This window comes from Maniola jurtina, chromosome 10 (assembly GCF_905333055.1).
Source record: "Maniola jurtina chromosome 10, ilManJurt1.1, whole genome shotgun sequence".
Taxonomy (NCBI): Eukaryota; Metazoa; Arthropoda; class Insecta; order Lepidoptera; family Nymphalidae; genus Maniola; species Maniola jurtina.
This window is the reverse complement of record NC_060038.1, coordinates 10,498,268-10,559,934: the sequence shown is the minus strand read 5'-3', so window position 1 is coordinate 10,559,934 and position 61,667 is coordinate 10,498,268. Positions and strand designations below refer to the sequence as shown.

Here is a 61,667-nt window from a genome sequence, read left to right as displayed (position 1 = left end):
GCGGTGTCGATGGTAGCAGCAGCGTGTCTAATCGAAGATAGAAGTGTTTCAGCGGATTAAAGCGAATCAAGCTTTTGGTTCCTTGTAAATCATGGACTTTCGCAAAATATCGCCTGCTTCTATACAAGATAATCATATTTATACCCTGAATCAAGTTGAGATATCGAGATAAACATTATCATTGATACTCGATACGTACAATGAGCGTACCCCCGTGGTATTAGCTCGGCTCAACCGTAAGGGATGTCGGTCGGATCGTGGCGCGGTGTCGATGGTAGCGTCACGCGGCAGATGCGGCACCGGTTGTGATTGTCTTCCCGCATGATTGATGATCTCCGGCGCGGCTGGCGGCTAGGGCTGTGCATCGCGGATTTATTTAAATATGCTTTTTGAAGTAAAAACCACAAACACTTCTAAGCGGTGATAGCTTACCTAAATATACCTACAGGGAGATTATCTAAATATACCGGGTGTAACCAAAACGCTAGTAAAAACGAAGACTGGGGGTATTGACTGATTACTGATAAGATACCATACAAAAAACTACGGAAAAAAAATTAAAAATGCTTTATTTTTTTTTAAATGTATCATGTTTGAAAAATATGAAATTAAATATTAAATATTAAAGATGAGGCAAATGGTTATTGGCATTAGATTGTGTTACCTACTAGGTATAATATTAACGCTCAGTTTTTGCTAGTGTTCTGGTTACACCCTGTATAATAGGAAAAGCTGACTGACGGACTGACTAACTGATCTATTAACGCACAGCTCAGACCACTTGACGGATTGGGCATTGGATCCGCACTTGACTAGCAAAGTAGACTAATTAGTACGGCTACACCCTTCTCATACTGAGAGAAGAATCGTACTCGGTAGTGAGCCGAATTCATAAAACTTTCATTTTATGAATTGGAATTTGTTGTAGACTCGCTAACATTTTTACTTATCTAAAAAAAGCAAAACAGCTTAACTGTCTTATGGTTACTATCTCAGTAAATATTGTGATGTAAACAAAGTGATTAAACATGTAAATAAAAACAAGTATCAGGTAAAGATCTGTACAGAATACAAAGAAGGGATTATCCCTTTAGGTACGATCATGGGTTACGATCTACGAATGATTGACAGCAACTGAAGAGTGCGCGAGTGGACCCTTTCTATGAACAAAGCTCCGCCTCCTTTGATATAAAACATATTTTTTTAAAGCCTTATATTATTGTAGCCTCTAGGCCTATTAATAGGCTTATCTTAACTCTTCTATCAACAATTAGTATATTAGACTAATTGTTGATCAAAGAGTAAACTAAAATCTGCTTTATTAAAAATACCTACTTGCTTGGAACTTTTGAGTACCTACCTACCTACTGCTATCATTCTAATCCAAGAAAATAAGATTGAGATTCGAATGTATGCTGCATAGTATTTAGAGTAGATATTATGTAACTTTAATATATTCCAAATTCAAGCGGCATTTCTTTCAAATTTTAGATAATATCTTATAGAGATAAGAGCTAAGACTGATGTAAATCAACACGATAATTCAGATTTACAATATTATGGTTAACAAATACATGGCATTGTTATCAAAATCTCTTTCAGATAATCGTAGACAAACATACATATTAGGTATGTACAGTAAGTACATGCCGGTCGAATATATTATAACCTCGTTTTTTAACTCGGTTTTTCGGATTGCAGATCTGCGCAAACAAAACTCCGCAATACCTACTGAGCTTTTGCTATATACCAGACTTCAATCGTCGATTTTGAATTGCAAATTGAATGCTTTAGTACTCAACTTACAATTTTATAAAAGTGAAAATGATAAAAATGTATAAGCTTGGGGTGTGGCAGCCCTATTCCACTATTCAACTCACGTTTATTCAATATAAGCAAACTCAAGCATAGGCCACAGTAAAAGTACTTTGCCGAAATATTTCACATTCGTCAACTGTTGCCTTAGCAATGATTCTGATGTAGGCATTTCTACTACATTTTTGTATTTTATACATATTTCACAGTTGTGTTAGTTACATACCTACTTATCTACCTACTTACCTAAGCCCAGTTTTCGGTAAATATTTACCCACTTGTACACCTACTTACTATATCAAATTATTAAGGTACCTATGTGCTATTTCTAGTAGGTACATAATACTTATAACAATTATACAGGTTTAAAATCTTTGATATATCACACTAATCACACTAATATTATAAAGGCGGAAGTTTGTGTGTATGTGTGTATGTGCGTGTGTGTGTGTATGTGTGTGTTTGTTACTCCTTCACGCAAAAACTACTAGGCCGATTTGGCTGAAATTTGGAATGGAGATAGATAATATCCTGGATTAGCACATAGGCTACTTTTTATCCCGGAAAATCAAAAACTTTCCACGGGATTTTGAAAAACCTAAATCCAAGCGGACGAAGTCGCGGGCATCAGCTAGTTGTTAATAAGTTTTTTATGCACTACGGTTATTGTGTAGGTATATCTAGAAATGAGGTGGCCTGGTGGAATGAGGTGGACCTCTTAACGCCATCTGTTATAAAATTCTTTAAGCATTCGTTCGTTACGTAAACGTAAACGGTTGAGAGTATAAATGTTCCTTGGGTTGGTGCGACCGTAGCAACAACACCCAGATGCTATAAAATTACCTATGTTACATTTATTTACAAATTGTAATATGGTAAACCTTTTTAATTATACTAGAGTAATAATATCACCTTATCCAAAGTTACTAAACAAAGGTTCAGTACTAAGAAGAGACGAACGGAACGAATATACTGCTGCGGAAAATCGTCTTTGTCAGAAACACGTAGCACGACGTAGCCACGTTTGGTTCCAACATTCGAAGGCTCTCCGTAAAATAGTATGAATACGAAGAACTAGATGGCGTTATAATTTGAATTACGTGTTAAAATTACGTTATTGTTTTTTTTTTAATTTATGCGATATTTTCTTTTTCTAACAATCTAATTGCGATACTAGAGTAGATGCAATGCAATTCTTAAAGTTTCTGTAAAAAATATAGCGTCGTTTAAGTTCTAAAACCACGTACCTACCTAGTCAAAATTAGCTACTATACAGGACTGCGAAAAAACTTACCACCAGCCCGGCTAACATAAGCAGTAGATACAAATTATATCCCCGATTATATCCACAGATTTCTATGACATCAGAGGATATAATCGGGGGATATAATTTTCATCTACTGCCGATGCTAGCCGGGCAGAGACTCCAGAGGTTTGTGGATTTCTTATGGATACTTACCGTGCAAGTGACGTTTTAGTTTTTGTCGGATGTTTTCTTGTTTCTGACTGGTCAAAACACCGCGTCTCTTGTATTCATAGCGGATGGCTTCAAAACTTTAAAACCGCCAAAATAAAGTAAAAAAGTAAAGAATGTAACATCATCATCATCATCATCATCATTATCCATCCATCGCTCGCTCGCCAGCCCACTACTGAGCACGGGTTTCCTCTCTGAAGTATAAGGGCTTAAGCCGTAGTCTGCAACGCTGGTCCATGAATGAGATATGCTTTAGAAATATTAAGTAGGCAAGTAAAACTAAACTTTTTAGGCACCTAGGTATAGTGCCCTGTTAAGGCCTTGTTATTCATACTTTGTTTACTTTGTCAAAATATTATCGAAAGATAAGCTTATTTATTTCTTTCGAAAAGCACACTAATTAATGTTGTTTACTAATACATGTCTACAATGTAGAAATTTTGCAAAATAGGCAGGTATTATCTGCCTATTTTTCAAAATACTAGGATAAATACTTTCTTTAAAATATTATGAAAGTAAAAACCAAGAATTTGATACGAATTCCTTCTTTAGTTAATCATATTAAGTATCTCTTATATTTTTATTATTTCACGTGAAAATCATAATAATTTATAAAGTTCATTTTTTAAGATAATATAACAGTAAAATATCTACGTCTATTGGTATTTAGTACAAAGGTACCTACTAATAGCAGGAACAATTAGAATGCTAACAAATTATTTATGATATTTAATTGATCGTTATATAATTTCTAATTAATATAATAGTATAAAGTTTACGAAGATCTACTAAGAGCTACAGTTACTGATGTAAGCTCTGACAGAAAACTGTAATTTATACCAATTGAAGCTTAGAAAATCGGGCTCAAGTTCAAACCTCAAAAGTTTTTAATCAGGTATGTGCTATACTTATGTTTTCATATGTATATATATTTCATATATTTTTTAGGGTTCCGTAGGTACGTCAAAAGGAAAATCCCTTTTAGGATCACTTGTTGTCTGTCTGTCCGTCTGTCTGTCCGACGTGCGTTTCAAGAAAACCTATAGGGTACTGCCCGCGCGTTACCTAGAATCATGAAAGGCAGGTAGGTAGGTCTTATACTCGTAGCACTAGTAAAGGAAAAATCCGAAAATTGTGAATTTGTGGTAACATCACAAAAAAAATTATATTGTGTTCATAAACAAACAATAACTAGTATTTTCAATTTTTAGTAAGGTAACCATACCAAGTGTCGTATCATATTATGGTACGGTACGGTACGGAAATATGGTACGGAACCCTCCATGCGCGAGTCTAACTCGCACTTGGCCGTTTTTTTGTAAGTAGATATATCTATGTATGTACTTACCAATCCGATAACAAGTCAGTTGGTGAGGTAAATGGGGATGCAGGCTAAGATAAGCTAGGTAGGTAGGCATATCGGCGGAGTTTGAACTCTTTGATTTTCCGGCATAAATTCTATAGGTTCCTGGGATGCGACCTATCTCTATACCAAAGAGGTGATAACGTGACTTCTTCGGTGTAGATTTAGGTTTTTTTTAAATCCCGTGGGAACTCTTACATTTTCCGGGACATAGTAGCCTATGTCCTACCCTGGGACGTAGCTACCTCTGACCTATTGTCAAAATCGGATAGGCATAACCACGAACTTTAGAAATTACTAAAAATATTCATAATTCTACCCATAAATTAATTTGCTTTCTAGAATAAAACTTACTTAGTACATTAAAGTTGTGAAATATAATATTGTCTCAATTAATAATTGTTCATTGTGAATCACTGATCAAAATACTTTTTCTATTAAAACAACGGCTAATTAGCCCATTAAGTCACCGTGCTTTACTTGATTTTGGATTAGGGATAATTGTTAATGATGGCGTATGGTGGGGATGTATAAAATGTGCTATTTTCATCCAAAGCAATTAAAAGCTGCCGAACTTTTGTAACTTACGCAGTATAGTAGTAAATATAAATTGCTAAGTTTCCATATCCGTAATCGAAATGTCTGTGTCGACGTCAACAACTAGTTACTCTAGTGAGAGCCAATGGGACCCTGTTGCCAGTAACGTGAACCCACAAAACGAACCGGTAATCAAATAATCCATACTTATACCTAATAGGTACCTATTTTATTAATGAGAAAGTGTGTCTATCTGTCTGTCTGTGTGTCTGTATGCTAGCTTTTAACGGCCCATCCGTTTTATCGATTGTGACAAAAGTACAGAGATAGCTCGCATCCCAGGGGATAGACATACTATGCTATTTTTTGTCCCGGAAAATCAAAAAGTTCCCACGGAAAAAAAATTAAAAAAAAATTAAAAAAAAATCGCGGGCATCATCTAGCAGGTAATAAATAAATAAATTATTTATTGTTCAAAAACATAGGCATTGGATAGGTATATTCTGCAATAATGTACTTGCATGTACCTAAGTATACTGAAACCAGACTGAAACTGACTGTCCAGCGTCCATATAATTTGTGTGTATATATTTGTTGGGTTTATGTATATAATTTTTTTTTGTATAAAGCTACCTGTTGAACGTAAATCTTCGGAAACCTTCCCGTAAGTCCCAACAAGAATGGTATAGTTTCATCGCTCGGATGAATGGTATAAGGATGCATAAGAGACAACAAACAAACTTACATTAATTTTCATGTATATAATAGCTAGGTATACTAAGATGAAACTCGAAATAATTTCATAATGTATCTAATTATTGTGTCAATTTTTTTCCAGAGATTTCTGGTAGGACAAGCACAATCGTATAGACTCAACCCCGTGAACTGCAATGGCGCTAGTGGAATCTTTACGGCACCAAAACGACCTAATGTCACCAATGTTAACTGCATCAACAGCCAAAATCTATACTGCAACCCTCCCAACTACATGAATCCAGGGGCACCCAATGGATTACTCAGCCAAGAAATCAGATTCCAGAGAACATACAACAGTCTTCATAATCCGGTCATGGCTCCTAATCCACGTATTGGACCCATCGTCACAAGTGTAAATACGTGGGGGATTACCCCCACAGTGAGTGGAGATAGAATGATCTCTCGACCAACTTGGAATGTAAGCAAACCTGCAAGTGGTGGCGTAAAGAAGCCGAAACGAATTCGCACAGCTTTTACTAGTCAACAGATGATGGAACTTGAAAATGAATACGCAAGAACACGGTATCTTGACCGCAGTCGCCGAATTGAACTCTCAGAAACACTCCACTTAAACGAGCGTACAATCAAGATTTGGTTTCAGAACCGACGAATGAAAGAGAAAAAGGATAGAGCGGAGAGTTTGGAAGACACTGAAGCTACAAGCACTACTGAGTCATCCGTAGATACCAATGTCAATGGGCCCGTTCAAATGGTTATGTATGAACCTTTTCCTCATAACAGTATGCCCAATATGGATCGTGGGGACTATGTCGAACATTTTCAGTCAGTAGTTGCTGCCCCCATGCCGATGCAAAATGTAGGAGCCTCTATAATTCCAGGCTGTCATGACGTTTACCCTGCATTTGTGCTGGAGAATACTTCGCAATTACCTCAACAATTACAGCAGAATAGCGGTCCATTACCAGTACATTGCCAGCAATTAAAAAACCAGTATCCAATTGATAGTAAAAATATACTTCATGATTTCAAGGAGGAAATCATTGAAAATACCTCAAACGTTTCAGAAAGCAGCACAAACGATACATCCAAACACGAAGAAGAACAAAATTGGGACTTGTCTTGGATTCGCAGTATACACATTGAAGAAGAACTTCAAGAACAAAATTAATTTTTATAAAAGTGTACATACTTTTAGATACTTATTTAAATATCTGATGTATTTTTTACAATATTTTACTAATATTATGGATAAACTATTTAATAAATAAAATTAATATTTAAAATATATTTTTATAGAAATGATAATATTTATATTATAATCATGATATAGAAATAATAAGAATTGAATTGGGAATAGAAATTCATCTTATAAAGTTAGGTAAAAGCCTTTTTTTTCTCTTTCTACACAACATTACCCAATAAAATAGGTATTTTTAGGTACATTGTTTTAATAATTGAGATTTTAAATGTTCAAATAAATTAATACATATTTTTATAGAATAAAAAATAAAATTACATTATTTTGATTTTATTGAATTAAAAACGGTAAGGAGAGGAAATCCGTATAAGCTAGCTAAGGAATTCATTTATTTTATCAGGGGGCACGGCAGTGCCCCCGCCAAGACGAGCCAAACGGCGGCCGGGACGCTACGTAGTACCTTTTTCTCGAAGTGTTTCGCCGTATTTTCGACCCGTCATAACTTCGGTCTGGATGGCGCTAGAAAGCTGAAATTTTCAGTATAAGGTGTCCTCAGCAAATGTACCAAATATACTAAGTATCAAATATCTAGCTTTTATGGTTACAGATTTATTGATACCTAAAATACGCCGTTTTCGTCCCTCACTGATGATCATCACTATTCATAGTCTGTAATTCTAGGGTACTTCCAGAAGTCCTAAAAGGCTGAAATTTGGTATGTAGACTAGAAATTGCATACAAACTACAGAAAAATTAAGAAATTGGCAATGCCCCCCTTCTACGCCTCTTATGAGAAAAGCAAATCTGTAAATTCTGTCGGTAGAATGCTGATATTTTCAGGATAAGATGTCCTTGGCAAATTGATTAAACGCATTGAGTATCAATTGTCTAGCTTTTATAGTTTCAGATTTATTGACAGTCAAAACTTCTAGTCTGTAATTCTAGGGTACTTCCCGAAGTCCTAGAAGGCTGAAATTTGGTATGTAGACTAGAAATTGCATACAAACTACAGGAAAATTAAGAAATTGGCAATGCCCCCCTTCTACGCCTCTTATGAGAAAAGCAAATCTGTAAATTCTATCGCTAGAATGCTGATATTTTCAGGATAAGATGTCCTTGGCAGATTTATTAAATGCATTGAGTATCAATTGTCTAGCTTTTATAGTTTCAGATTTATTGACAGTCAAAACTTCTAGTCTGTAATTCTAGGGTACTTCCCGAAGTCCTAGAAGGCTGAAATTTGGTATGTAGACTAGAGATTGCATACAAACTACAGGAAAATTAAGAAATTGGCAATGCCCCCCTTCTACGCCTCTTATGAGAAAAGCAAATCTGTAAATTCTATCGCTAGAATGCTGATATTTTCTGGATAAGATGTCCTTGGCAGATTTATTAAACGCATTGAGTATCAATTGTCTAGCTTTTATAGTTTCAGATTTATTGACAGTCAAAACTTCTAGTCTGTAATTCTAGGGTACTTCCCGAAGTCCTAGAAGGCTGAAATTTGGTATGTAGACTAGAGATTGCATACAAACTACAGGAAAATTAAGAAATTGGCAATGCCCCCCTTCTACGCCTCTTATGAGAAAAGCAAATCTGTAAATTCTATCGCTAGAATGCTGATATTTTCAGGATAAGATGTCCTTGGCAGACTTATTAAACGCATTAAGTATCAATTGTCTAGCTTTATAGTTTCAGATTTATTGACAGTCAAAACTTCTAGTCTGTAATTCTAGGGTACTTCCCGAAGTCCTAGAAGGCTGAAATTTGGTATATCTGCTTCAAAATTGAGTTGCAAGATTCCACCCGAACAAATATACTTACATACGAGTACATTGCAAGTTGAATAAAAGCTTTTAAAAAAAGAGGTAACGATAGAGAGTGGGCCATGAAAATGATGTACCTACAAGAAATAGATCCAAAAAAAATTTAGGGCACCTGCCAAAAAGAAATGAAATCCCACCAAAAACATTTCATGTAAAAAGTTAGCCAAGACTCACAAGTTCATAATGTTTCACTGTTAAAAAGTTATGAGATCTCTAGTAGAGCCAAGCCCCTAGCTGAGCTTAGATTTGTGCTGGCCATGGGACCTATCCCAAGTCCAAAGTAATATAGCTCTTAAATGTTCTTGACTATATCACATTTATAACAATAAATAACAAATCACTCTACTTACAAGCTCTGATTCTACAAACCCTATATCTTGGTAAAAAAAGTACGGCTTGGCCGTTTAATGTTCGTAAAACTATTACATGACATAACATATTAAACGTTAAAAGTTATTAAACGGCCAAGCCGTCTTTTTTTTACCAAGATGTAGGGTTTGTAGAATCAGAGCTTGTAAGTAGAGTGATTTGTTATTTATTGTTATAAATGTGATATAGTCAAGAACATTTAAGAGCTATATTACTTTGGACTTGGGATAGGTCCCATGGCCAGCACAAATCTAAGCTCAGCTAGGGGCTTGGCTCTACTAGAGATCTCATAACTTTTTAACAGTGAAACATTATGAACTTGTGAGTCTTGGCTAACTTTTTACATGAAATGTTTTTGGTGGGATTTTTCCTTCCTATAAAAGTTGGCTCTTGACTGCGATCTCACCTGATGAGCTAACCATTCAAAGAAATAGAAAGATTTTTATTCAAATAAACTACTAAGTATTACTAAACTATAAGCGCTTCCTAAATATCACTGAATTTACCACTGGTACCGAAAAGGCCCAGCAAGAAACTTAGCTGTTGCTCTTTTCAAATACATATTAATGAAGTCCTGAAGGAAAACGCAGCGTATTTAGCTCTATATTTAGACACACCTTTATGTCAATTCCCTACATAATTATTGACCCCATTTTACAAGATAAATAATAATTCATAACAATACACACTTACCTACCTATTTATCTATGTAGTCAACAGGACTGATAAGTTACCAATTAATTAAAAATATATATTATTAACCATACTTCAATACTATTATAATAAATGCGAAAGTGTCTCCGTCTGTCCGTCCGTCTGTCTGTTTGTTTGTCTGTCTGCTAGCTTTGCACGTCCCGATGAAGTCGCGGGCATCATCTAGTTAATTATAAATGTGAAAGTGTGTCTGTAAAACGCTAGCAGAAAGACAAACTTTCTGCTAGCTTTTCACAGACCGTTCATTTGATTGATTTTGACGAAACTTGGTACAGAGATAACTTGCATCCCGGCGAAGGCCGTAGGCTACTTTTTATCCCAGAAAATCAAAGAGTTCCCATGGGGCTTTATAAAAACTTAAATACACCTGGACATCTGGAAATAGGGGCATCATCTTGTTTATTATAAGAAATCATTATAACATTGAAGAAGATAAGAGTAATTATGATAGGCCCCCACAAGGAAATAGGTAAGTTAAATTTATCTTGTCTATGTTGTCTCGTCTGACAGACTTCTAAGAAAAGACGAAGATTTCAATTCTGTGCGTAATTTTCGAAATTGAAAGTAAGAGATTTAATTCAGCACATGCAAACTGATGGAGTTTTAGGCAATACTAAGTATTACTTGCTTTATTCTTCTTGATAGAGTAACAGATGGACTTAGTATTATAATCAACATTCCATTTAAATCACAGTTTTATGTTCTTCAATAAGTGAAAATCAAACAATTAGATCGGGACGTAATTAGGTAGATATGAATAACTAATATTCGTTCTGGTTTTAGCTGAAATCGATTTTATTAATAAATAATTAAGTATACCTTGTCCTACTTACATAGTTATACTATGACAGGGAATAGGCAAGATCTTAGGTAGTAAGCCCACTGTGCACGGTTTAGAGCTTTGACAGAGGCCAGAGCGATTGGTGAAGATGGTGCGGTGGTGTAATCTAAACGTGCCATCGCGCTGCCACGATCGAAGGATGCTCTGTTTGCCTCGGTCGAGACACTGCTATATTGTCTCATATATTAATGCCATAACCCACTAGCGCGATATGTCGCGAGTTACAGGTCGCGTGCGTTTTTTACGATCACGTCAACAGGTGCGACAGGAATTGGCGTGCACATTCAATGAAGGTCAAGAGATGCGCTACTGATAGATTAGGTTCGGCGTCACAAAAAACCAAAACTTAGATAGACACTGGGTACATCTATATTATTAGAACGTTCTACAAAATGAGATTTGAACACGATGAAAAACCGCCCCGATTCACGAAGAAAATTATCCCATTCAAATACAGCCGCGCGCGACGGCACGAGTGTGCCGCAGTAGGTGCAGCGCCCCGCACGATATTCTCTCCAGCCGCGACGCGCGGCAGTGACGCGCTACGCGGTACGCGCGTCGCGGCTGGAGAGAATATCGTGCGGGGCGCTGCCGCGACGCGCAGTTGCAGTTCAGTTCAAGTGCGTGGGCACCTTAATGGGGGTTGTACCAAGAAGTTACATCCACACTATCCATCCTAATATTATAAATGTGAAAGTGTGTCTGTCTGTCTGCTAGCTTTTCACGGCCCATTAGTTTACCTGATTTTGATAAAATTTGGTGCAAAGATAACTTGCATCCCTGGTGACATAGGCTACTTTTTATCACGGAAAATCACAGAATTTCCACGAGATTTTCAAACCTAACTCCAGTAGACCAGCCACGGGCATCATCTAGTAGAAAATAAAAACGCGCGCGCCGACCTGTACCTAGTAGACCGCATGCGGCGTGCCGCGCTAGTGGGTTATGGCACTAGTTTAGCAATGGCTCGTGAGGCTACCGTCCTTAGCCGAGGTCGAAGGCATCTCCTAATTATATATTTGACCATCTTGTCTCATGTCCACAAACTCATTAAATGATATTACCAATGTACCTAGCTAATGAGTTGAGAAATAAGATGTACTTAGGTATTTCTTCTGCTCCAAATGGAATAATTAGTACCCGAAGACCCCAAATGACATTCATGTCTCAGTATTTAATATGCAGTTGATAGTCAAATTAATAATTTCTTTAATAAATAATTAGTTAATGATAGGCAATATATTCGGGTAATTTGCCGACACTTAATTTATATGTTGAAATGATTTGTATAAATACCTTATAATTATATTTAAATGTTTAGTTTCTTTGTAATCTCTACTGGTTGTGTAGGGTGTTTTTAATCATAATTTTTGAACCGTAGTCGAGTGAATAATTTATTATACAATGATGAGGTATTTGTTACTCAAGCAATTGAAAAGCGGGAAGGATTCGGAGATTAGTCCTCAAGCTAGTCAAATTAAGGATACGCAAGATGTTATTGTAAGTAGAAGTATTATAATTAATACTAGTTGACTCCCCCGGCCTCGCACGGGGAGCCTATCTATTTCATAGACTTGAATGTGTTAAATTAGTAGGTACATTTATAAACCTTCCTAGTAAAATTTTCTGAATGATAATGAAATCGTATTGAATTACACTGAGAAGTTTAGATACCGATTTTTTGAAAACCAAAATCGAACCTATTACCAATAGATATAAAATTAAAATGTACATAGGTACCTATATGATAATATTATGTTGTGCATTATGGTAAGGTAAATTTTTTACCAAACTACTTCTATTACACTGATCGCGATTGATTTATTTAGGTATCATTTACTAGGTATGATTTATTTCATTATATAACTATTCATTTGATCATACGACTTTATAGGTCCGAAACTAATTTGATAGTGCAACCTTGGTTAAAAAGAAAAAATTAAGTATGAAAATCGGTTCAAAGATGAAGTTTGAGTTACATCGACAAACATTTTAATGCCGTATCTCAATCAATTGTTTTGTTGGGATACAAACTGTCCTATATGTTAACCTAGAGTATTAGCTATAAGTACCTAAGTAGGTATATCAAGTTGCATATGTCGAACGAACCCTACTTATCGTTTCTTTTGGGATAAAAACTATCCTGTATTTTAACCTAAAATACACCTATAAGTATAATATCAAGTTGCGTTCAATACAGTAGTTTCAACGTATAGTGTGCATAGGCATACAGACAGACAAAAAAACTATTTTGGACTCTAATGATTAAAAATAATACCTATTTAGGGTACAGAAATTATCCAGCTAACTGGATGATTTCTCCAAGTTACTTACCAAAATTAAACAGGCAAGCATACCTAGTTTTCAAAAACATCAAATATTGTTTATTCTCGTAAGTTTTTTGTAATTTCAAATAGAAAACTTGAACAGGTTAAAATAATTAGAAATTTCTTTTTATGTTCCAGGTAAAATCAAAATATTTCCATAACTGTGCAACAAAAAAATCTAGAAGATTTCGAAGTGCTTTCACTACTGAACAAGTAGATTATCTAGAGAGAGAATTCAGGAAATTTCCTTATATCGGAAGTGGAACCCGTAGAGAAGTTGCAATCAAACTAAACATTCCGGAGAGAGCCGTAAAGATTTGGTTTCAAAATCGTCGTATGAAAGAAAAGAAGGAAAGTCTCAACAAAGAATTTGATATAGAACACCTAAGTAAAGATGCAATTAAGTTTACTAACGAGCCATTAAATAACTGGCAATCAAGTCATGACCATCGCCCTTTCATCCATTCCTTTGAACAAGCTAAAAGAAGGGATATTGTCAACTTTTCGGATAAGCCGATTGCTCAGGCAAACACAGCTAATAAAGGAAAAGTATGTTCGTCTAATAAACCTCCATCCATTGATAATAAAGTCGTAAGAACGATCGATATTAGCAAATCAACATTTGCCGCTACCAAAAATTCTAGTAGTGTAGATGCAGTACCTATAACTAAAAAAGTTAAAGGTAAATCAATCGGAGCTCCAGAAGCAGTATCTAAACAGAAAAAAGCAAACATTGCTCCTTCTAGGAATCAGAATCAAGGTCCTGCAAGCAGTTTACCGTCAACTAAAAATCAAGTCAAGGTTAACATCGATCAAGACTCTCCCCAGGATTTATCATCAAAAACTTCAATAAACAAGTTGTATCCACAGCAACCACCTCATTATCCAGTGGATTCTATGTCTGGTTCAGGGTTTGTGCCACTTCATATGCAGAGCTCTTATCCATCTGCTGCTTTGCCACCTGGTAACGTATTTTGGAAGCCAGTTAATATGCTATCAGCAATACCTGTGCCACATTCATCAGCTGTATCAATCGGTATTCCTCAAAATGGCGCAGGAGTGCATTTAGTCAATAACCATCACATGAATAGTTGCAATTGTAACTGTCATGGGTCACTCGTACAATGTTTTAACCAAATCAATGCAAGACCACACCCACAATATATTGTAGCAATACCTTTTATCAATCCTCCTAAATAATTCTTGTTATTTATGGTTCAATAAGTAACTTACTCAATGATAAAATCAATAAGAACGTAAAAAGTAACTAATAAAGAAATACAAAATGTATTTATACATACCTGACAAATTTTGTCAAATGTATACTTAACAAAAATATCTGTAACCTAACTATATAATGTATTATTATGTAACCAATGTGAAAATTCATATTTGTAAAGACTTGTATTTTATAAATTATTTGTGTATATTTAATGTAAAAAACTACAACTCAAGTATTAAAAATGCTTGATTTAGTATTAATAAAGTCTTTATTAAAATACATGAATAGTTTATGTTAGTTTTTACAGAATTTTATTTTTAAAGTTATATTAGGCTTACTTACTTTGTAACTTATGAAATAAGACGATGTATCTATTAAACATAATTTATATTAATGATAATTTGGTTTATTTGTCCTCTTTATTCTTACTAAACCTTTAAATATTCAGTTCACATTTTCTTAGTCTTAATATGTAGTATTTATTATATTAGCATGTAAATAGGAAACATAGTGTTCAGGCATAATTTATTAACAGGAAATAAATCACTTTTATAGGAATAAATAGAATAGTAACATGACATATAGCTAGACAGATTTTTTTATAACTAAGTCAGGTGAAGATAGAATTTTATAAAATTAACATTATAGTAATAACATAAGTCTAAATATTACAGTTCATTGAGCATTTATTCCGAAGTACAATATCATTGACTTCACAAATAATAATCATTTATCGTGTCTATTAATATGTTTGTAAATAAGCTATTACTTATTATAAAATTAAATTAACTTAATATAAATATTTCATATAGTATAAATTTATTTAAAAATAACATAAATCTGACCAATTAGGGATCTCAGAGTTAATAGTGCTTTGTTGGTCCTGAACGCACTGGTTATTATCCATATTTGCGTACATATTGTATTCAGGAACAGCTGAACAGGGGTAATATTGAGAGGTATTAACAGTTGCATCGTTGTTAAAATAGCCATTAGTATATTGTGATGGCATATTATAACTCGCATAATCGAAATGAAAATGATTATTCTGGTAGCCAACTCCGTAGGCTTGATGATAAGCTTTGCAATTTTCCTGATAAGGATAGTAGTAAGACTGTGGTTCTGTATTGTTATGGGCGTTATGGCTATGAATTGTCTGCTCGATATAACTGCAGTTTGATTGGACGTACTGGTCTTCACTCCTATACTGTGCCGAGTTCACTGATGGAGATGTAACTGGTTCAGAGGCGACGTATTCACTCGACGAATCGTTACTTGATTCTGAGCATTCTTTCTTCTCTTTCATTCTCCTATTTTGGAACCAAACCTTGACGCATTTTTCACCGATCTTCAAAGTATCCGCGAGCTCCTTGCGACGTTCAGCATCCACGTATTTTGTGCGGGCAAATGTTTTTTCTAACATCCTCAGCTGATCTGTTGTAAAAGCAGTTCTATTACGCTTGGTTTTCTTCTTTATAGTTTTCTTTACTGTGTCTGAAATGCATAAAGAGATAATTAAATTAAATATATAATAAAATATAAAAATATGATGTGCGTATGCATGGTTAATGCTACAGATAAAGGAATAAGGGTTAATGCATAATGCATACATCGGCGAAGAGAATCGACGGTCAAATCAATCCGAATCAAATTCGAATCAAATGGAATATACCTAGGAGTTCGGACCCACAAGGGTATGTGTTGGTTTTTGATATATATTAATAAGTAAGGTATCTTTTAATAACTTTTCAAGAATTGAACCGCACCTTCTCCTATTTTGAGGCTTGTCAAGCTTGCAGTACATTTGTTATCTAAGTATTCTGTGCTAATAAGAAGAATATTCAACTGTGAATTACCTTTATTAAACGTCTTATGTTGATTCGATTCCGGCCAACTGTGTATGAACGGTCGGTTTTTCCAGCAATTAATCTGTGATAAAACGAAATAAAATAAGCACAATGAATTTTAAGGTTTGATGTAGAGTAGGTAAATCCCTACTCCATACTAATATTATAAATGCGAAAGTGTGTCTGCCTGTCTGTCTGTTTGTCTATCTGTCTGCTAGCTTTTCAGGGCCCAACCATTTAACCGATTTTGATGAAATTTGGTACCGAATTAGCTTACATCCCGGGGACGTATAGGCTATCTACATAGGCTATCCCGGAAAATCATAGAGTTCCCACGGGCTTCTTAAAGGCCCATCAATTTAGCAGATTTTTATGAAATTCGGTACAGAGCTAACTTTCATACCGGTAATTGACATAGGTTACTTTTTATCTCGGAAAATCAAAGAGTTTCCACAGGATTTAAAAAAAACCTTAATCCACGCAGACGAAGTCGCGGGTTTCATCTAGTAGTAAATACAATGTGCACGCGCCATGGCGTGCTGCAGTCGTTCTATTGTCAATGCATTTGTCCTCGAACGTGACCTCGTACCTACATAACATGAATTATTTGAACGATATCCTAGTAATAGGTACCATTTTTGTTCTTTTAACTATGGCCCATGAGAGCACAGGTACGCCATACATCATCATCATCATAATCAACCCATCGCCGGCACACCAAAGAGTACGAGTCTGCTCTCAGTCTCACCAAAGAGTACGAGTCTGTTCTCAGAGTGAGAAGGGTTTTGAGTATTTAGTCTAACACGCTGGCCAAGTGCGACTTGGCAGACTTCACACACCTTTGAGATCATTATGGAGAAATATCAAGCATGCACGTTTCCTCACAATGTTTTCCTTCACCATTAAAGCAAATAAATTACTTAAAACGAACATAACTCCGAAAAATTTAAGGTCCGAGCCCGAACCCTTGAGCCCCGACTAGGAGGCGGACGTCCTAACCACTAAGAGCTTATGCTATCATAGCTTCATACGGCCGTATATCATACCTAAAACTTTTTAAATGTCCCACATTCGTAGATCACCAAGTTCCTACTATGGTTATGATATTATGAAAGTAACTTTAACAACATTGTAATAAGACTGTAACATTATTCTACGAAGTTTATGGAATAGAAAGCTTGAAATCTGAAGCAATGAAGATAGGTAGTACTAAGTACGACGTAAGTGTAGGTAGCAATTTGATTAGTTTTAACCTGCAAGTACAAATACTACTATTAAATTGTGTAGAAAAGTATAATATTCCATACCTCATCCTTTAGGTCACTCAAAGGCGTAACCGCCATTAACACGTTTTGGAACATTTCAAAGATAGATTAATTAAACGATAAAACATAAAATCACGAGGCAAAGTTGCTTCCAACGGATTTCAAGGTTTGACATATAATTATTGACGACTGCAAAATATTTGTTTGAGACACCAGACATATTTTATGAATCTACCCGCTCCGTAGCGCATGGAACTAGGAATCATTTTATTACCGGTAGCGTATGTTTTGTTACAATACTGTCATTGTAAAATATACCCTATTGCTCAAATGTTAGAAGCGTCTAACTAGTAAATCAATCAAACTAAATATGGTTCTCGCAATTTTTTGTGTACCTAATGAATTCAACCGATTCGGAAAGCGATAAACTGTAAGGAAGAAAAAGGGAAGTAAAACGGGTAAGCTCTTTTTAAAATAATTAAGGCGGGCTGTGCTACATATAAAAATATAATTATTATTATGATAACTATCTTAATTTCTTATTTTCCTTATTAAGAAGGTTATATTTACCTATTATCAATTCAGACCTCTAATTACAATGTAAACAAATTAATTATAAATATGCGAACCCTTCCAAATTACTAATTAAGGATTAAAAACAGCCAATGGAAATTAGTTTTGCACCTGGAGAGGGAATGGTCTTAATTACCTAAATACTTTCATATATAAGGGTTAATTTATCCATAATTATAATCACTTGCCTTTAACATCTATTAGAACTTAGTTCAAAATACAACGCAATTTTTGTAGTAAAATGTTACATTTTAATAGATTGCCAGTGAAATTGGATAACAGCCCTAACGCAAGTTCGGTTGAGTACGAGAAACATCGAGAGTTCATTGTAAGTATATGAATCAAATTCATCAATCATAAATGCACAACTGTGTTTGTCTGTGTGTTAGCAACCTTTTCGATTTTGACAAAACACACAAAGGTCTGAATATAGGCTACTTTTTATCCCGAATAATTAAAGAGTTGTCACTTTATCTATATGCCTGAAATCGTTTTTGGAACGCTGTTTTTCTTAAAATTACATTGCTGTAAGATATGCAAATGCTATAATATTTTTTATTTTGTTTATTTCAGATCCGAGAGAGTTTTTCTCCAAACAAGACCATAATATTTGCTGACACAAACTACCAATATATTAATCAGGTGCGTATTGAACAATGTACCTTACCTACTTACCTACCTAATCTTTCACCTGTAGCGTGATTGTTTTAACAGCTTCTTACTCGAATTCTTTAATTCTCTAAACAACCTTCCAAGCTAAGAATCAGAATTGGCTATATAATCACACGGGATTTTATTTTCATCGTTAATCCATACTAATATTATAAATGCGAAAGTGTGTCTGTCTGTCTGTCTGTCTGCTACGTTTTAACGGCCCAACTGCTATACCGATTTTAATGTTTGGTACAGACTTGGGATACATCCCGGGGAAGGACATAGGCTACTTTTTATCCCAGAAAATCAAAGGATGGAAGGAGGACAAAAAACCGAAATCCACGCGGGCGAAGCCGCGGGCATCCTCTAGTTTAATATAGAACAAGCTGTCAATTGGTCGATTTCAATGATCTTGCACTACAATTGGAAACATTTCAAGATGGTTAATACTGTGTAGGTAAAACAAATATTGCTAAGCCTACGCGTGTGGGTTAGCCAGTTTTAATTTTTTTTTATAAAAATATTAAGTAATTGGTTTTTTAGCGAATCTGGTATATATCTGTAAAACATCGTTTTCATTTTCAGAATGACAATATACAAGACTGGATTAAAGGTTGTCAAGTATTGGGATTTATACCAGATCAGCAGACATCGGTGAGTGAAATGTTTTATTTCTTTGTTTGTATTCATGTCTCTTCACTAAATTTGAGCTAAATATTTTTCAAACGAAGTTCTGCCTATTTTAAAGTCTATTTTTAGTGATGGTGCTAATTTTTAACCCCCGACCCAAATAGAGGGGTGTTATAAGTGTGACGTGTGTTTCTGTGTATCTGTCTGTGACATCGTAGCTCCTATAACATACAATTCATGACTAATTCTATGGTCCTTCTGTGAATTCGGGAGGCCGGAGGTTCGATTTCAGACACGCATCTCTAACTTTTCGGTACCTCAAAAGGAAAAACGGAACCCTTATAGGATCATTTTGTTGTCTGTCTGTCTGTCTGTCCGTCCGTCCGTCCGTCCGTCGTGTCTGTCAAGAAACCTATAGGGTACTTCCCGTTGACCTAGAATCATGAATTTGGAAGGTAGGTAGGTCTTATAGCACAACTACAGAAATAAATATGCAAACCGCGAATTTGTGGTTACATCATTAAAAAAAAATTAAAATGTGTTTCAATTTTCAAAGTAAGATAACTATACCAAATGGGGTATCATATGAAAGGTACCTGTACTTTCTAAAACAGATTTTTTTTTTTTTTTGTATAATAGTTTTTGAGTTATCGTGCAAAATGTTGGAAAAAATTCCCGAGTACGGAACCCTCAGTACTCGAGTCTGACTCGCGCTTGGCCGTTTTTTTTAGAAATTAAATATCACTTGCTTGAGTATCACTTGGTGAAGGAGTTTTCCTTCGTAAAAAATCGAGGATCGTGAGGAAACCGGCATGCCTGAGAGTTTTCCATAATGTTCTCAAAGGGATGTGAAGTCTGTCAATCCATACATGGCCATCGTGGTAGACTATTACCAAACCCTTTTTATTCTGAGAGGAGACCCGTGCTCAGTAGTGAGCCGGCAATGGGTAGATCATGATGACGGTTGTATCATGATAAAAAGTAATTCTTAAAAAATTTAGGGGAAAATTGTCCTTTTAATCATTTTAAATTTTGTGAATTTCAGGTTAATTTCCCGAGTCAAAGTTGCTATAACTGCTCCTTGAATTATCAAAATCACCGAAGAAACGCGAGCAGTCCTTCTAAATGTTATTCAAGTAAGCATTTTTACTAGCTTTTTGCCCATGACATCGTTCGCGTAGAATTTGTGTTTTTGATCAAGGGAAATGTAAAAAACAGACAGGCATTCTATTGCATTTCTATTCAAATACTTTCAAGTTTTAGTTCGTAGGTGGAAAGGATGGATAAGCTATGGATACGGATAAATAATATTAAAAGTAATGATTCCAAAGTTTCTTTGAAAATGTTCTTTTGCCAAACAATTAATTAATGTAGTGTTTGTTCTCAAAGTGAAAAAGTAAAAACATACAAAATATAACATAAGAAATACATATATACAAAATAATAGTATATTAAAACTATATCTAAAATGTACTTGTAAAACTAAAAATTATCAATTATTTTATTTTATTATTTTATAGGTAAGCCAGCACAAAGCACATTGAAGGTTAATTTGAAACGAAAGCGAAAACGAACAATTTTTACGACAGAACAAATAGTTTTTCTTGAAGGAGTGTTCCAGAGAAAACCTTATATTACTCGAGAAGAAAGAGTAGCGATGATGAACAGAGTGCAATTGAGTGAGAAAGCTATTAAAATTTGGTTTCAAAACCGTCGGCGCATGACTGATAAGAAATGTCTAGAATATGCATCCGATTCATCATCATCTATCGATACTACAGACTCATTTTCAGAGAGGCTGACGTTTATTGAAACACAAATAAAAGAAAACACAGATGAAAATGGCTATGTAACATTAAATGACCATGTAATGAGTGAATTAGCTAGTGTTATACATGATTATCTATCTAAAGATGTTAGCTTTAGTGCCTCGGAATCCCTTTCAAATTCAACAGTAACTGAAGATCTTGTAATGTATGAGCCTATATCACCAGCCTCTGATATGATATAATTCAAATCTCATGAAAATAGATTCAAACATCATTTCTTAGGCTAAAACATTTGCTTTTAGTTAGTTATTAAGTAGTGAGATTTAACAAATAATTTTTCCCAGTTATGTAATCGCCTTGGTACATTTTTATATTTAAAATTCCTATTTAGTGATTAAGATATTATAAGGTAAAAATATTGTCTAATATTTATTTACATATTCAGATGTAAGCAGTAAAGAGCTTAATAGATAATGAATAAAGTACTTAATCTAAATGACATAGATCTTTAATATTAAAAACTATTTACATTAACCTTAATAATAAACCACAATTTTACAATTTATAGGAAAGTTTTCTCTTAATACTAATTATTCATTTTCAAGCTCAGCAAAAATTATAATTACAAAGATATATATGAAGAGTATTTACTTGTAGAAGTAGATGCTTGTTGACTTGACGGTTCGGATGATCCTAAATAAGAAAAATAGGGATCTGGAGGCAATGTAAGTCCGGTTCTTGTATGTAAAGCGCTATCATCATATGTGGGAGTAGCTAACGTAGGCATAGTGGTAGTGAATCCATATGCTTCAGTTGTTGGCGTATGCATTACTACTCCGTTCGAAAGTGTGCTGTAATAAGTAGATCCAGTCGAATACCGTGTCACATCTTCGCATAGTTTTAAGTTGGGACCATTTGGAACGTAGCTGTCGGATTGTAGAGTTGACATTGTATGTGAACTCGGTTGCAGTGATTCATCGTTGTTGTATCGATAAACCTCGGGCATTGGTGAGTAAGCGCTTCTACTTGGTCCTGTAGAGTAGTAAGACGAATATGATAGATTGGGCGTATATGCTGGCAATTCGATTGTGCTCTGTGGTCCTTTAATAACCGACTTCAGTGGATTCACTGATGAGTACTCCGGTGGTCGTGAAAGTGCATCATTCGAAGTTACATAAATTTTATGATGACTCGCGTGGCTTTCTGAAAGTAAACGCCTGTGACGGTCATGGCCGCCGCAGCTTCTTCCATGACTCATTTTGTGATCTTGAGTTGGTGACATTTCCTTGGAACTTGATGGACTGTTATCATCAACTGAGGAACTTGGTTTATTGTGTTTATTGTCCTTTTTGTATTTCATACGCCTGTTCTGGAACCATATTTTGATTTGACGTTCTGACAGCTGTAAGTAGTTCGCTAACTCGATACGTCTTGGACGGCAAAGGTAGCGGTTTTGATGAAATTCATTTTCTAATTCCACTAATTGTGAACTTGTATAGGCAGTTCGTGCACGTTTAGTGAAGCCTTTTGGATAAGATGACGAATCGGTAGACATATCTGAAAAATGTAATAAAATCACTTCAGTATTTTAATATTTAAATTATCATTGCTTGTGATTTAAATATTTTTGAACCTATTAATATGATAGCTGCCAAGATAGCATCACTTGATCTTCTATCACAATGTAAAAACTAGACCATGCCCGCAATTTTCTCTGTATGGATTTAAGTTGTGTAACGCATGGCCCGTGAAAAGGTAACAGATCGCCAGACACATTATTTTAATTATAATGTACTAGGTGATGCTCTCTACTTCGTCCGCGCGTTTTTAACTTATTGATTTTCCCCAGTAAAAACCTATGTACCGATGTAACTCTCCAGGTATTTACCTATATCCATGCAAAAAATCACGTCAATTAATCCGATTGGTCCGTTGCAACGTGACTGAAGGACAAACTAACAAACCGACAAACAAACTCACTTTTGAATTGTTAATATTTTTTTTAAAGAATATTAGCCATGCTAATCATGACTAATTTCCCCTTCAATTAAGCGTAAAGCTTGTGCCAGGAGTGTGTACGAATATGGGTAGTGATAGGATTGATTTGAGAATAATGACTAATTAAAGTAGGAAAACTGTGAAAGTTATCTGCTAACTTTACATAAAAAGTGTCAAAAAAATATTTAACTGTTTCAGGTATTACCGTTTGATAAAGACGATGTGTTGATTGTTTGATTGCCCACAATAGAGGATTTGCTACACCATGTTGTACTCTGAAACACCAGAAGTAACCATTAAGTAATTTAAGTAAAACACAATATTAAAAAAATGCAACCAACTTAGGCTATGCTTAACAGTGTAATAAATCAAATTCAGCCTATTTCTTAATTGCTATTATCTATGACAAAATTAAATTGTCATTATGAATCCGGTTGTTCTGCGGTAAATCACATCGATGTGGCTAACATTCTTGTCTTAATTAGTATTAAGGCCTGTATGTTTACAAGAATAAGGTTCAAAATTAGTTTAACTTTAATTTACCTGACTGGGAAAACTTGATTCGCTGACATCGTTTATTTCTTCTTCAGGATTTTTGACGACATCGTTGCCCAAATCACTTCTTTGGCATCGAACAGGTTTTGTTTCTGGGTAGTTTCTGTCGTAAATATTTTGATTTCGAATTTCTGAATCGTTTGAGGGAAAAAAATCATCGCTCTTCGTAATATGGTGATCTGATAGCACCTCTTCAGTGCCTGATCCGTAGTTGTTATGAGGACTGTTGCTTATGTTATCATAATGTGGTATATGATATTCATATCTAGGTTCTAACAGATTATCTTGGTTAGTCGTAGCATTATAGGATTGCTGTAGTCCAAGAATGTCATGTATACTGAAACCGGTCGAATCTCTGGAGTTGTAATCTTGCACAAATGCCACTTGATTTGATAGCGAGGAAAGAACTTCTGCTTTGCAATCGGGGAATGGATTCTCTGGAGGATTATAATTGGCTCCCTCAGAAAGTATGTCTTCTACTCCGTGGGATGTGAGTGAATTTATTTTGTATACATTTTTCTGAGGAAACTCATAATTTTGTGGCTGAGCAGCTTCGTTTGAGAACTCGGACGATACAGAATCTGTGGAATCTTCATTCGATTGCAGGCTGGGTGGTGGTGACGGAGAAGTTGTAGACATATTATAGATACACACTCTATGCCACACCTCTTCTCGTAAACGTCTCGGAGTAGGTACCTATGTCGTCACAGATGCACAATCACTAAGCACTAAGGCGACCGAACCGTTAAAGATTTGTTTACTAAATGCTTTTTTGTTCACCTGAGTATCGTTAATTTGGTAATGACTTTGTTCGTTTGTGTGCTACATTTCGACGTGACTGATTTCTTTGTGTGCTAACGATAAGACGGACATACCGGGTTTCTGATAGTAAACCAACACAAGATAATAGGTTAAAATATATTTCGGTAGCTTGTCTGTGCTCCTTACTAAAACTACTTACTTAAGATGCTCTCTAACGATAATTTGAAATATCTTGGAACTAATTCTTCTTATAGCTATGCATAGCTTTACATAAAATGAACCTATTACGATAAACCAACAATTGAATAAAATTTGAGTGGCTCTTTCAATATCCATGCCATGCATAATATATCTACTTACATATATACATTTATACAGGGCCTTATTAGGTCATACAGAAGCACATTAGAGTTTGCAACCATTAAAAGCGGCGAATTGGAGGCCCGACAATCACCAAATGAGGCACCCGTTTCCTTTTGTTGATTTTTCCATGGATTTGACCTTCATCTGTGAACGGATAGAGGGGTTCGTAAAGAAAATTATGAAACAACGAAGGTGTTATTAGCGCAAGAGAAGCGAGCGCGAATTTTTTTACCAATTTGCTCGGAAACGATTCAATAATATCTTTAGTTTCTTTAAGGGATCTCCAACACCAGATTGACTCTCACATAACTTCATTTAGAATAACAATAATATTAGGTACTACTACTAGATACTTCTCGAGTACTATTAGATAATTCTCAATATTTGGAGGTCCCTTATAGATTGATTGATTTATTGGATAAGACACAAACCCACTGGGTTGCTGCATTCCGGGGGGCCCCATCAGGCAAGAGGCCCTAGGCTCGTAACTTATACATGATATTAAAGACGAAACTGCCCACTTACTTCATTTATTGAAACTCGGTAGGTAAGTATACCTAATATTATAAATGCGGTAAGTATGTCTGTCTGTTATCTGCTGGATTCGCGCCCTGTACGGTTGCGGATTTTCCCTACAGTGCCTAATTAGATTATTGTAACAAATAATTTCTCTATAATGCCACGTGACGGGTGACGACGTAACCACAACTTGCGTAAGTTGCATGTGGATCACCTGCCTACATACCTATCTACCTATCACCTACGCTGATACTAAGCTCGTTAAGATAATAATAAAACCTGATTCCGTTTTAGACAGTCAATTATTATATTTATGTAGGTATAATTGGTACCTACCTATTCGTAACGATTCTGTCATAGGTAGGTAGGTACTTACATCTATTCGACGGGAATCGAACCCGGGACCTTCCACAGAGCTTATCACTGCGTCATCAGGGAAGTCGTCAAAAAGGGTGTTATGAAAACTTCTATATTTTTTGGCGATATCTCAAAAAATGGTTTTTACAGATGCTTTTTGGAAAAGGATGGCAAAGCATAATAATTATTTTTATATAAATAAATTATAAATATAATAATAAATATAATATTATAAATCGAATTTCCAGCAAAATTAGGCGTTGGATTCCAACAGAAGAAAAATTGCATAAGTAAATTATAATTAATACGGAACTCCGGGTACCTGTCCGATATACGTACTTGACTATTTTTAGCATCAGGGCACCGACATCGTCAGCTGTTCGAATCATCTTTTGTTGAGTTTGATAAATGACTTTGGCCCGTGTGATTTCGTACCTTACGCGGCTTATTTTTATGGCGTCCTGCTTTGATCTGTAATAAAATGAGATTATTATCTATACCAATAAATAAAATTGAAGTGTCGTGTCTGTTTGAACGGGCTAATCTTCAGAATGGCTAAACAACCTATTTAGACGGCACTTTCACAGACAAGTAGAGAATTAACCAAGGAGTAACGTAACATAGGCTACTTTTGAAAAATGGAGAAGTGTTTTTTACCTATGTACACTGATATCCAATTTTAATCGTTAAGGGAACTTTGCGATATTGTTCCATAAAAAAATTGGATTCCAACTCTTCAATCCTGATGCTGCAGAGGATCTGACCAATCTACGCGGGCGAAGCTGCGGGCATCATCAAGTAGAAAATAAGGGCTAAAGCACACTGACAGACGAAACAGGCCAATACTGCCTGAAGTTTGAAACTGATCCATCGCAAGTGCGTCTGTATGCTTCTTACAGTTTTTCTGATAAATACTCAATAATATCTATGGCCTTCAGGAATCGGGTATAGAATCTATACCCGATGGTCCAAGGCCAATAACCTGCAGGCACTAGCGGCCTCTAACATACAAACGAAGGTGTCGGTTACTGCGTTAATGCGTTTTCTATTTAGGTGTGAAAAATTCATAACTTGCGTGTGTAAAGGGAAAACTTCTCAAGCGTTTTCTACTGGTGAGAGGTTTCGCCGACTGTGTGGAGTGGGCTTTACGCCATCAGCATAAGTAAGGGCACAAGGGTAAGTTTAGTCACAGATAACCAATCTGTGGGGTAGATCTGTAGTGTGTATCTACTCTAACACGTTAAGAAGCTTATTACTATTCCAGAATTAAGATAAGTGTAGTGTATATATATATATATACATATATTTTGTTTTGTGCATAATATTATAAGAGTCTTGAATAAAAAGTTTGTATTGAATCAGCTATGTATGTTTCACTTCATGGTAACTGTGGGAATGCGAGGAATAGAGTAACTTAAATTTTACTAGTGTCAGTTAGTAGTTACTTACTAGTGCCTTTAGGGGATGGTTTGAGTCATCATCATCATCAACTATAACAACTCATCGCCAGCACACTACTGAGCACGGGTCTCCTCTCAGATTGAGAAGGATTTGGCCATAGACCACCACGCTGGCCAAATGCGGATAAGAAATCCAGGTAAGTACCTACCTAACAATATTTCGTTCTTTCTACAATAACTGTGTGTCTTTCTTACTACGGCTTGAACTTAGGATAGGTAAGCTAGGTACCTACTTTTTATTTTTTGGTTATTTGGACGACGATATTCTCATAATTTAAGAGGTTTGTTCGTTATAGATAGTAACCGTTATCCAATAAATTTTACTATTCTGGACAAAAGCACACTATTCCACCGAAGACCCCAAGCTCATAACGTCAAAATGATGATATATTACAATTTGCTCAAAGGGGACCCTTTTTTGTTCTCACAGTAATGGTTTTACTCAAAATCGACGCCAGTGAGACAAAGGTATGGGGATGGCCTGGAGAGTAAGGGAGAGAAAAGATGAAAGTGCATTCGTTCCCGCCAACAGAAAAGTGATTCAGACATTGAGCCCGAGATGGTTTGCTCACTGTCAACAGTTGGTGTTGTGGCGTCTGCGAACGAGGATTTAAATTTTTAATAGTCTGAATTCAGAATGTTTATAATAACTGTGATTTGAATTAAGTGAAGATTGGTGCAATGTGCGAAAATTTTAAATATCCCGCAAATTCTCTGAATCATGATCAAAGATCAAAGTTGACCTTGTATTAAGGTCAATTAGAGATAAATTAAACGAACTCATATTCAAGAACAAAGACATAACTGACGCAGCTACATGGGTAAAAGTTTATTAGTGTCACCTTATGCTTGGATGATAAATAATTTCGTAAAGTTGTGACGTGAAAATGTACGGCACCATGGAAACTGAACAGAGAGAAACTGGAGGCTTTCACGGTAATTTAGTCCTGTGATTTTCCTAAAGATGGCGCTTGGTTTTCTCGGTATGTATTGTGTCTGTATTCCTATTTATAAATATCATCATCATGAATGAAGTTAGCATTAGATAACTCTTTTTGACAACTATTTAGAAACTGATAGTTGAAAAAGTAATTTTAATGCATGAAAGTTAAAGACAAGTTAATAATATTATAATATGCGCCATCTATTGCATGGCAAGAATATTAAAAGGACCATAGGCTAGACAGGTTTACTTGTGTGGTATGGAACATTTCATTGAAAACAAACTGAAGCCTGAAGCTGGAAGATAAGCAGGAACCTTGCTTCTGAAAATTGATTCATTACAGATTTCAGTTAAATGTTTTCAAGTAATGACTTCGCAGGCCGCTCACGATACTACATACATTCTGTTCAGCTTTTCATTGAAAAAGAATAAGTTACCTTAACAATCTGAAGAAAGGCCTTGAATTCACTGCCTGCATTCTAGAGTTCGGATTTCTGGATTCCCCAATCCCCGTCCATCGTAATTCCGTCATCGAAAACTGCTAGGTAGGTATCTACTTACACTTTTTGTGTGTGAAAATCTCAACAGACAATTACAAATTAAATTAATGAACGCGGTCCACGATGGGCAAATACTACTATTGATCAATTAACTCGTATATACTTACCTACCTATTATCTACCTATTTATCTTCGATAATTCAGTTTCATTCAGCGGAATTAATTCACTCTGGCAAAACGAAAACTCTGAAATTAATACATACTCGTACCTCTTAGAACTAAATTTTATTATCAGAAAATGGCACGGTTTAAAATTAAGCAGAGTACCTTCCGGCGTGCATCAGAATTTTTTCTGACACACTATTTCTGATATGTGGTCCGGCTTTATACCATAGGATAGATGTGTACTGGTCACTGAAATTGACATGCACAAGTAGGTACGCCGGAAAAGGTGTGCCATGTGCCATACAACACTACTAGGCTAATAACATTTATTTTTGTATCGATTCAAATTTCCCCACCGAGCGCGTACTGGGAACCATTGACACTTTATGTCGAATGGTCTTTGTATTTAGCACTATGTTGACTAATGTCTCATCAGTAACATTTAGTTCCGAGTACTTTCACATGATGCTTACCTACTGCTGCTATAAACGCCAAAATTGCGAAAATCGAGTTACCTCAAAAGAAACAGGTCGGCAATCGCAAGTCCAGCGTACTTCTACCTATTAGTAGAGGTCAGTGTTAAAGGTGCAGTTCCACAATATTTTTATCTCGTCATACTTCAATAATCTGATTTGTCTGGTCTAAGCACACAATGTTGGTTTTCTGATTTATTCGTCTTCACTTCAGGCGAAACAAATTTCCCAGTTCCAGTATTCGAAGTTAGCTTAAAAAACTGCACTATAAATTTGAACAATCGCTGACTGTTATAACGACAGTCCGCTGCAGCAAAATGGTGGCAATAATTCAAGCGGAGTATCGGGACTTCTACATTTAAGGGTTAAGTGCTCAGCTTGGCAATGGCAATTGCGATACGACCCGTTGATATTCTTTAACAGTATTTCGTAGTTTTATGTAGCATTTTACTCGTACATACACTTTATAAAATTGAACTTGCATGCATTTGGTCTTGCCAGAATATTTTATTGCTGTTTTTTGTATTTCGAATAGGTATTTTTTTTCCCGTGTGGCTTTACACAGATTAGCCAATGTCAGTTTGTAGTTATTTACATGTTAGGGAAACTATATAAGAATGGACTTCGACACATACGCGGCGGCCCTTTAGAGCGCTTCCCAATCAGTTCCACCACCAAAACACAAAAACCGGCCACTTCTTACAAAAAAAAAACACTCCAAAAAGGCACCGCACGCGCGCCAGCAAACGTCAACACAGATAATTCCTAGGTATTATAAAGAGCTTTTTGGTGACGTATTGCTTGCTTCAGTCACAATTTAGTGTCGTAAAATGTTGGGTTGACTCCTACTAGGTAACCGAAACTCTTTAGATATAGATAGGTACCTACTTCTGAAACATTTTGCATTTTTTGCCTAACTTGTTTTTGAGTTCATGAAATAGTTGTTATGGTATACAGATATTAATTCGTGAAACAAGTGGAAAATAAATAAATAAAACTTTTAAATTGTTTAACTTGGCAGTTTATTTAGTACAGGAATGTATGGCAATTGCAATACTATAGTAACAAAAGCAGCTTTATTAATAAGTTCCAAAGACTAACATATAAAATTCTTTGGCAAAAAAATTGTCCGAAAAATCTTAGTCTTTATAACGGTATCGGTACTCTATTCGGTATATAGTTTATCTTAGTTTTAATATACGTATCAATAACGTATCAATAGGATGCCGCACTATTGTCCAACTGCTAATAACGAGAATCCACTGAAGTAAAATAGAGGCAATAATTCAAGAAGTGTAGCTTGAGCACACAGTGTACTAACAGTTTAGGATTAAATTGCTGAAACTCCCAATGGCAACAGTGTTACGGCTCCTTATCTTTCTAGAAATGCATCTACAGTGTTCATCTGTAGATGCATTTCTACTTTTCATATAAGAATAACTAGCTGACCAACCCTGGCTTCGCTTGTGGAAAATTTCTCTAAATACTTTCTTAATAGCTGTATACTTTCATAAAGACTATAGGTACTATACGCAACAGAGATGGTTGACAATTATTAATAAAAATTTCGAGTCGAGTCTCTGTGGCGTCAGGGGCGTAACAAAATAACTTTATAACTCGTTCACACAGGCTGTGTAAGCGTTGCGTAAGCGTAGACGTAGCGCGTACCATTGCGTTGTAATGTATGGAACTGTATGAAACATGGCACACCGCTTGCATAATGCGTGGACGTATGCGTAACCCGGTGTGTCAGGGGTTTACACGCGTCACTACGCACGTGTCACATGTACGTGTTTGGTTTGAATCGGCCTTTAAGGTAAATCATCCCTTTCTACAATACTTAAAACTACTGCAGCCACTATAAATTGTTGTTACCACAATCTACTACAGTAAAATTAAGGCCATAATTTAAGGTTGTATATCTTGGAGTCTCGCAATGGAGGGTTACGAGCTTTACATTGCCAATGGCAATTATGACACGATTCGTTGACTTCCTCTCACAACACGAGACTGTGAGACGAGTAAAGGTCATAGCTCATTAGAGCCACCCGGCAGTCGGCACCCGACCTGCACCGCCTCGAGGTGCGGTTAGTATTCTTTATATTATGCTGACGCCCGCGACTTCATCCACGTGAAATTAGTTTTTTTTTTTATATCCCGTGGGAACTCATTGCATTTCCGGGATATAAAGTTGCCCATGTCAATTTCCAGGCACAAGCTACCTCCGTACCTTTCACATAAATCGGTTAAACGGATGTGCCTTTAGAATCCCGTGGGAATTTTTCATTTTCCGGGATAAAGAGCAAGCTAACTGTACCAAGTTTGCCAGTCTGTGTTGTACCAAGTTTCATCAAAATCGGTTAAACTGTTGGGCCATGAAAAGCTTGCAGACAGACAGACAGACACATTTTCGCATTTATAAAGTTAGTATGGACTTCTATGACTTACATACGCTCACTACATCAACTCCGTAACGTAAATCGCGTCGCATAGTAATAACATTTTATTAGCATTTTACTTACACTTTATAAGATTAAACAAAAGACTGAATAAAGTTACGCTATGGCTATGAGTAATGAAGCTAGGATTTGCATTTAAATGATCATGCGGATCTTTGCAGTCCGGGATAAGATATAGGGACTATTTCACTATAACTAATTTAATGTTTCTTTGTTCCTTGCTCTCATTTTGAAATTTTGAATAACTGAAGAACTAGGTTTAGTTATTGTAAAATCTTTTTAGTATTCCCACTGGACCTAAAATTTAGTTAGCCAATTATAAATAATAACAGGTTTAAAAGTTTCTCTTTCAGTACATATAAATATATACCAGCTTCAAAAGTCCCCAAACCCATTTGCAGGTAGGTAGAAAATGTAAACTTTTTAAACGACTTTAGCTAGGTACTTATAGAACATACTAATTCAGACTAATCCACACTATCCATCACACTATCACACTAATATTATAAAGGAGAAAGTTTGTATGTGTGTGAGTGTGTGTGTGTGTGTGTATGTTTGTTACTCCTTCAAACAAAAATTACTGGACGGATTGGGCTGAAATTTAGAATGGAGATAGATTATGCACATAGGCTACTTTTTATCCCGGAAAATCAAAGAGTTCCCACGGGAATTTTAAAAAACCTACATCCACGCGAATGAAGTCGCGGGTATCAGCTAATCCTAAATAAGTACTATAAATGCAATAGTTTGTCTGCGAGTAGCTGTTACCATTTCACGGTACATCTTAGATAAGCTACCTAAGATGTACCGTGGAGCCTGGACCATCCTGGAGATAGACATACCTAGGTTGTTTCATACCAGAAAATCAAAGAGTTTCCATGGCTATTAAAAAAACGTAATTCCACGTAAACAAAGTCTTCATATAGTTTTTGTACCTATAAATGAAAAAAAGCTAGTTATGTTACATTTCTAAGGATTTTAAGTAGGTAAGTAGGTACCTATAGGTACCTAATTACCTACTTATATATGTATAAAATTAAGAATATTTTACCAGGTTAGGGTCATACTTACATACACTAAAGCATAGGTAGGTACCTACGTGTTGAACACTTAAATAAATCTGTAGCGTAGCAGGATGTTGAGTAAGAAATTAATTTCCTTGCAAATTTGCAGTCGGTATTAAGTTGTTGGGCGGCAGTTTCGTGCCAGATTCTGCAGGGGAAGTTGTGAATGAGGGAAACTTTGTCTCGGTTGTGTAGCGACCTGAATGTATGGAGTCCAAGTTACAGGTGTCATGCGATGCCCCATATTTTTTTATTTTTAAAACACATCCATTTTGACTTTAGATCCATCATGCTGTTCTGGTACTGGGCAGATTGTAGGAGGGTATTAATCCGTCATATTATCATAGCAATGATAATGTTTTTTTCGTCAATAATTTCCTGCTCCAAATCTATTCTAACACTTTACTTAAACGCGAAAGTTTATCTGGCTGGCTGTCTGTCTATCTGCTAACTTTTTCGGCCCATCCTCACCGATTTTGACGAAATTAGGTGAGTACAGAGATTGCTTGAATCCCAGGGAAGGACATAGGCTACTTTACCCCGGGAAATCAAAGAATTTTTGTGGGATTTAATCAACCAAATCTACGAGTTGCAAGTTGCGGGCTTTATCTACTTAGTATAAAAATAGTAAAATCAAAGGGTCCCACGAGATTTTTAAAAACCTAAATCCACACGGATGAAGTCGCGGGAGTCACCTGTAAACAAAGAAATTCAAATAGATCTCGCTCTGAACTAATAGCCTATAACTTTTAGAGAAGTAACAGTACCTAAGCACAGTAAATAAATTCCACTGCCGCTGCATTAAACGGTTTTACATTCTTAGTGGATTTTAATGCTGGTTTCACCATTATTGAGATCATCAGCTTACGAGGAGGTTTTATGGTTTAAGTAGGTACGTAGGTATAGCACAATACGGATAAAGTCAAGGGCATCTGCTAGTGTACAATAAACCTTTCTTTTCCGTTCGTTGTTCACAAAAATACGCCCGTCACTTACTACTTGTTCCACAGCTCCGTATGATTATAAAAATTGTATGTAGCTCTCTACCAATATTTTTTTGTAGTTTTTAAGCTTTACATTAATTAGAATTAGATATAGAAGGTCGATTTTATACATATATACCTACCTAATACGTATTTTCATATTGATGTTCATAGCCTGTTTGATATTCTCCATACGTTATTGAACATGCATCCATTCTATACAAAGTGAGTAAGGTTTTATTAAAATCGTCCGGGCCCACGGACAGATGCTGCGAATGCCTGCGTTAACATTTCGTCTCTGAACTTTTGCCAAACTAGATAACAAGTGCCATATTGACTTTTATTACTATATCGTGATATTCGAGCTTCCGCTCTAAGTAGTGTATGATTACACTATAGACTTTTAGTTTTACAACTTATTGTCTTGTACTCGTAAGTTACACACATAATACTTTAGTTTTCCTTAGTTTACTGGTTTCAGGTTAGCATTTTTTACGCTTTTACGCTTGTTAGGGTTCTGTATTTTTGTAAACGTGCCTTTGTTGCACATGCATGTCGTATGAGAGCGGTGTAGATGCACTTACGAGTAAGTATATAAGCTCGTATACCTACCGCCACAATTCCGCTCGTATACCTATCATAATTTATAAGCCATGGAAAACCCACAATCCCTAGTTACGCGAACGGACGAACTGAATTTTTATCAGACATGGGCGCGTTTGGAACGTTCATAGCTTCAGTTTTAAGATATTTTTCATAGGGTAAAGCAACTTTTGGTCGAGCGTGTGTGTATATGTGATCTTAGGGAAATAAAAATATTGCAGCGACAGAATGTTGATTTGAAAAGCTATTTGCACTGTTTCATGGTAATTTTACGAGCGCCATAAAATTTACCGTCCAATTATAGACGGGATAATTTATTTTTTTACGTCACAGACAGTAATCTGGTGCGGCAAAAAATAAAACAGCGAGCAATTATTATTCTTCGTTTTATTGTTTGTTCGATTTAAAAAAAAAACAATCTTTGGGCGTGTTGTTTTGAACCTATTTTAATTTTTTTTTAATACATTGGTAGCACAGCACAACCTGAGTCAAGCTTTATATTTTTCATACTGAAATAAAAATTAAAAATTCGAAAAGTCGAAAAAATCGTCATACTTTTGTTGAATTTCATCCTTTTGGATCGCTATGTGAAAGTACCTATACACAACCCACAACCCCAACGCTCTTCCAATATCTACACTACTCGAAAAATACATGGAATGTATACGAATGTCGTTAGATGCACTCTTCGTTTACCTACTTCACATAACACATTCAATATCCGTAAATATCAGGTCAGCGTACGTACATACACTGTCACGGGGTAAAAGGTCAACACACACGATAACGAGTCAACACCACCTCGACGAGAATTGCAAATACAAAGTATTGTGAGTTTATCTGTATTAGGGCGGTTTCCACGGACCATCGCACGATACGATTTGCGCTCACAACATGATTTACATGATACGTTTAACAACCTACTGTATTTTGGAGTCGTAGTAGGCATAGCCAATAATCCTCATATAAGTAACCTAGTTTGACAGACTGAAGAGAATGCACAGTTTGAGTTTCAAAAAAGATATGACTCCGATCGTACCTACCTAGTGTGTCTGCAACGATACGATCAAATTATCCTGGAAAAATTAAACGTGTGGTAGTCCTGAAAATGATGTAGGCATACCATGTCACAAGTAAAGCTCCCGAGGGAGGGTTGTTACCAGTTTTTCATTATCATAAAAAACATGTTTTTGTTATACATAATTGTAGGCGTAGGTTCCCGTACGCGTTTATTATAAGTATGAGAAAAGTAAATAAAGTCTTTTTAGTGTCTAATTAGGTACTTAATTATGATGAAACTTCTATAAAATCGAACGATGGAAATTTTGCTTTAAAAAAACTAAAGCTGACTTCATAATATTAGTTAGTTATGTAAGTAAGTATTCTAGTATTCGTAAACTATATGGAGCTCTTTTCACCTGTTGTTTCTTACCGGTTGTACTCGTAGAAAAGGGAGAAAAGGTTAGATAGACCACGTGGATAGGACTAAAACTAATCAGGATTCAGGATCATGTTAAAATATGTACCCATAAGTTAATGATCTTACTTAGGGTTTTTTAGTCTAATAGAAATCGTTAAAGTAAATAGGGAGCTGGTTATAAAAAATATAGCGGTAATAAAATAGGATTTATTTTGTAACAAAAAGCCGCAAAAATGCTTCATTCTCACAACATCAGATATGCTAATTTGCATCATTCTTGTTCTCTTTTTGTGGGATAATTTCATTAAAACACAAAATGACAGGCAAATAAAAGCTCTCCTCTTTTTCAGCTTTGGTGTACATGTGACGCCCGAAGCGAAAATGGCACAGACCAAAATGGCGGATGAGAGATCAATATGACCTACCAAAAGGTGAGGCTATCCCTGTCGCACGTGCTAGATTCCTTATCTCTTCTCGCTCAGACGCGACGTCACGCGCGCCGTGGTTACAATACGTCGTATGACGAAGTAAATTTTCCGCCGCAAATTTTCACATAGACTTTTGGAATATAAATCTTGTAGGGAACTCCCGTAACAACATGTTTGCAAACCTATTAGCAACCTGTGACGAATGTGGTTCCTTCCTTTCGACACCTGCTCGTAGACACTCATTTTTTAGGAACTTTTAATGTAGATAGACGTATGATAATAAATTGATAATACATAATAATAATAATTAATGATAATAGTTATGTTTATTAGGTTAATTCATTAGGGTTTAATCCGTTCATTATTCTACCAATTATTGCTGTTAATAGGCGTCCATAAATATTAATAAGTACTATGTAGCTAAATGATAAAGTGCATGTAGACATGACATATTTTATGATGCCCGCGACTTCGTCCGCGTGGATTTCCGTTTTTTACATTGAATTTCCGGAATATAAAGTAGCTTATATCTGTCTCTGAGATGCAAGCTATCTTTATACCAATTGATAGATGATAGCCGCGACATTATTCACGTGATCCACGTGCATTTGGGGTTTTTAAAATCCTGTAGGAACTCTTCTCAAAATCTAAAAATAAATGGGCCGTGAAAAGGTATCAGACAGACAGACACACAGATAGTAAAAAAGAATTTACTTATTTTTATTTTCTTTCTTCTCCCTGAGCTGGTTTCCTCACTTGAAAGTTTCCGGAATATTATGTTATCTAATAATATTATACCTAAATGTGAATGTGTGGTAGGTACAACACTGACTGAGCTGATTTAGCTGGAATTAAGAATAGTGTTTGTACGCTTATAACATAACATACTTAAAACACACTGTACCTACTTAGGTACTTTTTATTCCCGTAAATCAAAAAGTTCCCGCAGGATTGTGAACCTATATCTACACTGACGAAGTCACGGCAACATCTAGTCTTCTAAATATATACAGGGAAAAGGGACTGACTGATCTATCAACGTAAACAGTTCAAACTACTGGATGGAACGGACCTTTTGGCATGCAGATAACTATTATAAATATCCTCTAAGAAAGGATTTTTGAAAATTCGACGCCTAAGGGGGTAAAAAAGTGTAGTCCAAACAGACGAAGTCCCGGGTATAAGCCAATACAATATAAGAGCAGAAATCTTGTTCTACAAAAGTTAAAGTTAGTAGTTAAGTACGTCCTCTTTTATTTTTCAGACGGCGGGAGCTGGGAACCGCGGTCAGGCTCATTAAAACTTTAAGGGACAACGTGGAAGCGCTTTTGCGAAAGAGGGACCTACAATAAACTGTTCATAAATCTAAATTGTTCTTAGCTTCATAAAATCCGGACGTTCGACCGAAGATAATTTCAACTGCGAGTATGAATTTGAATTGAAATGACGATGGTTTGCCATAAGAATGTATGAAGCTGAAGGTAAATTAGTTTATTCCTTCTTTTGATAAGTTAATCTTCTTCTAATCTATGTAGGTTTATTTGAATTCAAAAAAAAACAAGTAGGTAATTACAGTCACAATTTTTAATAACTGGTAGATACCTATCTATTCGAGGAGTGTATTTTTTACGGCAGAATCAAAGTTTCGAAGTAGTGGTCCCAAATTAATTTCTAATAAGTTAATTGAATCCTGTGGTAAGTAGGACGAGGGCTATTTACCCTAACTTTGTAATACATAATTTAGCTTGGCTTACTCTGCTTATCTATTAAATTGAGCCTACTGTAAAAATATAAGGGTGGGTTGCAGTGTAGCACTCCCACGGTGACCAGCCGGGTTGGGAGGCAAAAGTAGTAAAGGGCTTATTATTAATAAATAAAATTAATGTAAATAATACCTATTTCCAATACGCTCCTGTAAGTTTTGGTAAGTAATTAGTACGTAGGTACTAATTTAATACACAGGTAAGTATACCTAAGTGTTATAAAAATCATTTTCCGAATTTAGTCTTAGAACTTTACTCTTGAATTTCTCTAGATAAGTTGGAATGATTATTGCAAATAGAGATCTCTTGGCGCAGACTATGATGCTATTGAACTGGGGGTATTTGCATAATCTATAGGAATGGAGACAGCGCTGCGACTAATTTACGCTAAGAAAACCCAGAATTATCTTGAGAGCAAGGATAATTATACTTAGTTAGATATATTATGTATGTATGTATGTAATCTTATACTGTAAGTAAATGCGAAAGTAACTTAGCCTGTTCGTTTCCTAAGTAGGTGTCCTAAGTAAGCCGCTCTGCACTGAACTGATTTCGGCAAAATGTGGCAGGGAGGTGCTTGCAACCTGAAAACAACTTTTCTCACGGGATTTTCAAAACCAGCTAAAGTTTTGGATCGTGCTACCTACACCGGCAGTTATGTGTTTCATAGAAAATAAGTGAGTTAGGTACTTAGTTTCCTTTCCCACAATCCCTCGTAGTTTTTTTTAAAATATTTTATTTAAAATTAATAAAGTGTACAGTACCTACCTCTTTATTATAGATTAACTTAAAAAGTTTTACACTCATGACATAGGATGATGTCAAAAATGCAGGTTGCATTCTCTTGCTGTAGGTATGGTCAAAGGCCGCAAGTCGTTTATCACCTTAGTGATCATAATATTCACGTGGCACGGTTATGCACATGCGTTAGGTGTGTGTGGCGTGTTTATAGAAAACGTCATAAGTGTGACAGGTTTTTGGTGCAATATAGTTTCGCAGATTTGCTACTCGAATTCTGAGGCCAACCGTATCTAGCTAATTTTTGCGAAAGACATGGACTTTTATGAAATCTGACTCTTTCAGATCGGAGTACCTTGTGAAGTCTCAAACACGCGCTGTGGCCATCTTTTAATATCAGCGGGTTCATATATTATAGCTGACAGCCTCGCGAGGAAATGCTTCGCGCGGCATTTCGCTCCGTGGTGGTGCGCCAGAAGCTAATGGTCGCTGAACGCCAATGAAATCTACTGACCCACGGTTTACAGTGTCAACAGTGGGAGCAAGTGCAGCAATACCATATTATGGTGAGTAAAAGTATCATTTCTTTACCTTCTTATACTTTTTGACTATACTAACCAAATACTAACTTAGCAAAAAATGCTAGTGTTAAGCTAATCGCATAATATGTAAGGAACCTCACACATTGCCCGCGCTTCGCGAGCTGTACGGTATACCTACGAAAATTTCGAATGAGGTTATTAGCATGTATCAATTACATTGTATCGGAAGCCAGAGAAGTTACCATAAATTCTGACATATCTGCAGCAGGTGGACAAATATTTGCCAGGTTTTACGGATGTACATTGTACATATTGGTGATTGAGAAATGCGCTTCCTTCCGGGCGTGCGGGTCGTAAATATTCAAGGATTTTATTTTCTGAAGTAGGTATGTTACATTCAGAACTCTTATCCAGTCAAAACTACTCTTAACTGGCTTAAAGTTCGTTTGGATGAAAAATTTCGCCAAAAATGGTTTTTAAACTGAGCCTCCCGGTTCCACGGAGTCTTATCTGTCCTGTCCCTAGAGTGTTTTTAAATGAGATACGCCAGAAGACTCGCTTCTGGCTTCTCACTTTAGAAAACTCTCAAGGGGTAGGACAGACGACGTGGAGTCGGTAACTTCGTTCTGGGTACATTCGACCTAATCTTATATGCATATTTTATAAACTTAATGATGATTTATTCCAGCAAAGGGACGGGATTAACCGGAATTTCTCGAAACGGCATTTCACCAAGCTCTTTATTGAAAAGTTCTTTTGACAGTTTTTTACCCCACTACGGCAAAGCCAAAAGAAAAGCTTATGATTTTAGCAGTCTATGATGGACTAGACGAGGCCGGCGATTTCGTTAGCTAGTATGTATTTAGGTTAATACCTACCTAAATTACAAGGAACTACCTAGGTTAATACCTAAATTATACGGAACTTATATAATTACAAGTCCCGCGGAATCAGATCTTCCGGGAAGTTATAAAAAGGAGCCTAAATCCTTCTCCGAGATGTAAACTAAGTATCTCTGGACCAAAAATCAAAATCGGTTAAACAGATGGGTCATTTAAATGTAACAGACTAACATACAAAAAGATCAACACAGACACAAGCTTTTGCACTTTTAACATTAGTAGTATACTATGGATAAGTCTAAGTATTGAAAAGTGCTTAGACTTTAGCAGTCATACGGATTACCTCAATTACAAAGGCGTCTATGTATTTCTCTCCAACAACCATGCAATATATTGTAACTCTGCAGTATCGTAATGGTTTAGCGGTTAAGCTTAAACTACCTGGATCGTTATTTAGGAATCTAGTTTGTGTTTCAATGTGTATTTGGCGTTAATTGAGCAACTAATGCACTCTTTTGCAAAACTATTAAATTAATATACCTAAAGCATTAAAAAAAAAATTAATAACGTTTCTTAATTTTAGGTTTTCGTACCTCAAAAGGAAAAAGGAACCCTTATAGGATCACTTTGATGTCTGTCTGTCTGTCTGTCGTGTTTGGCAAGAAAACCTTAGCACTTCCAAGGCTACTTCCCGTTGACCTAGAATCAGACCAATCATCTGCTAAGCTTGAATGGCACACAATCACATCTATAACCAGCTATTCCTTAATAATTAACAATGCCTCTGGAATTTAGATTTGATTTTATACTTTTATTTAAGCAAGTAAGTATAGTTAGCAATAAACTGCAAAATTTACAAATCCAATATTCATTTGAGGTTTAAGTGGAGCAATGCCATTACCAGGCTTGCACTACTATTAACTTGTAGCTATACTTCAAAGACCTAAGTAGTTATAAAATCGATAGTCATTCTAAAAGCATACAGTTTTATATCTTCATTAGAGCTATGCATTAGTTCGCGGGTCGTTGGTAATCGAAGAGTTAGTGCGGTACGAAGGTGGCCGATTTATTGCATCCTCGATTACGATCCAGATTTTTAGAAGCCAGCAGAATGTAGAACTGCGATTTATTTAGATCTTATTAGATTCAATTTGCTCTTACTCGGCGAATCTTTTATTTGGCTGATTTTACAAACGTGAACTTTAAAAGTACCATTCGCTGACTCGCCGGTATTTAGAATAGGTAGCGTACTTCAGTCGGCATTGTGTTTTAGGCACAATGACTTTCTATACAAAAGTCATTGTTTAGGCATCATAATTATGGATAGTGTAATCCATAAACAGTAACATAACATAATATGGATATAGTCTGATTGTCTGTCTTTATCTTCTCCCTATCCATTCCCATATCCAACACTATCCAACACACCTAGTTTCTTCTTTCACCAAAGATTGCCTGGTGGAGATTGCTCTAAGCAATAAGGCCGCCTTTGCATGTTTTGTGTGCAATAAAGTTTTCTATCTATGAAAGATACAAAGACACATTATATCCCAGAGATGCACAAAGGCTATTTTTAATCCTGAAAAATTAAAGAGTTCCCAGAGAATATTCAAAAACCTAAATCCACGGCATAATTATAGCATTTAAGTTCTCGTAATCTATCGCGAATTCTAGAAAAATTCGCATAAAATGAAGTCAAAATAGAATTGCCAATGATATTTCACGATACATCGAATGATACGAGAGAGGCAAAATTCCCTATTTGATCCAACTGTCACAACCGACATAAAAGTAAGCCGTCCGCCGAAACGAATATGTTGAGATGATTGTGATACATCGGAATTTCAGATGTACGTTGCTTATTTGGATTCCGTATCCGAACAGTTCCAACCGGACACTACTAATAAGCCTCCACTGTCCATCCGTTCATCCGTCCGTTCGTACGTCCGTCCGTCCGTCTGTCTATCAGAGGGCTGTAATCTCGTGAACCTTAATAGGTACAGTATGGAGTTTTTTACAGAATGTGTAATTCCTATTGCCACTAAAACAACAAATAATAAAAATTTCTAAATGGGCGCCATAAAAATTAAAAATAAATAAAAAGTGTTAATTCTTGTACAGTACGGAGCTCTTCGCAAGTTTTTTTTATTTTTTAACGCAAAACTCGTTTTAAACGTTCTTTTGTATAGATAATAATATATTGAAGATGGATAATGCTAGCTAAAAGATATTTGAAATTTATTTATGACTTTGAAGTTCGTGAAAAATGGTAAGCTGGGAAATTTCATTGCGAGTGTAATGTGATTGAGAGATTGAGTTTGAAATTGTTATGGAAAGTAGTATTGGTGGTAAAGTTGAGATACGATTTTACATTTACTTTATACCTTTTGAGTTAATCTCTTTACTAACCTAACCTCATTGTGAGATTAATCTGACAAAATGGTCTTTTTAAATTTTCGTTTTAAATGAAATCGTTCAAGCTACCTCGGTATCTTTCATACAAATCGGTTGAGCGGACGGGTCTTTAGGAATCCCGTGGGAACTCTTTGATTTTCTGGGATGAAAAGTAGCCTATGTCCGTCCCGGGGACATAAGCTACCTCTGTACCAAACGTCAGTATCGGTTAAACTGTTGGGCCGTGAAAAGGTAGCAAACAGACAGACAGACAGACACACTTTCGCATTTATAATATTAGTATGGATAAGCACGTTCGACCGCAATCGGTGTATTTAATTAATATTAATTATTTTATCTAGACACTCATTAACAGATATAATATGGGCACTTATTTAATACAAGACAAATAATACCTTAAAAGTCCTTCCTTCTTAAAAGTTGGTTACAAAATGTAACAAATTAACTCTTATTTTGTTTTATTTTGTAGTTCCCAAAAATTTGTAGGTCGCAAAAAAGTGCACGCAAAAACGATGAAAGCGAGCTTGTGACTTGTGAGGGTCAGGCGAGATAAAAGGGTTTCCTCTGTAGGGCCAATATCGGTCGGAAGGAGGTGACAGGCCCTTTGCGGAAGATACTTAAATAACTATTGAGTTATGAAAGACGTAGACAAGTTGAACGCAAAATAAATAGCGATTGGATAAAATATTTTAACACCTAACATACTTACCTAAATAATTTGAGTATCATCTAAACATCTAGCTAAAAAAATATTTTTTTGTGGTTTGTATGTGTTTTTTCTTTACTCATTTTGTGGTGCACAATAAAAGTAGGTATATTCATTCATTCATTCATTCAATATTTATTATGTAATTTCAAGAAAAAACATCAAAGTGTAGCGAATATTTTTTTATTTCCTAGATTAGCCATAAGTTGATAATCACAAATTCTGTTAAAATAAATAAATAATTGATCAACTCATTCTCGTACTTTTAGAGATACCACAGACTTGCGAAAATGGACATGAAAACATGTTTTTTTTGGATAGCAACAAGTGTCTGTTTGAACAAAGAGACGAGCAGAGATAATATTAATATTTTGGAATTAATAATATTTTATTTTCTAAAACATAGTTACGTAAATAAGTTGCATATGTTAACTTACAATAACATTAGTAAATATGATAAGTTTTCCATTGTCGAGAATATAAAAGACCAGCGAATCCCCGGTCTCAATGTTATTTACATGAGTATTCCGATAAACGTAAGAAGGGATAGCCGAGCTATATACCTTCGGCAGGCCATGATACGCGTAATCTCTCGGAAAAGGGTCCCGTGGTCGAGATACGTGATCATGCCTCGGATGACGGCTGCGTATCCTATTTTGAGTTATTCGATTCGCACATCCTACCCGATGTCTTTGTCTATTATTTTTTTGATGTGTGTAAGAGACACATGGAATTGAGACACCTTCGATTGAGTTTGGGACGTGCGGCGAATAAATAAAATCAGCATTACGGTAGGGTTGGATTTAAAAATACAAACACGGTACCTCGGTTCGAAATAGACCACGAACTTTTTTTAGCATAATTTATGAGTGTGCCTTTGAAGTTTGAAACCTTTGTCTTCATGAGTAGGTTCACACACAGACAATCAGGTAATATTTCATGCGTATAAATAATAAATTATTGTTAAAAGGGCTCAAACCGTTGCCAGCAAAAACGTTGTACCTACATTATTTTCAAATCTCACAGTCGGGCATGGCTACATTACATACGTTTCCACGTTGTTTTAAGGGTATACCTATACGTTTTTTCATACTTTTATCTAGATCCCAGAGTTTGGTAAAATTTGAATCATGATTATTTCGTTTTATTTTTCGAAAATATACCTTTCTGAGTCCCGTTCATCAAAATAATTATGATTTAATCGAAACTGCTAGAGATTTTATTTTTAATTCTTCCCGAGGCTGCCCCCACTTCGTATGCAACCTGCTAATGAAACTGTTAAATACATAAACAATAATATTATATACCTATCTACCAACTTTGCAAATCTTCAAACCAAACAGACTTATAATAAATTACCTAGTATCCTGTTGTTTACATAAATTAGGGAATTAGCGCCATAGATTTTAATGATATAATCTATGTTCCTAATTACACAGCTAATTTAATGTCGAAATTATTATTTATATCATATTTGTATTGTTTGGCCTTATGGTTCGAACGCTGAACAATAATAATAATTACTTATCGCGCAGATTTATGACAGAGTACAGACAGAATATAAACGATACTATTACCTAGGTACCTGTACAAAATGGCCGTAGGTATATTCATTAACTCCTTGACCTAAATACGAAGCAATTTAAATTGAGGCATACACCTAGGTTATTTTTCCATGGTTGTCCGAAAGTTTCAAAAAAATTAAATAATAAATCAGTTTTCTATATTTTGTTATTGTAAATTACGTTTGTATTGGATGATGATAATAATGCATTCTTTGAAATATAGACTGACTTCGACTAAACCCATTCTTCTTTTATCTGAAAAATAGTGGTTTAAATATAAAAAAGTTGCTCAAAAAAGAAAAAAGGTCCTTCTTAAATCAGAATTAACCAAAATCAATTTCGCGTATTATAACTGAGCAAGTGTGTTTGTCTGTCTGTCTGTTACCTTTTCAACAACACAACACTCAACTAATATTGACAGAACAGACAAAAAGATACTTAGCTTGCACATTGGCAACGCACATACAATATTTCTTGTTCTGAAAAGCAGACTTCTCACATACTTAAAAAAAATCGAAATCCACACGGATAAAGTCGAGGGCATCAGTTAGCATAACACGTTTTTATAAAAACAAAATATGATAAATCAACAAACTACACTAACTTAAAAAGTAGAATCCCTTTCATATGAAAAAAACCGGCCAAGTGCGAGTCTGACTCGCGCACTGAGGGTTCCGTACTCAGGTATTTTTTTCAACATTTTTCTCAATAAATAAAAAACTATTATGCATAATAATAAATAAAATTCGGTTTTTTAATATACAGGTTCACGGAGATGCAAATTCACTCAAAAAACTCAAAAAATAGATATCAAATGGCGCTAACTCGTTCTTCGAGTGCATTGGGCCATATTATACAAGGAGCTTAACATCATACATACGGCTCCTTACCGCAAAGTATGTGATAAATAGCTAATTAGACACCTAGGACCACGAACTACGACCTAGCAGCCCGACTCTTATCTCTCAAAGTACCTATTACAAGAGCAGTGGAAATATAATACGTAACTCGTTTTACTTTATTACATTAGTTTATTACTAAACTTAAAAGTTTAAAGTTTCTCCTAGAATTTTTACACTAGATTTTATCTCATTATTATTCTTGGTTCTCAGTTTAAGGGTATCTTACGATAGAATTTCTTTTGAACTTTTTTATTTATTATTATAACATCAATTTGACATTTTCATTATTTTAAAGTAAATGAAATGAAATAAATGATATTTTATTTTGCGAAATGTGAGTAACAATGATGGTAGGTATATTGACAGGTCCTTGGTCCTTCACATTTTGCCATTTGTGTATGGTAGGAACATGTTTCCTGCCAAGTAGGTATAATTTAAATTTTCAATTCAAGAGAGAAAAGGCATTATCTAGGCAAGCGCATCATTGCTTTTTATTAGGCATAATAATAATTATTGTCGTCAAGTGTAGGTCTATCTAGGTTAATATGAAATGAAAACTTTTGAAATTCGTTTTTTGCTGACGGTATTAACTTATGCTGCACTAATTCTGCATCAACTTAATGACATCGTAAATCCTCAATAAGATTTATATCGTAATTAATTCTATTCTATTTTGACAACAATTAATTTTATTAATTGTATAAAACTTATAAATATCAAATTATCAACACATAACACGTGGACTGATTTAAATGATTCATATACCTACCTAATATCAATAGACTTGTTTATTACTTGCGAGTGTTATAAAAGATATTAAAGATGAAAAAATATACTATATGGAGCGAAGCCGAGTGATTCTGCTATTAACCTTATAAGCACAGAAATACAAATTAATAAAAATTTAACAAATACCTAAATAAAATTAGTATTAAAACCTACAGATATATAAAATAGGTAAAGTTTAAACTTTAAAAATTTCATAATCACCATAAGCCTGTTTGTCATATTTTTATCGTTCGTCGGCAACTGACCCATATATCCTTGATATATCATAAATCACGGTATTGCCACCTATAAATCAGTAGTCTAGCGCATCCAATTTTCGGAGCTTTACGATATTGGGATACTGAAATAAATTAAGCCAGACCCAGGCTTGCCCAGTTTAAATCTCGATTTGGAAATCAATAAAGTTAAATCTACTAAGCTCTCATACAAATCCTACATGCTCATGTAAATAAGTCTTAAGTCTTAGATTCACAAATCTTCCTAAGTTATGACATAGTTACCTAATATCGTACATTTTTCATTATTAGTTTATTATAAAGGCTAGGCACTGCTGATTAGGTACATTGGATAGTGGAAATAACCTATTTATATAATATTAGTACTAGAATTAATTAACTAAAAGGATTTACTTAGGCAAAATCGTCTAGCAACTGTGTCTTAAGTAAAAATAACTTTTGTAGCTGCAAGATAGCAGTCAAGAGGCACTTGTATTTCACGGAATAATTATGTTAACCTCTAATTTGGACCTTTACCAAAAATGCGCTTCCGTGCATACTCAACTCAACTTAAAATTTTACTTCCTCGTTTATTTTTATAATGCAACTGAAAATTTCTGTATAATAATAATAATTATTATATATTAAAGTAAGTAAAACTTTAAAAAATGGAAATATTTATAAGTCACTAAATAATACACTACCTACATAAAAAGTATTAGCCAAGTACTCGAATACCTAATTTTGTAAAATATTTTTCTTTATTTTCATTAGATAATCCATTTTATTATGACTTTTCTCTATACACCAACAGCAAAAAACCAGCCAAGTGTGAGTTAGATTCGCGCATAGAGGGTTCCGTACTCAAGTATTTTTCGATATTGTGCACGATAAATCAAAAACTGAATGAATATTATTCATGAAAATAAATAAAAATCTGTTTTAAAATGTACAAGTAAAGCCCTTTTCATGATTGAACATGATTCCCCATTTGGTATAGTTATCTTACTTTCAAAATTAAAAATACTAATTATTATTATTTGTTCATGAACACATTTTAATTTTTTTTTTGTGATGGAACCACAGTTTTCGGAGTTTTTCCTTTACTTGTGCTATAAAATCTACCTACCTGCCTCATTTCTTGATTCTAGGTGAACGGGAAGTACTCTATAGGGTTCCTTGACAGACACGACAGACGGACGGATAGACGGATAGACAGACAGTCAGACGGAGAGACAAACATACAGACAGACAACGAAGACATCCAAAAAGGGCTCCTTTTTCCTTTTGAGCTACGAAACCCTGAAAAATTTTTTTTTCTTAAATGTACTTTTACGCAATAGGCTACTAATGTGCTATAGTAGCGTAATAATATCTATTCGACGTTGGATTAGGCCGCGGGCGAGCCAAGTAATACATTAAATTGGCGTCGACCCAAACGGGCGTCGCCTCGTCCAATTAATGGGCTTTTGTATGTAGAATCTGTACTCGAAATTTGCTATACGAGTTCAGACGTGGATCCTCTTTGTTACATAGTTTAATCGTTACTTTTCTTAGTTCCTATAAGCTTACCTTACTTTAATTCAAGTGAGCGATGTTCTATCTTAATTTTCGTTAATTGATCGAAATAAAATGATATTCAAGCCTTCATGCTTAGACCGTGGTCGGTGGAGACCTAATACCAGCAACCAGCAACCATCATACGTTCAGCAGTTCAGTTGGTTGAAACGCCAACATCGGCTTGTGTAACTTAGGAAATCACTGAATTAAAAGCCTAGTTATTTTATTTCAATTATTTCAGTATGAAAAAAAAACACGCGTAGGTCTGGATGAGTCTGTTCAATACGATCCACGAGCCCATCAATAAAATGGAGCAATCGGTCAGCTGTAGACAGCGGAAGATACGGACGGAGGTCCAAACAATACGTGACAAAGATGTGACAAAGCCGTTAATGAGCTGAAAAACGTAATTACCAAATGTGAGTTTTTTCAGTATGCAGACGATACGTGCATAATAGCCGCTAACAGAAATCTCACAACAGCCATAAAAGATCTTCAGCAAGACTTTAATAACCTGTGCAAATGGTCTCACGATGTTGGACTAGTGCTCAACTCGCAGAAAACAAAGCTATTACACGTACGTTCTAGCTATAACAAAAGTACTGATAAAATACACCTCATATCGCACACTCATGACTGCCTACACTCCCTTCCGCCAACGTGCAATTGCAAGGCCATTGACGAAGTTACAGAACACACTTACCTTGGTTTGGTCCTGGATCATAGATTTAATTGGGATAGACACATTGAGATCGTATGCAACAAACTCAGGACAATTATGGCAAAATTATATTTAGCTAAAACCAAATTGACATTTAAAACAGCCCTATTATTATACACTGCACTCATGGACAGTGTTTTGTCATACGGTCTTAGTGCGTACGGACGAACATTCAAAACCTACCTTACTAAAATACATAATATACAAAAACGGACCCTAAAAATGATTTTACCCCCAAACCTTAAAGAAAAATTTAGACAAAATGAGGAAGCAGTATTCAAATTCTGTAAAGTACTACCAATAGAAAAAAAAGTCAAACATACCCTAATTACTCAAAACTACTTTGAATATTATCAAAACTATGTCACACACAGTATTACGACGAGGGCCGTATCGGGACACAAGGTAATTACGACCAAAGCAAACAATTTTTACGGTGAACGAACCACGAATTATCTATTACCAAAATTAATCAACGAATTACCAACTGAAATTAAAACTAAAATAACAAAAAACAACATAAAGTATAAAATCAAGGAATATTTATTAAACACGTCTTCCCTTACGTAAAATATTCAATAATATATACATAATAATTCATAATTACATTCTATAAATATCCTATACTACTTATAGTTTTTATCTAATTTTTATCTACATAGAACAGCCTGTATAGTGAATAAGTCCGGTAACGAGCTGGCTAGCATCGCCTCGGTGCCGAGCGCCACAAATACCTACCTAATGTTCGTGCGCTGTGCAACCGAGTAGGTACCCTTCCTTGCATAATATAATATTATCTTATATCGACATAATTTTGTATTGAGTGTACTGAGTAGTCTTACCCGTATATCATTCAGTTAATTTTTAGAGGAATGTGCAGCGCCCAGACAAGTCGCCAAGACTTCAGGGCGCTAAGAATTCAATGTAAATAGTTTTAGAATATTGTAAATACAATAAAAAAAAAAAAAAATGGTGTTTATAGCTTAGTCTACACACAGCTGCGTGCTCGACGAGCAAATCTCGTTGTGTAGGGTAGTCATGGATGAAGTAAATAATAATAATTCTTATAGGTATTTTAGGGTAGTTATAGTAAAGCTTGATGTTGCGTTCTCCCCACATTTGAAAACGTCCATCGCCAGTTCCTATAGATCTTGCTCTAGATACGCTCGTCGAGCAAGATTCGTGGAGCATAGATTGCTTGACATAAAAACTTCGAGCTTATTACGCATTTGAAAAGCCTTCTATGAACCTATTGATAGTAATTATTACGGACGTCATTATAAGAAACCAGAAGCAGACTTGGTTTACCAGAAAGACAAAATGGATCAGTCTGTCACATAGGTACCTATTTATACATTATTTTTAGGTATTGCATTTTTAATACTTCATGAGTGGATTTAAGTTTTCTTAAATCCCCTGGAAACTTTTTAATTTTTCCGGGATAAAATATAGCGTTTAACCGTTTCCAGGGTACAAGCTATCTTCGTACAATATTTCGTTTTTGGTTATGCAGATGGATCGTGAAAAGGTATATACTTAGCAGACAGACAGATAGACTGACGCACTTTCGCATTTATATTTTATTATATTAGTATGTATAGATTGGCTTTTAGAGCTTTTAGGCAGTTGGAAAAAATTACTTATAACCAAAAAAAAACTTAAACTTTATCTCATTTTTGACTGAGTATTTCTGGCATGACAGGGCGAGGTTTTTCCGCCGAAAATACATAATCTTCAAGCGTAGCAATGTAAGATGGTTATTAATCATTAGCTGTCAACGTCACTTCAGGGGTTCAGCCTAGCTTTGGCTGCTTAGTGCGTTTGTGGATTTCGCGTAGGAAATTAATAATTGGCTCGTGATGTACAATAAGTGAACACATCAATTGCGTGTTATCGGTGAGTTTTCATATTTTTCAAGCATACTTTTGTTCTATTGAAACTCAAATACATTACCTACTTGACGGCTCCGTTTTAGATTTAGATTTTTTAAATCCGCGGGAACTCTGATTTTCCGTGACAAAAAATAGTCTCTTTCCCTGGAATGCGAGCTATCTCTGTAGAAAATTTCGTTAAAATCGGTTAAATGGATGGGCCGTGAAAAACTAGCAGACAGACAGATATTATTACACTATCGTAAAACTGTGGATATACCTACTTTCGTATATGGATCCAACTTGTAGCCTATACAAAGCCTTGAAAATTCAATGTGAATTTTGTAGGTAATAATGTATCCTTGAAGGATAAGCCATGAACAAGATTAACGCTCCGGAGTGCACGGAGAGGGGGCCATCGCCGTGATATTGTCAATTTGATTTGCTTCAGCACTTTCAGTCTTGCATGAATATATTACGATGTCTTATGTCACATGGTATCGCGGGTCCGTAGACTTGATAAATCTAGGTTAATTCCGTGTATCATGTATACTACGCATAGTACTACGTACGTCGTTATTATTTGAATCGTGACCAGTTCTGGCACGGATCCGGCTTACATAAATGTATTTTCTACAATAAAATTATTATAAGTTATACTTTTTGCATCACGTTCTACTTTACGATAGCCAACTCTTTTTCAATAATTTACTTCATCCTAGGAGATAAAATAGTATACTATTCCCCGTTTGTTTGTAATGCTTTAATCGTACAGCGATATCTTCGCACCTAGTGTGTGTTGAGAATTATCTACGGATTCCGAGCGGCCGGTCTGAGACAACATGGGGATTTATCATCGGTTTAATGCGTGGCCGCTACATAATCCCAACAATCTGTTGTTATGACTGACTCGGACATTGTACATTATGAATTTATGCCTCCTGTTTACGTGTATGGGGATTTATGGACGTACAATTACATTCGAAGGTAAAGGGTGTAAGGGTGCCAGCTGTCGTCAGCGAGTAATTCTGTAAGTGCTTTGTTATTACAATGGATTTTATTATAGCAAAGAGTTAAGAGGTAAAGTTGATATGCAGGGTTCCGTTATACCCCAAGGGTGCCAACGGGGCCCTATAACGAAGCCTCCACTATCCATCCGTCCGCCCGTCCGTCCATCCGTCCGCCCGTCCGTCCATCCGTCCGTCCGTCCGACCGTCCGTCTATCCGTCCGTCCGTCCGACCGTCCGTCTGTCTGTCAGCGGGCTGTATCACATAAACCGCAAAGGTAGAGTTGAGATTTAAAATTTTCACAGAATGTGTGAAAATTTTAAAATTTCTATTGCCGCTACAACAAAAAATATTAAAAAATACAAAACGGCTGTTATTTAAATTTTAAAAAAATGCACATATAATCTTGTACAATAGTACGGAACCCTTCGTCTGCGAGTCTGACTCGCACTTGATCAGCTTAGTTATTGTATTATTCTATTTAAATGTAATAAATTCCACAAGACCAAAGAGAGATACAATCTAATCCAGTAACAATAAAAGACTAGGATTGTAAACAATTTCTTTAGAAACAAACATCTTGCTTCTCAGATAATGTAATGAGGGCAAATTCAATTATCCCGCGCTCTTTTCTTTTTTCTTACAAAACAAACGGGAGTACTGATAAAAACCGTGATGGAAACTGCACATTTATTGTGCAGTACATTGCCGATTTGTACTGCGGGCCGTGGTTCCGACATACGCGGCCCCGCTGCTTCGTTCGCAGCATCTCCCCCGCCGATTGTCGCGGGAAAGAGCTGGCGAGGTCTATTCAAATATCCCCTGTCTCTTCACACCCCTCCCCACCCGCCAGCGCCTCGCAGTCTCGTTCATATTTCGTGATCCTATTTCGCGCAGCATCCCCGGGTACCCAAATGCACTCGGCAGACTTCGAAACGACGTAAGCGATCTCACACGCCTTTCAATTTAAACGTTGCTACTTTAGTTTTAAGATTCAGTTTTAATTGATTAACATAAGACGGCTTAAGCTGTTTCTTATGAGAGCAATTCCGCCTCCCGAAGCCCGGAATAGGGGTAGAGATTCAGTACAAGTAGCGTGTAGGGGCGCGGCTCGCCGCAAAGTTAGACGCGACTGAGCTTCTGCCGATAACGACACTTCATGCGAATACACATTCCTTTATAATGCAACATTATTTCAATGCAGTTTCAAAGCATAGTTTTAAAAAGGTACGTATTTGTGACTATTCATAATGTAACAAGTATGTGGCGTAAAGGAAAGCTCCGTAGGGAAAGTTTGCGTATAATTTGATTGCCTCAAATGCTCCCTAATGTGATTTCGTACCCTCACCTTCTTCCGAGTGACACGCACAAGTGTTGTTGACTTGTTGTTTCTATTTTGTTTCAACTTGTCCTTTTGTATTTGTTTTATCTCTTTTCGGTGTTTCGTTTTTGTGATAATAGTGATGTGGAAAACAGAAATGAATATATTTTACTCTGTCATTTCAGATGCCGGTTTGGGAGCTTCCCTGAGTGGTCTGCCATCGTTGCAGGTAATGTATATATAGCACTATAGTTATTTTATACTTATAACAGCGAAAGTTCATCATCGATTATTTTATTTACGAGTATTGTAAAAAGTTGCTTTAAAACCATATTTATTTTTTACAAAAATAAATATTTTGTACGCCATATGTTAATAGTATTGAATTAAATTAGGGTGTTGCATGAACTAAGAGAGCATCTAATTATCTAAATATATAAAAAGAAAAGACTGACTGACTTAGTGACTGACTTATCAACGCTCAACCCAAACCCTTGGACCTAAAAAGCTGAAATTTTGCACACAGCTGTCCTTTTTTTTAAATTCACATACAAGTTAGCCCTTGACTGCAATCTCACCTGGTGGCAAGTGATGATGCAGTCTAAGATGGAAATGCTCTAACCTGGAAGGGGTATGGCAGTTTTCATTAAGCCCATAGGTACTCCTCTGGTTTTGTACACGGCATCGCAACAGAACGCTAAATCGCTTGGCGGCACGGCACCAGAACAGACCAGAAATTTAGAAATTATAAAATTCCTAATCCCTGTTGGGAATCGAACCCGGGACCTTCCATTAATAACGCCACAGCGCTTACCACTGCGCCAGGGAGGCCTATAATGTAAACAAGGAATAAGGTCAGATTTTTCAAAATTCTCACATAATTGAGAATAAAGAGGATTTACATTTTAACTACAATTGAGACGCACTTTGATATAAAATTGTTTTTGAGATAGACTCCAGGACAATATAGATCTGAAAACACCTATTTTGGTACTGTTTCCTAATCCTCAATTTATGAAAATATTTAAATAAAAATAATTTTGCATTCCAAGAAAAAGTTCTATTCAATGATACCTCTTATCTATATCTACTTATAATAATAAAAAAAAAACTATAGATAACTGGACGATTTCTTTTGGTGCTATAAATATATTATTTTTATCGTTTCAATTGGATGGAGCAATCAATTAATTCTAAGGAAGAATTGTTGTACAAACTTTTTCATATAATTTTCAAAACTTATGACAGGTTATGCAATTTCATTTTCTTCTGTTTTTTTTTTTGTTTTGCCTTTGACCTCAAAAATTGCTTTATGATTGCCGAAATCCTCGATAAGACTGAGAATTCGATTTGCCGCAAACTTTTTTTTGCCGTTAAGCATGGTATTAAAACTTTTGTCATTTTTATAAACGGCGATAATGTTATTCCTATTTGGAGCCCTTTTAAATAGATTGAGCCGGTAAGTTTGTAGGTATGACAAAATACTTGTATTGTAGGTAGGTAATTCAGATTTACTAACACTATGGCAAAATATGTATCTTAACAAATTCATTTTCCTATAGGCTATAAGATGCCAATAAACAAAGGTAAAAAGGAAAATGATCTCATAACGTCTCACTGCTTTTTTCACACACTTTTTTCTTGGTTATATATATAAGAGATAATATATTATATATCTAAGTAATTTGAGATTAGTTTAATTAGAGAGGGATTAGAGTTGAGACTCAATTCAATGCTCCAGTACAGTTTAGCTAAATTACTTCGCTATAATATGGCATTCTTAATCTTCTCATTAATTCTATTAAGAACGGTTAGGTACTCATCCGATCCGAATCCGTGAAAAACTCGGACTGAATTTGGATATTGATTACGCACTATTCCGATCTCGCCCTAAGCCCGTGACTCTGCCTGTGTAGATCAAGGTTTTTCATCACCCTGTAGTCGAATCCTTCATTTTCCATTTTGAAATCAGTTCAAGAAGTTGCAAGAAGTCAAACAGGTACACTTTCTAATTAATAATATTAAGAACTAAAGAAATATTTCTATAAACTAATGAAACATTAAGATATTACTTTTTGGGTACTAAAATAATGAATAAAATAATTAATAATATTTCTACGCACTTTAATTTTATTTTATTTTCATTTGAAATGGATAGGTGTAGTAGGTATAGTAGGAGGGTACCAAAATCTGGTACAGTTTTCTAATATATTTTATACCTGTATTTTTTAAACTTTAATAATAGTGTTAAATACACGTACAGAGCGTTCACTGTACAAATGAAGTCTGATTGCTGTTTTTAATATTAAGTAACCACTTTGAATTTACGTCTAAAGTACGTCTACGTAGAATCTTTGAGTCCGTAATTGCACATTATTATGTAAATCTGGTGAACTACAAACATAGATATTTATTTTCATATCAAATAAAGAGTCAGTCAAAAAATGAGATACAGCACACTGACAGACAGACAGACGGACGAAGGGCAATCTTTGGGAACGGAACCCTAAAAAGTGCCTTGAAAGCGATTTGTTCATAAAATTTTAAAGCTTTATTCAATATTTTATTTATTTCGTCCCCATTCAAGTTTCAAAAGAATCGTTGCGATTTTCCTTTTCCACCTCTATTTAAACGGAGAACATTATTGTTACACCTTTCACCCTTTGTTACACCCCCAAACATTCAATTGCTCCGAGAGTGGCTGATATGGCTCCAGAAATTCTGTTTACGCCAGAATTTAGTTCTATTTACTCGCTCGCTTGCAAAACTCTCTAGTAGGTATTTGTATGCAGTTCTTGTTCATTTCAAGTTGATATTATTACCTAAAGTTTTGAACAATGCAATCTTATTTTACTGGACTAAAAAAAGATAACATAAGTTTATTTGTGAACAAAACGGTTTACATAGGTAGAAAATATGGTTAAAAGTCTGTCATTATTTTACCGTTTTCGATGTTACGGTATTCCATCACACCCAACTATTAAAGTAATTTTGTTTACGTCCTAGAACTATGCGCAGGGTCTGAAGTCTTCAAAACTATTAATTGGAATCTTATTGGATTATTAAATGAAGTGCAATTTCGTATAGTAGTCGAAGCCTTACCGTATAATAGAGATCTTTCAATAACAACCTGACTGGCGCAGTAGCTTACTGTGATCTTATAAGAGGAAAATCCCGGGTTCAATTCCCGGTAAGGGAAATTTCGGAATTTATAATTACTAAACTGTCTCTGGTCGGGTCTGGTGGGAGGCAGCGTTGGAAAACCCACCACTACGTGAACAGACGTTCCCAAGTGAGTCACAGGGAGCCCTTTGATTCAGGTGGCACATGACCGTAGATTGTGGAAGTCCCTAAAAGAAACCTATGTCCAACAGTGGACGTCTATTAGTTGACGAAGATAATGGTGATGATGATTAAGTCACCAAAAATCGGTAACCCGATGTGCCTATAAAGAAAACAGATGCCATTTACTTAGAACTCTATGCTTAGTAGGGTATATTATTTCCTCTCTCTATTACACTACCAAACACTCAATTCTCCGGTGGCGTCTGATATGGCTGAAGCAATTTTGTCTACGAGCGGTTATGAGACACTGAGGATTTTCTTGTTTACCGAAGAAAAAGGATTTGTACAATAAGGTTTTGTTTCTCAACAAAATTAAATCCATATAAAGGAGAACTTATTACGGCTAATCTCTTCTTTGTTACAACCGTGGTAGCTTAAAATGTGTGCTGTAAATTTTTATTTTCTAGCTTTTGTATGAATTTTGCTCACGTATTTTTACGGAAGGATTTTCGAACGAACTTTAACAAGGTTTATTCAAATAGCTAGGATACTGAGGCTCCAATTAAGCGTCAGTAAAAGCAGACTGCGCAAACATTAAAATGCTGTAATTTTTCAACCATAAAATCTCTTTTCTTTTATGGCACGACAAGTTAGTGTAAGTTTTGGTCTAGATATAACTCAGCAAACCAACAACCGTATGATATAGATAGGTAGCAGCAATCGTAAATTGTAGTTTCAATATTGAACACCGAATCGATTTGGTGCAGTGTTGGATTTTATGCCTACTCTTTATCTAGAGTTCTTTAATTCTTTACTGCGATCGCGATTTATGTTTTTAATCTAGAGTTATTTGGCTTCTGTTATTTATTGTGGTGCCTGAATAAAACTGATAAGATAAGATAAGATAAGATAATTTATTTATTTGCGAGAAAGTTGGTACAATAAGATGGAAATTTATGATTAGAGTCCTTAACTTTCTACTAAATTATTAGTGTGCAAATATTTAAGATAACAAAATAAATTTAAATTAATGTCAAATAGAATTAGGAGTCAAGTGCATTATTACAAATTTCATTAATTATATATATAGTCAAGTGCATTATTTCAAATTTCATTAATTATAGATATTACAATAGAAAGAGACAAAACAAAGTGACAAAATATTAAACTATGTTATTGATATCATCCTCAAAAAACTCATTTACCGAGTAATAGCACCTATTCAACAAGGTTTTGAAAAGTTTAGATTTAAAATGGCTTATATTGAGTTTTTTAAAGCGTTCCGGTAGCTTATTGTACACTCGTATGGCCATGCAGTATACGTTTTTTTGATATAAATTAATTCTTTGTCTAGGCACTACAAGTTTATTTTGAAATCTATTCGACCTGAAATGTGCTAATGCTAATATTTATTATTATTTATTATTATTATTAAGACGCAAGCATATACCTAAGTTCGTTGCTAAAACCATAATGTGGAACATAATATAGAGTTAATGCACGTCCAACTAAATTCCACTTTATGACACTTTAAAAGCACATCTGGTTTATGAGAGGAAACCAGACATTGCTTCCAAGTTTGCTATTGCCATCTCACTGCATCTCAGATTTTATGACCACATCAAAGCGTGGCGTAAAATTAGCGACCTAACAACGAAAATGAAAATGAATATCTGATGAGTTTACTCGACAAGTATAAAAGAATTTTTATCGTTGACTTTTATATCCGAGAGAAGTCTTTTCAAAGATGTTTTGACGGGATTAAAAAAGGATTGATGGATTTTTCAATTTTAAACATAAATTCTTCTGTATTCCATTCATTTTATAATCTTCATCGTCATAATATCTTCAAGATTGAAGGAAGTTATTGTCTGTATTAGTTGTTTGAAGCAGATAAGCCAACCCGTTAGTAAATGTTATTAAAATTATTCTTTTATGAGTCTGTGTGGAGTCTAATAAAATGTGTTAGATTGCGACCATCTCATTTCTATCATAAGATACCTACATCAGTTAAAAAATCATACTTCCATACAAATATACCTAATAAATGCGATCTGTCTGTCCGTCCATCTGCTAGCTTTTCAGGGCTCATCTGTTTTATCAATTTTGATGAAAAGTACAGAGTTAGCTTATTTACTTCTTGGAGGCTGTTACATCCTATGAACGGAGATAAATACCTACCTATGCTACTTTTTATTCCGGAAAATCATAAAGTTCCCACTTATTTGCAAGATAGCTTGCATCCCGGGGATGAATATAGGACCTATACTAATTTTATCGCGGAAAATCAATGACTTCCCGGTATTTTTAAAAACCGTAAAATCAACGCAGACGAATTCGATCAACCTATCAATCAATCAAGTCTAATCCACCTTCTTTTCTCTAGCTTGATATTTGACTATGTTTAAGCTAAATATCGCGCATGTAATTAGCCGAAATTCAGGTGCCATCTTATTCATACTTAATTGGGTTCGTAATCGTAGAAACAAACGATTCACTTGGTGTCCGTCGCATTCTTCGCTAATGACTCCAATGATGTCATTTATTATTGAGCCAATTCCCTTGAATTACAAATGACGGGCACGTCTCAGTTTTACGTCTCGAGGGAGCACTGAATTGTTGCACGTTGTTATTATTGTTAATATCCATTAGTGCAGTGTTATAGGTTTTTTTTGAAGGTCGATTCCGGAAAACCTGCATCAATCGTTATTACAATAGCAATTGATGTGATTGACCGAAGTTTTGGTATGTATTCTTGTTGCAATAATGCATTGTATCCAATAGTAAGCGAGCGTCAACCAATCAGAGGTGATTGCGATCGTGACATTAAAGCTGTCATTTACCGCAATCGAGCAGCTGATTTACCATGAACATACAATAACTGTGATCCATGGAAAAAGGATACACTTATTGTAGGTACCTATTTCCTACTTCCTTGCTGTGACCTCTTTTTGGTCTAGAAATGTTTTCCAGATTATCACACTTCACACTAATGTCACAAAAGCGAAAGTGTGTGTGTATGTGTTTGATGTTTGTTACTCCTTCACGCAAAAACCACTGAATGGATTTGGCTGAAATTCGGAATGGAGATAGAGAATATCCTGGATTAGCACATAGGCTACTATTTATCCCGGAAAATCAAAGAGTTCCCACGGGATTTCGAAAAACCTAAATCCACGCGGACGAAGTCGCGGGCGTCAGCTAATAAAATATAAAGTACCTAAAGTACCGAGAAACTTAAGTGGAAAGTACAGAATTTTATAAGCTTTGTTTAAAAAAAAGGAATAGCACGAAAATATCTAGAACTTAGTCTTCCCGTTTTTACCTAATTAGGTACACCCTAATTTTCCAGATCTTCTGGATTCGTAGTAGGTACCTACAAATCGTGCACAGAATTTGTACTGTGGCTCGAATCTAATACGTATGCTAATTTATGATAGCTCTCAGGAATTATAGATGTCGCCCCAGGCGCGAAATTACGACCCCTGGTATGCCCCCGTGTCACCCCTCTCACTTGCGCAACGCCATTTAGCCATTTGATTTTGCCAGCCAGAATTAAAATGCACTGAACTTTTTCACTGCTAATTGTGCTTTTTGCTGCACCACCGTTTTGTGACTATTTCGACCTGTATATGTTTTGTTTTTTCTCGATTTATTTTTAAACGCTATGGCCGTAGGAGCTTAGTCCTCGAATTTTTCCGTTTATTTAGTCAGTCATCATCATCATTATGGTTATCAACGCATTACCGGCTCATAACTGGACTGGACCCCCTCTAAGAATGAGAATGGTTTGGCCATAGTCCACCATGCTAGTCAAGTGCTGATTGGCAGACTTCACACACCTTTGAGAAAATTGTAGAAAAGTCTCAGCCATGCAGGTTTACTCACGATGTTAAATGATATTGAATTGCTTAAATCACACTATCACACTAATATTATAAAGGCGAAAGTTTGTGTGTATGTGGGTATGTGTGTATGTGTGTGTGTGTGTGTGTGTATGTTTGTTACTCCTTCACGCAAAAACTACTAGACGGATTTGGCTGAAATTTGTAATGTAGATTGATAATAAGTATCTTGGATTAGCATATAACATAGGCTACGTTTTATCCCGGAAAATCAACCAGTTCCGCAGATCCTAGATCCTAGAGAGAAACTATCACGCAGACGAACTCGCACGAATAGTTAGTCATATTGGTAAATAGCTGATGATGCCCGCCGCTTCGTGTGCGTGAATTTAGGTATTAAAAAAACCCGAGGGGGTTCTTCGATTTTTCAAGATAAAAGTAGTGTGTTCGTCTTTGGGATGCGAGCTAGATCTGTAGGTAATTTCATCAAAATCATTAAAAGCATTGATTTTAAAGCCAGATTAAAAGATAACAGGCATACAGACAGATAGACACACTTCCGCATCACTATTAGGTATGGATTATTATGATTATGAAGAGTTGATGTAAAGTTGGTTAGCGTTAAACGCACTGCCAAATAAATTAATGGCATAGTTATCGCAGCCTTTTGGCGAAAATATTAACAGTATTTATTAATTACCGCATTTAAAAGCGGAACGTTGTAGTGTTGAGAGATAAAATATGAAATAGAGGTTCATAAAGTGTAGCTATCATGCAAATTATATCTCGCAGAGTAAATTCGAGTAAACGGGCATCGTATCAATTTACGACATCGTTTTCACCAATTTGAACAACGTGGACGCTCTACTATAGAGCAATTTTAATACAGAGCACACTCGTACAATACTCCTGTACTACGTACTTACTTGCATTGCAATCGTCTATGTAGACGGTAAATTGTAGGTAAGTATATTTTTAACCCCCGACCCAAAAAGAGGGGTGTTATAAGTTTGACGTGTGTATCTGTGTATCTGTGTGTCTGTGTATCTGTGTATCTGTGTATCTGTGTATCTGTGTATCTGTGTATCTGTCTGTGGCATCGTAGCGCCTAAACAAATGAACCGATTTTAATTTACTTTTTTTTGTTTGAAAGGTGGCTTGATCGAGAGTGTTCTTAGCTATAATCCAAGAAAATCGGTTCAGCCGTTTAGAAGTTATCAGCTCTTTTCTAGTTTTCTTGTAGAAAAGAAGGTTAGATAACCCTTAGGTTCATAATATTCAAGTGTCAATTGATAAATGTCAAGCTGTCAATATGGACGTTGCCTAGATATACATAATTATTTATTTGAAAATGATTTGTCGGGGGTGTTGAAAATTTTTAAT

The 61,667-nt window shown here is 35.5% G+C and overlaps 3 protein-coding genes and 1 long non-coding RNA gene across 6 annotated transcripts; 3 read left to right on the top strand and 1 right to left on the bottom strand.

Moving 5' to 3' along the window:
• The first annotated feature begins 5,293 nt into the window (after positions 1–5,293).
• On the top strand, positions 5,294–7,077 carry LOC123869097 (homeotic protein deformed-like). Its single transcript, XM_045911834.1, has 2 exons — positions 5,294–5,380; positions 6,031–7,077. The coding sequence occupies exons 1-2, from the start codon at positions 5,294–5,296 to the stop codon at positions 7,075–7,077; spliced, it is 1,134 nt and encodes a 377-aa protein (XP_045767790.1).
• A 4,863-nt stretch (positions 7,078–11,940) lies between these two features.
• On the top strand, positions 11,941–14,573 carry LOC123868706 (retinal homeobox protein Rax-like). Of its 3 annotated transcripts, none has more exons than XM_045911268.1 (3): positions 11,941–11,963; positions 12,239–12,357; positions 13,323–14,573. In XM_045911268.1, exons 2-3 carry the CDS (start codon positions 12,262–12,264, stop codon positions 14,382–14,384), a joined length of 1,158 nt encoding a protein of 385 aa, XP_045767224.1. In that variant the 5' UTR covers positions 11,941–11,963; positions 12,239–12,261; the 3' UTR covers positions 14,385–14,573. The 3 variants fall into 3 exon arrangements, with proteins under 3 accessions (XP_045767224.1, XP_045767223.1, XP_045767222.1); XM_045911267.1 differs by lacking the exon at positions 11,941–11,963 and adding an exon at positions 12,038–12,104; XM_045911266.1 differs by lacking the exon at positions 11,941–11,963 and having other exon boundaries at positions 12,043–12,357.
• An 82-nt stretch (positions 14,574–14,655) lies between these two features.
• On the bottom strand, positions 14,656–24,336 carry LOC123869096. Its single transcript, XM_045911833.1, has 6 exons — positions 23,686–24,336; positions 23,348–23,417; positions 21,796–22,701; positions 17,561–17,622; positions 16,263–16,335; positions 14,656–15,900 (listed from the first exon to the last, which is right to left on the bottom strand). The coding sequence occupies exons 1-6, from the start codon at positions 24,334–24,336 to the stop codon at positions 15,230–15,232; spliced, it is 2,433 nt and encodes an 810-aa protein (XP_045767789.1). The 3' UTR covers positions 14,656–15,229.
• On the top strand, positions 17,806–18,733 carry LOC123868863. The gene is made up of 3 exons (XR_006796748.1): positions 17,806–17,976; positions 18,350–18,419; positions 18,665–18,733. It is a non-coding gene; the product is annotated as an uncharacterized LOC123868863 (long non-coding RNA).
• Positions 24,337–61,667: the final 37,331 nt, after the last annotated feature.

Excerpts from the sequence above, each read along its gene's own strand:
- LOC123869097 (XM_045911834.1), top strand. The coding sequence starts at position 5,294 with ATGTCTGTGTCGACGTCAACAACTAGTTACTCTAGTGAGAGCCAATGG. Across the intron at positions 5,381-6,030 it reads TGAACCCACAAAACGAACCG|AGATTTCTGGTAGGACAAGC; the intron begins GTAATCAAATAA and ends ATTTTTTTCCAG.
- LOC123869096 (XM_045911833.1), bottom strand. The coding sequence starts at position 24,336 with ATGTCTACAACTTCTCCGTCACCACCACCCAGCCTGCAATCGAATGAA. Across the intron at positions 23,418-23,685 it reads AATCAAGTTTTCCCAGTCAG|AGTACAACATGGTGTAGCAA; the intron begins GTAAATTAAAGT and ends CTGGTGTTTCAG. Across the intron at positions 17,623-21,795 it reads ACAAGCATCTACTTCTACAA|TCTTTGAAATGTTCCAAAAC; the intron begins GTAAATACTCTT and ends TTAATTAATCTA.
- LOC123868706 (XM_045911268.1), top strand. The coding sequence starts at position 12,262 with ATGATGAGGTATTTGTTACTCAAGCAATTGAAAAGCGGGAAGGATTCG. Across the intron at positions 12,358-13,322 it reads AGGATACGCAAGATGTTATT|GTAAAATCAAAATATTTCCA; the intron begins GTAAGTAGAAGT and ends TTTATGTTCCAG.